The sequence below is a fragment of the Micromys minutus genome (genome assembly GCF_963924665.1).
Source record: "Micromys minutus genome assembly, chromosome: 24".
In the NCBI taxonomy this organism is placed as follows: Eukaryota; Metazoa; Chordata; class Mammalia; order Rodentia; family Muridae; genus Micromys; species Micromys minutus.
This window is the reverse complement of record NC_137959.1, coordinates 29506531-29578619: the sequence shown is the minus strand read 5'-3', so window position 1 is coordinate 29578619 and position 72089 is coordinate 29506531. Positions and strand designations below refer to the sequence as shown.

Genomic DNA, 72089 nt, shown 5'->3' with positions numbered 1-72089 from the left:
GGACAGACAAACTACTCCCACAGCAGTTCTTATACCTCCACATATGCACTGTAGAGCTTGGACCATACATACAAAAAAATGTAATTTAAAAACAAGTCACCTGACCTGGTGGTGCATACCTTTAATCCCAGCACTTGGGAGGCATAGGAATCTTTGAGTCTGAGCCCAGTTTGGTCTATAGAGTGAGTTCCAGGATAGCCAGGGCTACACCATGAGACCTTGTCTCGAATTAAATAAACAAACAAATAAAATAAGAAATTTAAAGGAAGGAAGGAGAGAGGGAGGGAGGGAGAGAACCTTGTTAATATTGGCTAGAAGAAGGCACGAGGCATCCTGACTTGGGAGCAGATAACTTCGCTGCCAGTTGTGAAGAAAGCTTCGTAGAGGAAGCAAATATTTAAGAACTGAAAGAAGGCAGGCCTGATGGCTCAGGCCCGTAATCTCAGCTCTCAGGAGGCTGGGGCAGGATTGTCTTGGGTTGGAGGCCAATCTATGCTACCTAGCATGTTTCTGGCTAACCTTGGCTATGGTGAGCCCCTGTTTAAAAAACAAAAACAGGTGGGGACAGAAACTGAGAAGGTATCACTGCAGCAAAGCCAACATTCCAGGAACGGGGAAGGAGAGTGTCTTCGGTGGCTGTGTGACCTGTATCTGGAAGTGGGACAGGTCAGCAGGAGCTGGGACATTTGGACAAAGCCCAGGAATGAGAGGACTTTAAACAGCCTGCTACTTGAATTTCACTGAAGGAGTCACAGGAATGCAATGACGTGTTTTGGCATAGAGGGAGGAGGACTGTGTTTGCAGAGACTGGGCTGGGGAGCACAGGCTTCTGCAGTCCTCTTGATGGGAGTCCACAGTCTGACCTCAGCCAGAGGAAGTGGGCACAGAAAGGACAGGGCACTGCCTGTCAGCCAGCCTGAAATCCAAACCCTGATATTATTCCCTGGTGGCTCCTGAAAGAGATGTCTAATATCCCTAAGATAATAAAGGCTCCTGATGCAATCTGATATTCTTGTTAGTGGTGACTAGGGAACCCATGTTGAGAAGCGCTGAATTACTACAGGGGAGAAGAGAGCAGTTATTAAAGATGACTAATATTCATCTCTGGCTTCCTGACTGTAGATGTGATGTGAGCAGCTGTCTCAAGCTCCTGCAATGACTTCCCCACCATTATAGACTGTCCCCTTGAACTGGGAGCCAAAAACAAACTTTCTTTAAAGCAAAGCAAACAAAAAGAAGCAGAGACAATGTGCCTCTGAGGGCAGGGACAAGACTCACCAACAGTGAGCCACTACAGTCTGTCACCTTGCAGGGAACAGTGTGGGGCTTGCCAAGCTTGTTCCCTCAGTAGCCTCTCAGCACAGCGATGATGGAAAGCTTGGCTGTCTCCTTGGAGCACTGAACACTAAGAGTCTCATGACCATTTTGGTCCCTAATAGCAACAAAAGCCCTAGTCTGCATCTGGCAGGATCTTTAGAACCTCATCCTTAAGGAATATGCCCAGGAAAAAAATCAATAATCTCAAATTCCTTAATGAACAGGGAGAACAGGTAGATCTCTTCAGGGACTTAATCTTCATGGTGGTTTCTTTCTTTCTTTCTTCTTTCTTTCTTTCTTTCTTTCTTTCTTCCTTCCTTCCTTCCTTCCTTCCTTTCTTTCTTTCTTTAGAGACTTATTTATTCATTTTATGTTTATCAGCACAGACACACCAGAAGAGGGCATTGGAGGCAGCTACAGACGGTTGTGAGCCACCATGTGGTTGCTGGGAATTGAACTCATGACCTCTGGAAGAGCAGCCAGTGCTATTAACCACTGAATCATCTCTCTAATGCCTTCATGTGGCTTTTTGTTTTGTTGGATTTCTCCCAGCTTAGATCCAATCCTTGTCTTCTGCTTTATCTTTATGAGCCCCATAGCCAATGACCGTGGGCCCTAAAAGAACTGCCGAATCCTCAGTGGAAGTCACAGCTGCCTCCTAATCCTGGGTACCTGGTTTCTCTGGGTCCTGCTGCTGCACAGGCATTACCTGTCAGTTGGTATTCTTCACAAGGAGGAGAAAGAGGAGGAGGAGATGGAGGAGGAGTAAGAAGAGGAGAAAGAAGAGGGAGAAGAGGAAGAAAGGAAGGGGGAGAGGAGGAAGAAGAGGGAGAGCAGGAGAGGGAGGAGGAGGAAGGAGGAGGAGGAAGGGCAGAGAGATGGCTCAGTGGTTAAGAACATTGACTGCTCTTCCAGAGGTCCTGAGTCCAATTCCCAGCAACCACATGGTGGCTCACAACCATCTGGAATGAAATCTGATGCCCTCCTCTGGTGTGTCTGAAGACAGCTACAGTGTACTTATATATATGAAATGAATGAATGAATGAAGAAGAAGAAGAAGAAGAGGAAGAAGAAGAAGAAGAAGAAGAAAAAGAAGAAGAAGAAGAAGAAGAAGCAGCAAAAGAGTCTTTTAAAAAACACATTGCAGGAGTCTTGGAATGCTGGATGAGTGGTTGAGTGCTTGCAGCTCAAATGTAAGGACTGGAGTTCCGATCCTTCTCTTCCTCATTACTGAACCTCCAGCTCAGAGGGATCCATGCTCTCTTCTGGCTCTGCACACACCTACACATAGGCACATGCACCATACATAGGCGCATATATCCATATCCATAGATACACACAATTTTTTTTAAAAGACAGTGACTTAACTCTATTGTTTTTCCTTAATGGGAACAAGATATAAAGTAATAATCATTTTAAGATTTTATCAAGTTGGTTGTGATAGCACAATCCTATAATCTCTGCAGTTGAGAAGCGGACTGATAAAGGAGAAACAAAACTTCAAGGTCATCCTCAGATGCACAGTAAATTCAAGGCCAGCCTGGGCTACAGGGCTCAGTCTCAGGAAACAAAGGAGATTATCAAAGTGTAAGCCTGTAACAATCTTTGCTTTAATTAATTAATTAATTAATTTTTTAAAACTTTGTTTATTTATTCTATATAAGTAACTGTAGCTGTCTTCAGACACACCAGAAGAGGGCATCAGATTTCATTCCAGATGATTGTGAGCCATCATGTGGTTGCTGGGAATGGACTCAGGATCTCTGTAAGAGCAGTCAGTGCTCTTAACCACTGAGCCATGTCTCCAGCCCATGTAATAATCTTGATTGTCTTTCCAGGAGATACATAGAGGAGTGGAAGACAGAACAAAAGGGAGGTCTCAGGGAGGAGGAGAGCTTGGCCAAGCTATGTAGGAGCTGGCAGGAAGGGGGACTGGCCAGCTGGGTGAGTAGACAGCTTAATGACCTTGAAGTTGGGAAGCTCTAGCTTCCGATCTCAGGCAAACCCATATATTTCTATTCTCTGCCATTCTGTCAACTGGAGATCAGTGGATGTCACTGGACCTGCATCTTAGATCCTATTACCCTGAACATTTGAATGAAGTCAGATTTTTCTAAGATGTCCTGCAGATCTCCTGGCATAGAGAGGGCTCTTCAGCCAAGGGTGGTTCTGCAATTATCATTAGTATTATTACTAAAAGTTTACAGATGCTCTGGAGAGATGGCTCAGCAGTTAAGAGCACTGGCTTCCCCTCCAGAGGTCCTGAGTTCAAATCCCAGCAACCACATGGTGGCTCACAACCATCTATAATGGGACCTGATATCCTCTTCTGGAGTGACTGAAGACAGTTACTATGCACTCATACACATAAAACAAATAAATCTTGCAAAGTTTACAGATGGTTGCTTGTGTTTGGGATTCGGGTTGGCAGAATGTCCCAGAGCTCCAGCTGTCCTTTAAACATTTCTGGCTGTGCATGGCACTCAGGAGGTAACCCCTCAGCACAGGGCTTGGCCCAATGCCACCTACTGCTTTCCCATCCCCAAGCTTTGCACTGCAGGGCCCTGCCAGGTTCCTGGAGCATGGGGGGGGGGTGGGGGGGAGGAGGCAGACCATGGGACAGTCTCATTCTTGCATCTCCCACTGTGTGACACCTTCCAGTCAGCACAGGGCATCCCTGTGTCCTCTCATTTGGGGTTTGGTCTGTGCTGTAGACTTGAGTTCCACTCCTCAGCTTTTACTTCTCTTTTCTGGAAACCACCCTGGGGAGCAGATGAGAAATATGAACTAAAAGAGGTGAGATCCCTTCATTCGGCCACATTACCACTTCTCCTCCTCATCCTCTTCCTTTTTCAGTGACCAGTGGTAACGTCTCTTCCCCATCTCTAGTGGGAAGCAAAGCAGAGTTTGTGGGAAGCTAAGCAGCGAAACCTTTCCTTTCTGAGTCTCTGGGGTACCATGCAGCACTCAACTGAACATATCCACTTACATGTCCCATAGATTCCTCAAATGCAATGTTTAGAAGGGAATTAGGGCTGGGTATAGTCATGTATGATGTAGACCTATAGTCGCTGGATTGAAAAGGACGAGGCAGGAGAATTGCTGGATTACCATGAATTTGAAACCAGCCTGGATTACAGAGTTATACTGTATCATCAACAACAACAACAACAACAAAACCCAACTAAAATTTGGGGCCTAGAGAGAAAGCTCAGTGGTTAAAAGCACTGGCTGCTCTTCCAGAGAACCTGGGTTTGATCTCCAGTACCCACATGGCAGCTTACAATCTTCTAGAACTCCAGTTCCAAAGGACCCAACGCCTTCTTTTGGCCTCTGCAACAGCCAGTGCCCATATGTGGCTCATAGACATTCAGGCAGCCAAAATATCTGCACACATGAAATAATACATAAAACTTGAAAGTTAAATAAAGCAAGCAAAAAACAAAACAAAAACAAAAACAAACAAACAAACAAAAACAAAAAACAAACAAACAACAACAACAAAAAAACTGGCTAAGCCAGCAGAGGCAAGCAGATCTCTGAGGGTGTAAAGCCAGCCTGGTATTAAACTCTAGCAAGTTCCAGGGCAGCCAGAGTTACTTGGTGATACCCTGTCTAAAAACAAAACAAGACTTTCAGCTGGTGGTTTGGGGAGACGTACCTTCCGCCTTAGACCATGGCCAGGTTCATCAGTAACTTCAAGGAGAAGGCACCGTGGATGGTGGCCACTGCCATGACTTACTCAAAGCCTCAATTGGCCATATTTTGGCATTACGCCAAGGTTGAGCTGGTTCCCCCAGCCCCTGGTGAAATCCCTACAGCTATTCAGAGCATGAAAAAAATAATTCAAAGAGCTAAAACTGATAGCTTCAAGTACCTTACAGTTAAGAAAGCTGTTTAGAATTGTTTGGTGGCCACTGACGTGTGGATGTGGTTTTATATCGGAGAGATCATAGGCAAACGTGGCCTTGTTGTCTATGTTTGAAGACTGATTTGAGCTTTTTTTTTTTTAAGATTTCTTTATGTTATTTATATGAGTACACTGTAGCTGTCTTCAGACACACCAGTAGAATGCATCAGAGTCCATTACAGATGGTTGTGAGCCACCAGGTGGTTGCTGGGATTTGAACTCAGGACCTTTGGAAGAGCAGTTAGTGCTCCTAACTGCTGAGCCATCTCTCCAGGCCCCGATTTGAGTTCTTATTTGAATGTTCTTGGACCATGTGTAATGAGATTGCTATCTGAATAAAATACTAGCTGTCAAAACAACAACAACAATAAAACCCCGACAACACACACACAAAGTTAAATAAATTACTTAAAAATCTAAAGACTAGGACACTCACATAATAGATAATTGTAATAAAAAACCTAAATAACAGCAATAACAAAATATAAACATGAACACAGAACAAGAGCACTGGCTTCTCCTCCAGAGGTCCTGAGTTCAAGTCCCAGGAGCTATATGGTGGCTCACAACCATCTGTAATGGGATCTGGTTCTCCTTCTGATGTACAAGAAGACAGAGTACTCATATACATAAAAATACATGAACAAATTTTTTAAAAAACCACTCAGCTCAGGACTGCGGAGATAACTTTAAAAAAAATTAAAGTAGGACAATGATCAACTAGGGTATTCCTAGGCTACCAAACATGTAGCCACTTCTTCTTTGAGGACCAATAGGGTAAGGAGTTAGTTACCTTAAAAATGTTAGTTAGAAATAGAGAAGGCTGCAGGCCCAGGACAGGGCCCAAAGGACAAGAGAGTGGTCATAGGTACACAGCCTTTCCTGGGGACACTCCTAGTTTGATTTCTATGGCTGTGATAGACCAAAATCGACTAGAGTTAATTTGGCTTACAGGAGCTAGGGCATGAAGGAACTTGGTCCCTGACTTGAAGGCTTGATCGGTGTGCTTTTTTATACAACCCAAGAACACTTGTGCAGGAACGGCACCTCTCAGAGTAGGTTTGGCCCTTCCATGTCAATCATTAACCAAGAAAATGTCTCTGCAGCCTTGCCTGAGGCGAACCTGATGGAGGCATTTTCTCAACTGAGGTTACTTCTTCCCAGAAACCCCTACTTGTGCCAAGTTGACAAAAATCTAATGTCAAGAGTCATCTTCATCGACCAGGGATCGAGTCCTAGGTTCTTGTCCTACTCCAAGAATGGAGTAGGCAGACAGAGAGGAGGGCAAATGGGAGATGCTTTATTGCCAATTTGAGATCAACGACCTTAGACAGGATCAAACAACTTAAAAGAGACTGTAATGTAAAATTTCTTTTTTTTTAAAATCAAGTTCTTTAAATTACAAAGTTTCTCCTGTTGACAATCATTTCAAATGATAAATATATGTATAAATATGTGTATGTTTTGTTTTGTTTAAAAAAGGGTTTCCCTATGCAGTCCTGGCTTTTCTAGAATTTGCTCTGTAGATCAGGCTGGCCTGAAACCCAGAGATCTGCCTGCCTCTGTTGGGACTAAAGGCATGTCATTAAGCCCAACGTTTTTTGCTTATGAACCACATGTGTGCCTGGTACCCAAAGAGGAAATTAGATCCCCTGAAGTTACAGTTGGATTATGAATTTCCCATGTGAATGCTGGGAACTGACCCCGGGTCCTTTAAAAGAGCAGTAAGTTCTCTTAACCATTGAACCCATCTCTCTAGCCACCTGCAAATTGAAATTTAAATGAAACAGCATTGTGGGGTAGCCTGCATAATTCAAGAGGGGATCCTTGCAGAGAGCAGGATGGCCTCGTTCCCAATGCACTGAGGAACTTTGATAATGGGCAGGATGACATTCTGACCTGAAGTCCTCTCACCCGCAAGGCTTGGGGCTCTAGCTGTGAATTGACTGCCCTGCCACCCTGCTGTGTGGCTCCTCATTAGCATTCCCACTTTTGAGTGGGAATTTTCTGAAGTGCTTATGCTGGAACCAGGCCTTAAGCAAGATTCACACCACTGTGCCTGTGAGCTACCAATACCCAGGCTTGGAAGGGATTCTGTGAGTGGGCCGCTCTTAAAAGCACTCTGAAGCAGCTGGTCACTCTCATACTTTCTTCCTCTCTAACCTCTGTCCTCATAGACACAGGAGGGCCCTATATCTCTCCCATCTTTTTTTTTCCTTTTTTTTCCTCTCTCTTTATCACTTTTTGAGGCAGGGCGCCATGTATTTCTGCTTTTGTATCCTGAATACTGTAGCACCCTGGCTACATGTGTTGATTATTAACTTAGCAAGTGAGCTTGGTTAGTTCTTATTGTCAACTTGACACACACAACCAAAGCCACTTGGAAAGAGGGAGCCTGTGGCTTTGTCTCTGGGGCATTGTCTTGAAGGACGGCAGATGGGGGGGGGACTCAGCTCATAGTGGGCGGCGCCATCCATAGGCAGGTGGGTCTCCAACCTATACAAGCAAGCGGTAGCTGTTCCTGAGCCAGAGAGCAAGCCAGTAAGCAGTGTTCCTCCATGGGTTCTGTTCAGTTCTTGCGCTGACTTCCCTCAGTGATGAACTGTAACCTGGAACTGTAAGTTAAACAGCCCTTCCCTTCCTTAAGCTGCTATTGTTCTGAGTGTCAACAGTAGTCTAGCATGGAAATGAAGCCTGGGTTGGAGACAGAGGTATATAAACTAAGTACCCAGGAAGATGAGGCAGGAGGATGGAGCGTTTGAAGTCAGATTGACCTACATAGTGAGACCTTGTCTTAAACAAGGGTCTTGTTTTGATGGGAAAGGAAGTATGCTACAGATTTAGGTCAATTGGTAGAGGCCTTACCTAGCATGCTTCAAGCCTGGGTTTTCTCCCCCATATGTAAAAGCTGGGGCAGGGATGATACATCAAATGAAGTAAACATTCAGGTATTTGGTGCTGAAGTGGCTCATGGCTCTATTGATTTTTAGTGTAAGCACAGAATGTTTCCATTGTTGCAGAAGCTTCTATCAGACAGCATTGTTTAGCGTTTCCCTGCATATTTAAGTTAAGAACAAACAAATGTGCAAAAGAAATCTGTGCAGTCTCACTTTCTCCATTTTTCTCCAAAGCTTTGCTTTTAAACACAGACCCCCCCCCCTTCCTCTGTCTACCAGTTCTCCTACCTTTCCACATCAGCACACAGCAAACTTCCCTTTTCTTTATTTCCAGTGGCAGAGCCTTCCACAGTAAATGGGGCACATTATTTAAGCAGACCCCACTAGTGGGTCAAAGGTCACTGGCCATCTTCTGCTTATCCAGACAGCACAGCAGTGTCCATCTGTCCTTTGTTCATCTGTCCTCTTGCATCTGTGTAAATGTCCATCAAAGATGACCAGAGGAGTCAATTCTAGAGCATCAATTTGATCACGCTCCTGTGCCCGCTGAGCACATACTGTTCCTGCTGCCTTCCAAGCCCTTGGAAAATTCCTGTGGCCCTCTCTCCCCAAGATGTAGCCTCATGCCTCCCACATGGGGTTCCATCCTGAGGAAGGAAAAGTGATCCCAGGGAGGGGGAGCCCAAGCTGTGCCCAAATGGAGAGCTTGGCAGGAAGGCCAGAAGAGGAGTTGGATCCCCTGGAGTGGGAGTTACAAATTATGGGCACCCAGGTCCTCTGCAAGAGGAGCAAGTGATCTTAACTGCCGGGCTATCTCCCCAGCCTGTCTTTCCTTTCTCATTTTCACTCCCAGGAATCTGCCTGCCCCTGCCTCCTGAAGCTGGGATTAAAGTCTTCTGCTACCACTGCCTGGCCAGATCAGGTTTTAACAAATATTTAGTAATTATAATTCAAGGCATCATCTCACACTGTAGCCCAGACAGACTCCAAATTCACAGCAATCCTCCTGCTTCAGTCTCCCAAGTGCTGGGATTATAGGCCACCATACATGCCTTTTGCAAATACTTGTTGAATACCTAACATGTAATAGGCAGTACTGTTTAGATTAGGGTTATAATAGTGAAGAAACAGACAAAGTCCCTGCCCTTGCACTTGGGGAGCTTGTGTGCTCATGTAGCCTCAGATCATGACAAACTGGATACAATGTGGTTTCATAAATATATACCTATGTGTGTGTGTGCATGTGTGTGTGTGTGTGTGTGTGTGTGTGTATTAAACACGCCAGGGAAAAGAAAAGGCATTGTGAGAGGAACATGCTCAGATTTCAAGATGCAATCCAGCCTGGTGAGGTGGTGTATACCTTCAGCTTCAACTGCCTGGGAATTTATGGACAGTCCGGTGACACATGAAGAATTGTGGTGACGATGATGATAATGGGCTAGGAAGTTGGCTCAATGGTAAGGGTCTTGCTATGAAGCTTAAGGACATAAGTTCAGATCCAAACACCATTATAAAAAGCCAGGTAGAACGCTAAGCAATGTGTGCCTGAAATCCCAGCACTGGGGAGTAGAAACTGAAGGTTCCTTGGGGCTTGCTAGCCAGCCAGTTTAGCAGAATGTGAGCTCCAGGTTCAGAGACCCCGTCTCAAAAAGTAGAGTAAGTGGGTGCTCGTTCTAGTTTGCTTTCTATTGCCCTGATAAATCAGAGGGCAACACAATCCCCATTAGTCTCCATCTAAGGACCAGGCCTGATTTAGAAAAAAAGGCCAAAGGCATCAGCTCCAGAAACAGACATAAATCCAGAACAGGATCATAAAACCCCCTCCCAAAGAACAGCCTGGAGATGACCACAGAAATGGGGAAATGTCTTATCCCAGAACGTGCCATCTGCGCTGGGCAGCCCTATTTCACCAAATCCTTGAACATTCATGAAAGAGGAATGCAGACCACACCTGTGACTTCCAGTAGCCACCAATGACATTTTAGATTACCTAATCCTTCTAGAGAGTCCCCTGGGTTCCCTATAAGAAGACCTGCATGCCTTTGTCTGGGGTCACCATTTCAAAGAACGGTTGACCTCAGCCAGTTGCTTGTTTCTGCAGAATAAATGTTCTTTGGTCTTGCATACATTCTGAGTCTTGGGTCTTCCTTCAGCAATTTTCAGGCCCTTACAATAAACACCATGAACAAAATCAACATGGGGTGGTTATTTGACTTACACATTAGAGCCCAGCATTAAGGGAAGCCAGGGCAAGAACTCAAACAGGAACCTGGAAGCAGGGATTCAAGTAACAACCATGGAGAAATGCTACTCACTGGTTGGCTCCTCATGGTTTGTACAATCTAGGACCACTTGCTTAGGAATGGTACCACCCACAGTGGGCTGGGCCCACCCACATCAATCGTTGATCTAGAAAATGTAGGTTGCTTATCACGGAAGATCACGACTTTAACCTTAGCACTTGGGAGGTAGAGGCAGATGGATCTCTGAGTTTGAGGCCAGCCTGGTCTACAGATTGAATTCCAGGATAGCCAGGGCTACACATAGAAACCCCGTCTCAGAAAAAGAAAGGATGCAAAAGAAGGAAGAAAGGAAGGAAAGAGAGTTGCTATTGCAGATGACCAGGGGTTCAGTTCCCAGCACCCACATGGCAGCTTACAACTGTTTGTAACACCAGCTCCAGGGGATCCGATATCCATCCTCTTCTGACCTTCATGGTGCACATTTATACATGCAGGCAAAACACTCCTACACATAAATAATAGAATAAAACTTTTAAAAAAATAGGAGAAAAAAGTGCCACATGGAACCACCTCCTGGCCTATATGATGGGGGTGAGACCTCAGTTAACATTCCCTCTTTCCAGTTGACTCTAGTCAACTAGAAAAAAATAAATACATAAACAAAATACTAACCAGCAGACAGATGTGCTGGCATTTTTCTGTAAGTCCAGCACTTGGGAAGAAGAGGCAGGCAGTCTCCAGGAGTTAAGTTTAGTCTGGTCTATAGTCAGTTCCAGGTGAATCAATCAGGGCTACAAAGTGAGACCCTGTCAAAAAAAAAAAAAAAAAAAAAAAAAAAGAAAGAAAAAGAAAAAGAAAAAGGAAAAGAAATAGAAAAAGAAAAGAAGAAAGATAGTGGTCAGGCAATGGCAATGGCGGTGCTCGCTTTGGAGGGAGGGAATCTTAACCACAGTCTCCTGTGATGGTAGGTCTTTCAGTCTTGAACTTCAAGTCCTATGAGTCAGCACTGTTGTTGAGTGCTGTGGTAGTCAGAACAAGACAGGAGCTTTTTCTGCCCTGCCCGCCCTCATAGCCTCAGAGCTTGGCTTACTAAGAGGGCAGTGGGGACAGGAATGGCAGGGTGAGATTTCAGCATTCTTGACCCACCCATCCCCTTTCAGAGTCCCACCCCATCCTGCAGCTTGCTGGGCTGAGAACTTGATGATGTTGAGGGAATGGGCCAGGCTCCTGGCCCACCTGGAATTGGAGAGGGTCAAAGAACAGATAACAGCAATGTCAGGCCAGGTTCTCAAATACCATCTCACGGAGCTCTCTTGGGCCTTTTGGGATGTTAGGCTGTAACACACACACACACACACACACACACACACACACACACACACACACACACACACACATCTGCCAAGACAAGGCCTGTACTTTTAGCCAGGCTGTTTTCTGACAGGCTCCCAGTCTGCCCTGGGGCCCTGAGAGAAGAATTTCACTGTTCCTGTCTGCCAGGTTTGCAGCTGACACAGGCCCAGGCAGGCCCTGGCCTCTGCGTTGGTGACTGTGGATGGCTCAGTGAAAGAATCAGGTTTTGCTGGCTCCAGAGCAGAGCTGAGTCAGGACTTTTCCTGGCCCTTCACTCAGCACCTAGCCCTGACCCAGAGAAAGATGCCCAGCACGGGGCACCCTGGATCCCATTCCTTACTTCACTTGCTGCAACCCTGGCTCTTCTGCTCCAAGATATACCGGCCAGCCAGCTGAAGCCTGCCAGCCCCCTTCTGCATATAGCTTTCACTTTCCGTTCCTCTTACTGAGACACACATTTGTGAACTCACTCCCTAAGTCTGTGCTCACACACTTCTCAGCAAGGCTTTCTCTGACTGCTAGAATTGAGTCCTCATTCCAGTCCCTTTCCCCTTTGTCCTACCCCAGCTCTCTCTTTCCCTTAGTAAGCTCTACACATTTAGCTTTTATGAGACAGATTCTCATGCAGCCCAGTCTAGCCACATACTCTCTCTATGGTATATAGACAAGGTTGGCCTTGAACACCTGATCCTCCTCCATCTTCCCCCACCCAAGCGCCAGGAGTCCAGGTCTATGGCACAGCAAGACTCTCTACACATCTTTTAACCAGAGGCCCTGACATGTCAGAGTTTGAAATTTTAGCTGCTTGCTGAATTTCTTTTTCTCCATCACCAACAATGATACCTGGCATAGAACAAGTCTGATCAATAAATAGTTGTTACATGAATGAATACAAAGGCCCTGGGATAGAGCCTACCACACTCAAAGGGGTCCCAGAAGAGGCTAGAGGGCTGATGTAGAACACAGAGTCCCACGGTCACGAGGGCAGCATAGTGCAGGACCAGAGTAACATCTGAAACCAGGTGCCGTGGTATGTTCCTGGTAGGTTAGCAAGTGGGAGGCAGAGACAGGAGAACAAAGGTTGAAAGCCACACAGTGAGTTCAGATTTAAACAGCCTGGGATACATAAGACACTGAACTCAAAGAAAAGGTAAAGGCCCATCCTTGGTGATCCAGGATAACTAGATTTGAACCTGTATCCTCTGTCTATCTGGGTGTCTTCCTATGTAATCAGGGTGGTCCAGAACTCTCCATTTCCCTGTCTGTTTGGTGCTTCTTCTTCTTCCTCTTCTTCTTCTACATGTATTCTATGTAAGTACACTGTAGCTGTCTTCAGACACACCAGAAGAGGGCATCGGATTTCATTACAAATGGTTGTGAGCCACCATGAGGTTGCTGGGATTTGAACTCGGGACCTTTGGAAGAGCAGTCAGTGCTCTTAACCATCTCTCCAGCTGCATAATTCTTAAAAAAAAAAGAAAGAAAGAAAGAAAGAAAGAAAGAAAGAAAAGAAAAAGAAAGAAAGAAAAGGAAACCATTAAGAGCTTCTTGAGGGGCCATAAGCAGCTCTTTGGTCATGGCCCATCACACAGCCCAATGAATATGGACTGCAGCGGTCCATTCAGCTTCCATCCCCATATGGGGTACAGCATCAGAGAGCCGTTTTGCTCACTGATTCAACAGGTATTTACCAAGCATGTGTTCTGTGCAGGCAGATCTGTCTTCACAAGCAGACTTCCATGTAAGGGAAACCACTGCCAGTGGCCCTGTGACTGTGGCGTGTGCCCTCCCTTCTTGTGACCCCACCCTGCCATGCCAGGCTGCAAATGCCAGCCCCTGCTGTGGTTTGGGAGAATGGTGCCCTCTGCTGGGAGGGAGGAGAACGTTCCTTTGGGATAACCACAGCAAGTGATCTCTGAAGATGTCCCTTAGCAGTCTGGGAATTTCTGGGAATTCTTCCCAGGGACATTCACCTTCCATTCAGATTCCGTGTATATGGATGTGTAAGCAGGCCCATCACTCCCCTCTACCTCCTACATAACACTAACACAGCCCTTCCATGCTAGACACCCTTCTGAGCACTTTCCAGGTGATGAAGACCTGTTCACTCCACTTGCAAATGGAAAAAAGAGAGAACTGAAGTGATTTGCCCAAGGCCTCATCCAGAAGTGCAGGATGGGAAGGCCAGCAATGGCAGCCTATGCCTTTAATCCCAGTGCTCAGGACGCAGAGGTCAACCTGGTCTACAGAGTGAGTTCTAGGACACTGAGCATCCCTGTCTCAAAACAAAACAGCAACAAAAAGGAAAAGGTGGATGTGGGAAGGCTCTGCCTGCAGTTTTTGGGCAGGTAGCCCATGGAGTTCTCCAGTGAGCCAACGAGACACATTCGGGGTGGGCTGCTGTGGGGCTTTCTAGGGGGACCACCTCAACTGTCAGTGGTTGCCTCTCACCTAGCTGACCCCACAAACAGTCCCTGCCTTGACTGGACATGCAGCCACAATCTTACTCCCTTTTCAGGCCATTCGATGACTGGGCATGCATACCTACACCCTAATGGAGGGGAAACCCCCACAACATTGCTTAGGTCAGCAACAATGTAAAAAGGCCTGCTACCAGGCTGACTTCACTTGGGGTGAGGGGTGTTTGTAAAGAGGAAGGGGCTGAGGATACAGGGCTGAGGGAATCTAGGATCTTTCCCACAGGAAAGCTCTGGGGGGCTGGGTGTGGGGGGTGGGTTTGTTTTGCTGTTGTTTTGTTTCATCATGAAGCTCCAGGCTGGCTTCTAACTCTCACTTTTTCTAGTACAGGAATCTTTGGTTCCTGCATCCTTAAAGATTCACTTCTTTTCTTCCGGGCTTTTTAGAAGCCTGGGGACAGATTTGAGGAGTAGACCTGAGAGGTCTTCCCAGCACCCAGCCATCCCAGGTTGGGCCTTCCACTTAGAGAGTCCTGATCTCAGCCAGAACTGCATCCTCCACCCTAATCCACAGACCTGGAGGCAGCTTTGAAGCCTCTATAGATCAGATGCCCTGGACTGCTTGACGTTGTTAGAAACAAAACAAACCCCTAGAACTTAGGTTCACAGACGTGCTGAGGGCAGATCAATACCAAATTGGGTTTGGTGGAGACAACAGAGGGGTCCCCAGGCTATTGTGCAAATGTGCAACACAAAACATGGGTGTATTACACATGGTAAACGTTGGAGGACCCACAATGAACTACAAAACTTAAAAGATCAACCAAGTACCCAGGCAGTCCTCATTAACACGGCAACCTATTAGTTGTGAGTGTGTGTGTGCACGCACACACATGCAAGTGCAATTATCACTTACCAGGACTACTTAGAGATGGTGACTTACACTCTGAAATATATATATATTTATATATGTATATATATATATATATGTGTGTGTGTGTATATATATATATATATATATATATATATATATATATATATATATATACACATATACATTTTAGGTTTGTGTTCATATGTGTGTGGGGTCTGGAACAACTTTAGGAAGTCAGTTCTCTGGGTCTCAGATCATCAAGCACCTACACCTGCTGAACCATCTCCCCAGCCCTTAGTTTCTTGCTATAGAACCTCATGACTACAGGTCCAAAGTCTAATTTTGCAGATGGGAAGCACATTCGAAACAAGAGAACAGCACAGCACACACCCTAACCACCCAACCCAGGCCTGTCCTTCCCAGATACCCAGGCTGGTAACTATTTCCCCATTGTCAAAGGAGCATAGATTCATTCACAGAGGCCAGGCTTGGCTGTGAAAAGCCATTTCTCCCCTGACACCCTCCATGAATCCCGGGAGGGAAGCCAAGCGAACAGTGTCTGTTGGGTTTTGTGCAGCTGCAGGTAGGATTTCCCAGCTTCATTCAGCCTCTGAGGGGCGTGAAAGATAAGGGGTAGCAGGTGTGACTGGCTAGGACACCCTATCCTCCCACCCCTGCTTATCAACAAGAACAGCAGGGGAACAGGAGGCTCATAAGCTGCAGCAGGAACAGCCTGGGCCTGAGGGAATAGATCAAGAATAGGTGAGAAACCCACGATTCCCTTATTTTTATTATATTTTTACTAGTGTGCATGCACATGGGGGTGGAGATCCCAGGAGTTATCTACCACATGGGTCCCAGTGAGCACACTCAGGTAGCCAGATCTGGTGGCAGGCACCTTCAACTGCTGAGCCATCTCACTTGTCCCCAAAATTCCCTTTAGGTTTCATCTGGTGACATTAGTTGTCAGTCTTGATATCAAACCTTAGCATAAACCCCAATCACCTGGGGCCTGTATAACTCAACTGCAGGCTCCACCTCCAGTATGCCTGCTCATCAGGTGACAGCTGGGCCTTCTAGGACCAAGATAGATTAGAAGTACAGCTGCTTTAAAGCTTTAACCAACCATTCAGGCGCTGGAGAGATGGCTCAGCGGTTAAGAGTTCTGATTGTTCTTCCAGAGGTCCTGAGTTCAATTCCCAGCAACCACATGATGGTTCACAACCATTTGTAGTGGGATCTGGTACCCTCTTCTGGTGTGTCTGAAGACAGCTACACTGTCCTCATATACATTAACTAAATAAAATCTTATATATATAAAAAAAAAGCCTGGAGCTGGAGAGATAGTCCCAGTAGTTTAAGAGCACTTGACATTCCTACAGAAGACCTGGGGTTTAGCTTCCAGTGACATGACAATATATAGGTTCCTCCATGTGGAAGCAATCTTAAATTTGACTAGAATTTGAGATCCTCGATGAAGACTCCAATGGAAAACTACCCAACTCTACTCTAAGAACCCAAGGGTCAAATACCCCCCAGCTAGCTAACTTATCTTGGTTTGTATTAAACCTGCTTGTACAAAACCTCCTCTTCCTGCTAACTGCTTATCTTAGCTTCTGTTAAACTACCTGCTTGCTCAAAACCTCCTCCTGCAGATTTCAAACAAGAGACAAGGATGTAGTGTTTGCCTTTAAAGCTCCTTGCTCTAAAACCTCAGGGCTACACCTGTGTCCTGAATACCCAAGTGTAGTCCTGGCCAGCTGGAATAAGGAATTTCAGTTGTCTACAGAGTGTGTCTCAGTGGTCTTCTTTGGTGGGTTCCCCATAACACCAGCACTCATATGGCAGCTCATGACTGTCTGTTCTTTAACTCCAGTTCCAGAGGAGCTGATACCCTTTTGTGGCCTCTCTGGGTAACACATGCACAATATACATACATTTGTACAAGCAAGACATTCACATGCATGAAAATAAACCTTAGAAAGAAATTAGTTATCCATGCTTAGTCAAGTGTGAGGCCTAATACCCATAATTCCAGCATCGGGAAGCTAGGGCAAGGTGATCTTGAGTTTGATGTCAATGGGTTAGAGAGACACTCTCTCCAAAAACAAACAAAAACAAACAAATAAATAAATTCAACAGTCACCTCAGTGATTTCTTTAGCTCCATTCACTCCTCTTGCTCACTGAAAAGGGCATTTTTATCTATAGCCACACTTAACATCTTCTCAAAAGTACAATTTTGTGGGGCTGGAGAGAGATGGCTAAATGGTAAAGAATGTCGACCTCTCTTCAGGAGGACCTGGGTTCAGTTTCCAGCACCTACAGGGCAACTTGCAACACTCTATAAAACCCCAGGTCCGGGGATCTAACACTTCGCCACTTTCTTCTGTTGCCTCCTTGGGCAAAAGGGGTAGCAGGTACACATGTGGTGAAAAGACACCCCACAGGGAAAACACCCATACACACAAAAGAATAGAGAGGAATAATTTTTGGACTTCACTTCAAAGACATCATTCTGACTTAAGCTGTCTTACTCCAACAGGGTCAGCAACAGTCTTATTCATTTTAATATAACCAACCCTCTTAAGTGAATTCTCTAATCTCCTGCTTTGCTGGACTTTTTTTTTTTAATGTATTATTTAAAACAAAGCAAAACACAACAAAAAAACAATCCCCACAAAACCCAACCCTCACAAAGAAGTCACCATCACTCTGTAATGCAGGAAAACTTCCTCAAGAGGATGATGGATGTGAGGCCAAGTTAAAGACGTCATCCAAGCTAAGCGAGGCTGGCTTGCAAAGTTCTGAGTGGCAGCCCCTACCATGTGGCAAGTTATCAATTTATTCAACCAGAAAACCTATTTGAGACATGGTCTCACCACAAAGGCTGGCCTGAGAAGCATTGTTTTCTGAGACAAGAGTCTTGACAGGTATCCCAGGCGGCCTCCAGTTTGAGCTCTCCTGTCTCTGCAGAGTGCCAGGATTACACACACACCCATGAGCCTTCTCCCCACCCCCATCCCCAGGCGCCAACCTCATTTGCTATGTAGCTCACAAAGACTCCTGATTTCACCTCCCAAGTCTGTAATGATGGGCTTGGAGCACTCAATTCCAGGGAAGGAAGTTAACTGTGGTTTTCTCCATAGCTCTGAAGCTGCAGGGGGAGGGGAGATATGTATCCCACTTCCTGCCTGTCAGGCATTATTTCCGCCTTTCTGGCCAGAGATCAGCGGAGCCTGCAAGGGCAAGCAAGTGAATCCACAGAGAGAAGTTGGAGAAGCGAGGGCATTTGCAAGAGCGTGTATAAAGTCTAAACCCCACCAAACCAAAAGCTTCGAATAACTCATGGCATGAGAACTAAATTAAGTCTTTTTTTTTTGGTTTTTGTTTTAAATTCACTCCCCTAGCACCTCTGGGAAAAAAGTTCATTTTAATAAAAAAAAATTCTAGTACATTTACACGATTGTCATCTCTCTCCATCTACAGTACACAACAGAGAAAAAAAAAAAAAATACAAGACAACTTAGATATACTCAGTGTAAAAAAAAAAAAGCAGTGATTCCTCTCAATGTGAGACCCCACGGCCTGAAGATCAGAGAGATTTATCAGGGCTGGCGCCCTGGAGGCTTCCCTTCTGGAGGGTCTGAGGGCCCACTCCGAGCCTCTTTTTGAAAACTGCCATTAAGGAAGAAAAGACCATTTTTTTTTCTAAAGAGAGGGAGCCATTGGAGTGGGAAAAGTCACCAAGGGCATCGGAGCAAGTTCGGCCCGAGAGGGCAGAGCTGGGCAGAGCTGAGCGCTCTGTGGCAGGCGGGAGATCTCTAGACACTCCGCAGAGAGGGGCTCAGCCATGGCTGAGGGGAATCAATGCTGAAGCCAGAGTCACGTCCTTCCACCCGAAAGGCTCACAGTCCAGTGTCCACGTCAGATGCAGTGCTACGCAGGCCACTTCCTGGTGCGCTTCAGAGTCCAGGAGTGGGAGCTGCCCTTAAGATGCTGCTGTGACCTGTCTGTAGTTCTTGCCTGGACAAGCATGACAGGCCAGCCTAGTCATCCTCACCGCCACCATACATGTCAGCCAGTTTCTTGAATCGACTTCCCCACTCGTTAAGGTAGTTGTAGTCCTGGTCCTGGTCGGAGGCGGAGGAGGTGAGGGAGCTCAGGGAGGCAGCATCTGAGCCGCTGCCCTCGTAGTCAAACACCAGCAGGGAGTCGTAGGGCGGGGCAGTGGGGTCTGTGTTGGCGGCCTTCAGGTTCTAGGTTAGTAGAGAGCAGCAGTCAGCACTGATTGGATGGAGAGACCCTTGTTCTGGCGAATCAGTACATCTGCCGAGCCTCTATACCCATTCCTACCCCCACAGGACCCACCCCCCACCTCCACATAGACATTTTCCTCTCTAGACATATACACGTAATTATTTTTAAATAATAATAATAATTATTATTATTATAATTATTATTATTATTAGAGACAGGGTCTCCCTATGTAGCCCTGACTGTTCTGGAACTTACTCTGTAGGTCAGGCTGGTGCTGAACTCAGAAATCTGCCTGTTTCTGCCTATTATATTTTGGTCTAAAGACATATACCTTTAAAAATTATTATCGTTGTTGTTCTTATTATTGTTATTATTTGGAGGGGTTCGAGACAGGGTTTCTCTGTGTAGCCTTGGTTGTTCTGGAACTCGATCTGTAGGCCAAGCTGGCCTCAAACTCATAGGGATCCACCTGCCTCTGCCTTCTGAGTGTTAGAATTAAAGGCATGTGCCACCAAACCTGGCCTAAAAATTACTTTTATTTTAAAAAGGTTTATCTATTTTATGGGCATTGCTGTTTTGTCTGCACATGTCTATGCACCATGTGTATGCAGTGCCTGCAACAGCCAGAAGAGGGCACTAGATAAGAGCTGTCCGTTTCTAAGTGGGTTCTTAGGGTGGCCTAGAAGAGCAGCAAATACTTTTAAGTGTTGAGCCATCTCTCCAGCTCCACACACACCAATAGAAAATAAAATAAAAACTTAAAAACGTGTTCTCTGACTCTCACACGTGTAATATGGCAGATATGAAGGACAGACACTAAAAACATAAATAAAATGTAAAAACATTAAAACAAAACAAAACAAAACAAAAAAAAAAAAAAAAAAAAAAAAAAAAACCCGGGCTTGAGATGGCTCAGTGGTTAAGAGCACTGGCTGCTCTTCCAGAGGTCCTGAGTTCAACTCCCAGCAACCACATGGTGGCTCACAACCATTTGTAATGAGATCTGATGCCCTCTTTTGGTGTGTCTGAAGACAGCTACAGTGTACTTATATATAGTAAATAAATAAATCTTAAATCCCCCCCCCCCAAAAAAAAAACCCCAAGAGGCCAGGAATAGTATCGAATAGTATCATAAAACCTTTAATTGCAGTACCTGGAAGGTAGAGAGAGGAGAGTCTCTGAGTTTGAGGTCAACCTGATCTACACAGAGAGCGCTGTGATCCAGAACATCCAGGGCTACACAGAGAAACCCTGTCATAAACAAACCAACAAAGCAGAGGCTACAGCAATGGCTCAGCAGCCAAGAGCACTGGCTGCTCTTCCAGAGGACTCGGTTTCAAGCAGCAGCACCCACTTGGGGGCTCACGACTGTCTTCAACTCTAGTCCTAGGGAATCCAGCATCCTCTTATGGCCTCTGAGGGCACTGTACACACATTGTTTACAAACATGAATGTAGGCAAAAAACACATACACACAAAATTAAAAAAATTAAACAAGCTACAAAACTCAACACACACATACACAGAAAGAGTGAGAGAAAGAGAGACAGAGAGAGGGAGGGGGGAAGAGAGAGAGAGAGAGAGAGAGAGAGAGAAGCTTAAATACCAAAACCATAAATCAAACCTAAGTTGCCTGACTCCAGAGTATTTTCCTAGTAATTCAGTGTTTAAATAAATGATGAAATTTGGAGTTTATGGAAGAGAAAAGAGATACCCACAGATATATCAATCATGTAGTTGGAAGGCAGAGCCAGGATTAGAACTCAGTCATTACAGAAAGCCCATGCTGCTTTCCCATGCTATGCCTGACTCACTTATTCTTGCTCGGTAATCCTGTCATGTCTCACCTCGATGATGAAGTTGCCGATCTCATCTGGGTTGGCAGGTCGGGGACGGTACATGGGGGTGGGGATGAAGGTTGGTGCCACATCGTTGCGGAGAACCACCTCAGGCCTGGCCTCTAGTCCCCGGTGAAGTTGTGTGATGTCATAGTCCTTTATGGGAAGGAATGGGATCACAGGGTTGAGAAGTTGCCCCATCTCACCCCTCTGATGTTTTGCAGGAGGCCAGAGACCCCAGGAATCCCTAATTTCTACTGTCCCCTCTTCTTCCAAGTTAAGGACAGACTTGAGAGCCACTTCACTAGGGCAAAGAGACTATGGCACTCGACACCTTCCCAGAGAGGAAACTGGTGGCCAGTCCTGCACAAAGACTGGTGGACCTGCTGGGCCTGGTCAACATAACAGAGGTTGTTGGGTGACACAACCATGCCCATCACGGGCCATGGGGACACCATATCTACCTTCTAACTCACCTGGTCCTCTTCGCCACCACCCTCTTCTCCATAATAGAAGACATTGTCACGAGTGTCATCCTCTGGGAGCAGAAGGGGCTCTTTGACCTTCCTCTTCTTTCTCACCAACAGGAGGAGTGCCAGCAGAAGGGCTGAAAGAGTGGGGAAATGTAAGCACACCCCCAACCGTGAGGCCCCCAGACCATAGGGCATTCACTTATTTTTAGAGAGCGTCTGACGTGGCCCAGAGGGTCTCACTGTCTAGCTGAGGCTAGTCTTGAACTCTTGATCCCTCTGATGTCTATTCCTGGTTGTCAACTTGAATACATCTGGAATTAAACCCAAGCAGCTGGGTCCTCCTGTGAAGGATTTTGTCTCAATTAAATCACTTGAAGTGGGAAGACCCACTTTTCATCCAGATCTTCTGTGGTGGGGAGATCTACCTTTAATCTGGGCCACTAAGGCCATGGAGGAAGAAAGCTTGCTTTCTCTCTGGATGGCAGGACCATTCCTTCACTAGTATGAACAACTAAATTCTTGAACCTTCCATTGGTAGACAGTCTGGGTTAGACTAGCCGGACCACACACCGCCTTTAAACTATTCTAATAAATCCCTTTTTATTAAAAAAAAAGGTTTATTCATTTATTATATATAAGTACATTGTAGCTGTCTTCAGACACACCAGAAGAGGGCATCAGGTCCCATTACAGATGGTTGTGAGCCACCATGTGGTTGCTGGGATTTGAACTCAGGACCTATGGAAAAGCAGTCAGTGCTCTTACCCACTGATCCATCTCTCCAGCCCCATTCTAATAAATCTTATATGTTAGGTGTGGGTGTGTGTGTGTGTGCATGTGCGTGTGTGTGTGTGTGTGTGTGTACGTATGTATGTATTCATTCTATAAATACATTCTGCCTCCAAGACCTCCCAAATGCTAAGATCACAGGAACACACTATATTCAGCTCCAATTATATTTAGAGCCCCCCAGTCTTTGTCTCTTATGCACATTCATAGCTTCACCTTTAAGTTTCTGCTTAATGTCTCCTCCTGAAGCAGCATGACTCCCTCCCACCTAATAGCATTTACATCAGACATTCCATGCTGATGGAATTAAGGGGACTAGTGTCCCCACTAGTCACTGTTACCTTCCATGAGACCCTTAGTCACTTGATGTCCTCTAAGTTAGCTATGGACTTAAAGGTAGAATAATTTAATGTTGATATACTGTAGGGACTGACCTATTTGCAAATGCTAAACTAAAATTTAAAGGGAAGGATTGCCTTCTAGTTACACAGCTGGGAAGACTGGCCAGCTAAGCCAGGCTGTCATAGGGTACCCTCTCCCATTCTCCGCTGTGATGGTTACTGTTTGGGGTGGCTGTTGTTATTGGTGGTGGTGGTGATCGACAGAACCACTGCCCAGATAAGACAGAACTTTCTTTGGGAGGTCATGGCTTCTCAGGATGCACACACAGGTATGGACCAGATGTGACTTTTCATCTCTTTTCCTCCACAGTCTGGGAGTCTGGGGGAAGACTAATGGAAAGCTAGATTTCTCACAAGCTCAAGTCTAATGTGTGTCTGCCTATTCACTTCTCCATTTGGCTGGGCTGGGCATATCTTTTCCCTCAGCAAACTTGCAAAAGGAAATTATTTCCTTATCCAATTCCCCCAAGTGCCCAGCATAGTTCACAGTTGTTTCCCTTTTATTTACTTTTCTTTTTTAAGATAGGGTATTATAGCACACACTAGCCTTGAACTCATGACGTAGCCAAAGATGACTTGAACTTATTCTCCTGCCTCTGCTTCCTAAGGACTGGACCTGCAGGTATTTGCTACCATGCCCAGTTTTTTGGGTTTTATTTTGTTTTTATTTCTCAAGACAGGGTTTCTCAGTGTAGCCCTGCATGACCTGGAACTCTCTCTGTAGACCAGGTTGACTTTAAAATTAGATATGTACCTGCCTCTGCCTCCTGAGTGCTAAGATTAAAGGTATATGTCACCCACTACCTGGCTAAGGCCCAGTTCTCTCACTTTGGGGACCCGGCTGGCATAAAAGTCAAAGACTGCCCTGCCTCTGCCTCCAAAGTGCAGGGACTGAAGGTGTGAGCCATCAGAGCCAGCTCTTATTTATTTATTTAACTATTCTTAGTAATAAGTTAGCACACAAAGTAAGGGATTTCATCACATTGGCCTCATTCCCGTGCTATTGTACTTTGTCCTCCTTTGTTCTGGGCCCCACTGCCCACTTATGTTGGTCTCTTTCCCCACACAGTGCCCCCTTTGTATTTTTATTACATGAGATTTATTACCTCTTTTCTACTTCCTCCCCCTGTAACTCCATCCTAGTTTCATGACGCACAAACACTCATGTATAAACACACACACACACACACAAATATATTTACATATAGAATTCTAAGTCTGGGTACCATATGTGAGAGAAGCATGTGGTAATGTCTTTCTGGTTGACTTCACTTAGCATTTCCAGGTGAATCTACTTTCCCGAGAATGCCATGAAAGAAATTTGTTTTTAACTAAACACTCCTGCCTTCTGGTCCAGTGGTTCTTACATTGTGTCGTGTCTCAGAAGCCTCTGAGGGGTTTGTTAAAACACAGGTAACTAGGTCTTACTCCTAAGTTTCCGGACCAGCAGGTCCACAGGATTGTGGACCCAGGAAACTGCCTGTTCTTCAAAAAAGCAGGTATACTGCAAGGGGCAGGAGTAGCAAGAGGCTGACTAAAACTGGGAGTCGGGCTGGAGAGATGGCTACTCTTCCAGAGGTCCTGAGTTCAAATCCAAGCAACCACATGGTGGCTCACAACCATGTATAGTAAGATATGATGCCCTTTTCTGGTGTGTCTGAGGACAACTACACTGCACTCACATAAACAAACAAACAAATAAATCTTAAAAAGAAAGAAATGCAGGGACAAAAATGGAGCAGAGGGGGCTGGAGAGATGGCTCAGTGGTTAAGAGCACTGACTGTTCTTCCAGAGGTCCTGAGTTCAAATCCCAGAAACCACATGGTAGCTCACAACCATCTGTAATGGGATCTGATGCCCTCTTCTGGTTTGTCTGAAGACAGTGTCATATATATGATAAATGAATCTAAAAAGAAAGAAAGGAAGAAAGAAAGAAAGAAAGAAAGAAAGAAAGAAAGGAAGAAAGAAAGAAAGAAAAGAAAAGAAAAGAAAGACAGAAAGAAAGAAAGAAAGAAAGAAAGAAAGAAAGAAAGAAAGAAAGAAAGAAAGAAAGAAACTGGTATTCTGAGTCTCCCTTTCTAACAAATTCCTGGATTACCCAGAACCACTTCTCAGGCCTCAAAATGCCATGACAGGAAGACTGTCATACACTAGAAGTTCTAGAAACATCTACTAACTAAATGATACTCTTAGAATTTAGAGTTTAAGAAATGAATGAGGGCTGGAGAGATGGCTCAGTGGTTAAGAGCACTGACTGCTCTTCCAGAGGTCCTGAGTTTAAGTCCCAGCAACCACCTGGTGGCTCACAACCATCTGTAATGGAATCTAATGCCCTCTTCTGGTGTGTCTTAAGACAGCAACAGTGTACTCATACATGAAATAAATAAATAAATAAATCTTAAAAAAAGAAATGAATGAGTTGGAGGAGGAGACTGATAACCCAGTGGTTAAGAGCACAGGCTGCTCATGCAGAGCACCAGGTCCGATTCCCAGCATCCAAATGGCAGCTCAGAGCCATCTGCAACTCCAGTCCCAGGTGATCTGACCCCATCATGGTTTGCACAGGCACACACGCAGTGCACAAACACACATGCAGAAAAAAAAAACACTCATACACATAAAACTAAAACAAGAGAAAGAAATGGATGAGGAATACTGGATGCCGATCAGTCTCTTAACTACCCCAGTGCACACAGAGGCATGTGGTACTCACTCAGCAGAGCCAGGACAGCACCCAGGACGGGGAGGATGAAACCACCCTTCCAGGGTCTGGGGCAATCGTTCACCACCTGGCCGTGGCAGTCACACACAGTGGCCCTGATCATGGTTAGCTGTTCTCTCTGGCCATGGTCAGACAGAGAAAGGTGCAAGTCATAGGTGTCTTGCTTCAGGAACTTCTTCAGGGACAAGGCCACCGTGTCTCCTGGAGAGATAGATCATTTATGAGATTGGGGGTGTTATACGGGATGAGCACTGAATACAAAATTGTAGAAATTTGAGAACAGCCTCATTAACCAAAGAACAAAAGGCAGGTTTAGTCTAAGTGCGTCACTGTGATGGAATACCTGCTCAGCATCCACGAGGCCCTGGGTTCAATCCCCAAAACAGACAAGCAAAACAAACAGAAGATCTCTAAAACCCCGGCAAAGCAAAACTTTACCACTGTGAGAATTATTGGGTTATCAAAATTAATTCATTTTTTAGTATCTTTGTTTCCCAAAAATATCATCTTATTATTTTGTTGCATGTGTGTGTGTGTGTCTGTGTGTGTGTGTTTGTGTGCACGTGTGCGTGCATGCAGGCATGTGTGTACTATGATGTACATGTGAGAATCAGAAGACAAGTTTCTTGGGAATCAGTTTTCTCCTTCCATCTCTGGGTTCTGGGATTGCACTTAGGTTGAACAAGCTGTGCTGTACTTATATTCTGAGAAATTTTGCTAGACCACAAAATTAATTCCTCTCTCTTTTAAATGTGTATGGGTATTTTGCCTGCTTGTATGTTTGCCTGTCTATGTACCATATGTGTGTCCTGTGCTCTTGGATGCCAGAAGAATGTGGTCTAGGATCCCCTGGAATATGGTTATGAATGGTTGTGAGCTGCCATGTGACTGCTGGAAATTAAACCTGGAAGAGCAGCCAGTGCTCATAACCAGTGAGCCGCCATCTCTCCAGCCCAATCAGTCTTTTACAAGACAGAGTTCTAATCTGTAGTCTGGGTTGGTTTCAAACTCATGGTAATTCACTTCCCGAGGTCTTCTGAGTGCTGGAATTACAGGTGCAAGCCACTATGCTTATTATTAAATTAAACAAAGAAGAAAGCAATGATAAAATTGAAAAATGTGAGGCTCTAGAAGCCAGGTGATATTGAACCAATATTCTTGGTATCATCAGCTGCTAGACTATTCTTTGCCTCAAAAGAATACATTATAAGCCTGCCAGTGATGGCACACGCCTTTAATCCTAGAATTTAGAAGGCAGAGGCAGATGAATCTCTGAGTTCTAGGTCAGCCTGATGTTCAGAGTGAGTTTCAGGACAGCCAAAGCCACACAGAGAGGCCTGTGTTGAAAAAAACAAAACAAAAAAAGAGAAAGAAAGGAAGGAAGAAAGAGAAATAAGAAAGAAAGAAAACACATTATTCTAAGAAGTAGCTAATAGGGGGCTGAGAGATGGCTCAGTGGTTAAGAACACTGACCGCTCTTCCAGAGGTTCTGAGTTCAATTTCCAGCAACCACATGGTGGCTCACAACCATCTGTAATGAAATCTGATGTCCTCTTTTGGTGTCTCAAAGATGGTGACAGTGTACTCACATACATAAAATAAATAAATCTTAAAATAAAAAGAAGTAGCTAATAACTTGGTTGCTTATGTTTAAATAGTTTATTGTATGGATATGTTTTGGCTGCACATATGTATGTGCCCAATGTGTGTATCTGGTGCCCAATGGATATCAAAAAAGATGTTAGATCCTTTGACACGGGGATTACAAATGGTTGTAACCACATGTGCACCTAGTGCTGTGGAGATCAGAAAAGAACAAGTTGAGGTGGTTGTTGCCACCATCTGGATGCTGAGAATTGAACTCAGGTTTTCAGGAAGGTCAGCCAGTGCTCTTAACCACTGAGAAATCTCTCCAGCCCCAGCTCTCTCTGTTTGATTTGCCTTTTATTGTGAATATTACTGTTTCCTCATTTTTTTGAGCCAGGGTATCATTACATAGCCCTAAATCACTAAGTAGATCAGGCTGAATTTGAACCCACAGAAATCTGCCCCCCCCCCCGAGTGCTGGGATTAAGTGCAATCATGCCTTGCCCTGTTTATATTTTGGGGCTCCTGAGGAATTTCAAAGACATATAATTCTAAGGAAGAACACCTGGTGACCATTTTTGAGACTATTGATTTTGTGACCCACAGATGCTAGAACAGGAAAGTATGTGGGTCCTATTGTGGAGCTGACCCCCACCCAGATGAAATGACAGCCCCTGCTACCACCAGACTTACCTTTCTCACTGACTTCTGCTATCCAGTAGATATCGGAGTCATGTGTTAACTGGGCCTGGAAAGGGGAGGAGTTGGGGGACAGGTCCTTGTCTGTGATGTTCAGCACTTGAGGCACAGGGCTTTGGTTACAGATGATGATCTGACGGGGTTCAGGGATTGGGCCGTGGTCGTTGATGTCAGTAAGTGTTAGCAGGAGGGTTCCAGTGCCAGTGGTGGGAGGATTTCCTGTTTACAATTACATATACAATCTCTTTTCAGCACTGGATGGTGGATGAACCAATGTTAAGTTCCCCTATGACCTACTCAATCAGCCTCTAAGTGGCTTCTGGTTACCACCCAGCAATGTCTTTCTTAAGTCCCTTCATGTACTAACTTCATTGTAGATCAAACTGACAATGGCAAATACATGGTAAACACACCCTCATTCTAGTCTGTGACCACACAGACATTACTAACAAATCACAGAGCAGTTGCAGGTATTACATTCAGGCAGCCATTATAATCCATCACAGAGTAAAACCTACTGGCTACCTCAAGCCAGTACAGCCAGCCATCTACTGATCAGCTTCAGGGAACCAGAGGCTTCAGATCACCTACCTTAAAGCATTGGTTCACTAAATGTCAAGCATATGGCAGAACAGTATAATCTCCCCTCTTATGGTACAATACCACTAATCACCTGTGGTATTCCCAGCAGTCCTTGTGAATCAATCATTAGTAGAAACTGAGAGGCCAATTCAGAGTTTAGTGAACTAAAACTGGGTTGAAAAGAGACTGAGTCCTCAGCACCTTGCCTATCTCCTGGGATTGTAACAGTCAGGCCTTTAAATGTAGACTGGTTTGTCATTTCTCCCTACCACCATTCCCTGCTAAGGAGGGAACATGCTGTGCTATCTGCCTGGGTAGCATAGGCTTGCCTGTGGAAGCTCTCACCATTGTCTGTGGCCAAAACCATGACTTCATAGATGTTGTCTTTCACAAACTGCTCATCCTCACGATCTAAGATGCCCGCAGCGGTTATCTGACCACTGTCTGGGTCCACAGCAAGCCAGCTGGCTGGGTCTCTCAAGATGCTGTAGCTGGAAAGAAGGTTGAGAAGAGTCAGAGAGCATCCGTAAAATTCTGTTATCATCTAGAGCCTCCTCAGACCAACTGCAGAAACATTAGCCTTGACTATGGCAGGTAGGAAGGGCTTGGTGCAAAAAATGGTGGTAACAATGTGGAACAAACTTTAAGCCGAATAAACAAGCCATCCAAGTACCTATGCATTCAGCTGACCTGGTGCCCAGCCCCTGGGTACCTGATCTTCTGTTCCTCCTTGTCTGGGTCCTGTGCGGTATAGACGCAGACCAGTTCTCCAATAGAGATGCCTTCCTGGGCCTCGATGACTTTGGAAGGTGGAACAAACACAGGGGCCTCATTGACATCTTTCACATGGACCACCACAGTAGCAGTGGCAGTCGGGAGCTTCACGGCAAAGGGAGCCTCATTGGTCACTTCTATGTACAGGGTGTGTTGGTTCTGAGCCTCAAAATCCAAACCCTAGGAGAGAAGAAGTCTCTGAGGCAGCATTTTGTGAGGTGGCTTGTGGACATCAGAAGGATCACAGAAAAAGGAACCAAGGTTCTGGCAGCTGCCTCCTCTTACTCCCTACCCCCATTCCTGACAAATCCCTACTGGGGTCTCTCGGACCACCACAAAGGCTTAGTGAGCCCTAGCAGATTAGTTCCCAAAGGGGTGGTGATGTTCCCTAGGAGGGGCTTGAGAGCCTGTGGGGCGTGTTAACCGTGACTAGGGTGCCTCTGGGTAGGGTGCTGTATCTCACCAACACTACAGACAGAGGGCCCTTCTACATCCCTTGTGATACCGATGCTTCCACGGTCACTCGAGTGAGAAACCTGTTTGTAATTAGAGCGGAGAACATGTCTATTGTGTAAACCAAGCCTTGGTGTGGTTTTAATATAGGCTGAGTTCTCAAGGAAGGCAACTTCTGAAAGGGCCTGGTGATTTAATTTGCTCAGGCCGGTTTCAGTTGTTTATTCACGGTTCTGAGTGCCAGGAGAGATAACGTGCCACCAGGCCAACACCCGGGATCCACTGCACTTAGAGCGTTCTGCAAATAAATGCAAGCATCTGACCATTTCTCTGGTGTGACTGTGCTCAAACACAGTTCACACATCTTAGTATTTAGGAACCTGTCCTTCTATAACCACCCCCTTCCCTCGGTTAAGATTCTGTCTAAATGTCACCCCACAGTTTATATATATATATATATATATATATATATATATATATAGCCCAAGCTGACCTCAAACTCATTAAATCTTCCTGCCGGTGCCTTCTGATGCTAGTAAACAAGTATGTCACAATGCCCAATACCAGGCCCACGTTGATTTTCGGTGCTGAAGCCTGGAATTTAACCAGAGACTTAAACAGGCCCATCTTTTTGAACCATCAATTACTGTTTTTTCTTGTTGAACTAGTCTCACTGTGCAGCTCAGGTTGGCCTTGAACTCACATGGTAAGTCACACTAGCAAGCACCTTAAATGCTGGAATTTCAGACATGCGGCATTATGTCTGTGAGCTTGTCTCTCAAAGGATCAATTTTATTCTACTGTTTACTCATTTGGGTCTTTTGTTTTGTTCTGTTTTAAGCTCAGGCTGGTCTCAAGACTGGCTATGTAGCTGGGAATGAACTTGAACTCCTGACCTTCTTGATGCCACCTCCAAAATGGATCTTACACTCGAACCACCATGCCCTGCTCCCAAAGACTTTTTGACCCAGTCTTGCCTTCTATCCTGATAAAAACCAGGCCATAAAAGTAAAAGGCCCGGAGCTTGATTTCTAATACCACCATAGTATCCCAACCCACAGGAACCCCCACCCCATCCCTGAAAAACACAAAATCCTTAGTGAACCCTGTTCCAAAAGCCCAAATAAGGACTCTTTCAGGAGTCATGGTCTTGGTGCAGTCCCCAGTGAATGGCCCAAGGGAAGTGGCCTGAGGCCAGAGGGATCTCTTTGTCCTAGAGGCCAGAACAGACCTACCTTCTTGGTTGTCAGGATGCCTTGGTTGGTCTCTGGTTGAGTGTCGATGGTGAACCAATCCCCATCGTCACCTCCCACGATGTGGTAGGCGGCACGCCATGCTGGTGAGTTGGGGGAATCCAGATCAGTCACTGTCAGCCTCTGCACCTCATTGCCCACTGCATTCTCAGGCACCCAAGCCTCATACTTTGGGGAGAGAGGGACAGGACACAGTGAGATCGGAGCAGCTGGAAAGCCCCATGGCCTTTTTATATTTCTGGACCACTGACCTATAAAGACTCCCAGGACACACACGGATAGAAAGACAATCCCAACCATCAGTGTAGCTCTGAGGACAAAGCCACACATTCTGGACCTCATGGGAGCCTGAAGCTCGGAACTCTCCAGTCTGGGTACACAACCCCCAGCTATGCATAGCCACCTGGCAGAGAGCAGAGGCTCCAAGAAAGAAGGTAACAAGGACACGTGCCTCACTGTGCTGAGGGACTGGCCAGGAAGTTTGGGGGCAGGTAACTTCTGGGGAATTGCTTTTGGTTCTTTTTTAAAGTTTTAGTTTTTTTTTTTAATTAAAATATTGTTTTTTTCTTTTTTTAAGATAGTCTCATGTAGCTCAGGTTAGACCTGAATTTGACACGGAATGGAAGATGACCCTGAATTTCTAATCCTCCTGTCCTGCCTTTACCTCGCAAACATCGTAATTACAGGCACGTGTTTGCAGGGGTGAGAGGCCAACTTCAGGTACTGTTCCTTAGGAGTGGTCAACCGTGTCTCCTGACACAAGCCAGGGAGCCCCAGGAATCTTATTTCCACCTCCCCAACAATGGAATTATGAATGTGGGCCACCATATGTGGCTTTTTACTCAGGTCCTAGGGTTGCACAGTAAACATGTCACAATAGCAATGTCCCTAGGGCTATTCTTAAAGGAGGCCTAAATAACATTCCAAAGCTATATCTGTAAACACATGTAGGGGAAACATTTTTGACTTGAGATTTTTTTTTTCCTTTTCATTTTTGTACTCCATGTATGTATGGTGTGTGTGTATGTGTGCTGTGCTCAGTTTGTGAAAGTCAAAGGGTAAGGTCACTTTTCTCCTTCCGCCACATGAATCCTGGGATCAAACTCAGACCATCTGGATTCTTGTCCACTCTCCAGTTCTGGCACCAAGCTTTCTGTCCCAGGAGCTTTTTAGGCACTTACGGGCAGGTACAGACATGAGGTAGGTATGTTTTCCACACCAAGCCCCTGTATAAAGACCGGAAAGACCTGTACACAGATCATCTCCCCAAAATGTCAGAGCAATGTATCCAGTATTTCTCATTATCTCCAGTTCACAGATTAAGAAACCGGGCACCGAGAGGCCAGGAGATTTACTTGTGGTCACACAGTCAGCAAGTGACAGAACTGGGACTTGGCTGGTGGCAACATGGTCTGGCTTCAGAGAAGCAGCCAACCTTAGTCCTTTATGTGATGGCTCAGGGAGGAAGGAAGGGGCGTTACCTTCTGTGGCTCAAACTCTGGAGCATTGTCATTGGCATCAAGGATTTGCACTATGGCCTCTGCTGTTGTGGTAGAGCCCTCTCCATCCATGTCTGTGGCGTGGATGGTCAGTGTATACTCAGGCACTTTCTAAGGAGAATGGAGCAAAGGGTTCACTGTAAGTCGGATGTGAGAGGCCACTCACCAGGGTAATGAGAAACTGCCTTGGGGTATGGAGGTAGGAGCAGCAGCCCCTCCCCCCCTTCAGTGTTTTTCAATTCCTTGGCTCACCCCTTACCCACTTCTGGGAAGGGATAAGTATGTATGACTTGGGATGGGGGCAGCAGATAGCCCAATAGCCCTCTTGGGCTATCCTGGGGAAACCCAGACACTGCCCAACCCTCAGCTGCTCCACACAGGAACTTGGAATAAGGATCTAGGCAGAGATATTAATTAGGAAACAGAAGGTAATTCCAGTACCCACGAAGCTAGTTCTACTTTGTGGCGCACAAGGGACAAATCCAGGCAACAAGCAAACTAAATGAGCCGTTTGGACAGGAAATGAGAAAAGCTCCAAAGCCTGCATTTTACAGCTGCCTTCTCACCCCCAGGGGACCTAGCCAGCAGGCTGGGCAGCAGGCTACTAGCCCAGCAGAAGTAAATGCAGCAGCAGCCAAGCCAATCCAGGTAACCTGTGTCTCTACTGCCCTGCCTCGATCCTGGGGCAGCCATAGGAGCTTCCACTCAGAGTCAGGCCTTGTCAGGTAGTACCTTCCAGAGGAGACTCACCTCTCGATCCAGGCCACTGGAAATGACACTAATGGTCCCCGTGCTTTTATGGACGGTGAACATGAGGTCATGTGGCTCCTTTGGCTCCTGGCTATGGATGGAGTAAGCCACCACCCCGTTGTAAGTGTTGACGGCGTCGTCCTCATCTGTGGCTGTCACCCGCATTACAGAAGTGCCTGCCGGGGAGAGGAGACCACTAAGCACCTTTCCGTCAGCCCAAAGCCAGCCTTGCCTACTCTGGAACCCCGTGAAGTTCTGCCCTGCACACCAGAAAGGTCTCTCCCCTGCTGGGTGAACCCACTTGCCATCCTGTCCTTTGTCCCTGGAAAGTAGAGTCTCAGTTTAGACTGGCCACAGACCCATTCTTCCAGCAATGGGGTGACCATGACAGTGACTTCTGATCACAGGATACATACACATTTTGGGGGATTTTTTTTTTCCCTAAAAGAAATCTTTGTAGCTGGTGACTCAAGCATGCAATCCCAATTTTGGGAGGCTGAAGCAGGCAGGCCGCCTGTAAGCTCAAGCCTGGCTTTGACTACTGAGTAGGGAAACACTGTCTTAAAGAAACAATAAATCAGGATGTTGTTTTTCAGACACCACACACACACACACACACACACACACACACACAGAAACACACACACACACACTGCACACATACCACAGACACACAGAAACACACACCACAGACACCACACACACACAGACATACACCACACCACACACACACACACACACACACACACACAATGTAATGGTTCCAGCAGCCACAAGAGCTAACTGTGGGAACAGAGGCCCAAACAGCAGGAGAAGAAGACAGGATCCTTGCTCTTTAACTGAAGCCCCATTGGCACCTGGATCAACCTGCCTCTAAGCTTTCTGAATATAAGGAAAGGAAAAAGCAAAGTTTCATCTTGTTAAGACTGTTTTAAGCTAGAGCTGGAGAGATGGCTCAGTGGTTAAGAGCACTGACTACTCTTCCAGAGGTTCTGAGTTCAAATCCCAGCAGCCACATGGTGGCTCACAACCATCTGTTATGGGATCCTATGCCCTCTTCTGGTGTGTCTGAAGACAGATGCAATGTACTTATATAATAAATAAATACATACATACATCTTTTTAAAAAAAGAAGACTGTTAAAGCTAGCCTGGTCTACATAGTAAGTTCCAGACCAACCAAGGCACAACACAGTTAGACCACAACAAAAGACTTAAAAGCTGGGCATGGTGGTGCACACCTGTAATCTCAGCCATTAGAGGTGGGGACATGTGGTTTTCTATTGAGTCTAAGACCAGCCTGATCTACATGGTGAATTCCAGACTAGCCAGTGATTATACAGTGAGACCAACATTTGTTTTATCAATGTTGGTACAGGCTTGTACTCAAGAGGCTAAGGCACAAAAATCACAAGTTTGAGGCTAGCCTGGGCTACACGGGGAGATCTTGTCTTCAAAATATTTAAACAAATAAAAATCACTATTTTAATGGTGGGAATTTGTTACTGGCAATCTCTAGTGAACTCATTTCAGAAACTCTCAGCCAAAAAGCCCTGTGGTGAGCAGTCCTTATCACCCCAAACAAGAAGAGGACCCCCCTCTATCTTCTAGTACCTGTTGCTGAGCCTAGGAATATGAATCTATTCTCATCTCTTCCCTAGGGACGGCAACCTATTTTTTGTTTTCTTCAAATCACACTCTAAACCCCCCAAGTCCTGGCTGCGTGCCCCATGGCTGCAGAACTTCCGGCTAGGAATACAGACAGGATGTGTGTGTTCTCTCTCCCTCGTGTGCTGCTGGTGCCGGGTGGCTGAAGAGACAGGAAGACACATGCAGCACGGGTCCCACCCCTGAGCTGCGCCCTCAGTGGCATGTGCCATTTCTAAGCTTCCTTATATTTCAAGGTTGATGCGCCCATTTGGATTGAAGAGGTCATGCCTCTGGTCCCAGCCAGTAAAGAGACAAAGTCCTGATTCAAGCCCGAGTCTTTGCAGCTCCTAAGTCTGGCTGAGCCCAGAGCTTCTGTGAAGGTTTCGGATGTGAATACCAGAGCTCTGCCATGGGGCTGGCTTGACCAGAACCCATGGGCTGCATGGGATACGATGAGCCATGGGGGTTCCAGAACAGCCCCTTCCCAACCTTCTTACCAGGCATTACCCCCTCCAGAACAGCCCCTCTGAAGGTATCTTGAGTGAACTTGGGCTTGTTGTCATTCTGGTCTGTCACAATGATGGATATGTTCATGGGCTCCTCTACAGAGGCACCATTCTCAGAGACAGCGTGGCCAAACAGCTGTGGGCACAGAGGTCTCAGGTTAGCGGGTGTTTCCCACCTCCCCAGGTATTGTGGTTGCCTCAGAAAACATCAAAATTGGGAGCTAAAGGCTACTTACCTCATACTTGACAATCTTCTCCCTGTCCAACGGCATATTCAACAGAAGCCAACCCGTCTCCTTCTCTATGGTGAAGACTCCCTCAGGGGGGCTGTCTGCTCCAGGCCCAGTGATGCTGTAGAAAATCTTGGTGCCTCTGTCCTTATTAGATTTGAGCTAGAAGCAAAGGGAAATGACAGCTGACAGAGGGACAGGTGCCTCCCCCCATGGCCAGGAGCCTTCTGCAGCCCCCACCCAGCAGCCAGAAAGTCTTATTCTTAGGCCCTTGGACGATAAAGCCTGCAGACCCTAGAGTTGACCAGTCATACCTGATTCAGCCTCTGAGGGAAAGGCCCCTTGCCGTTCTCGGGGACCGATATTGGTGGCATCACCCACTCTCTCTTTCGTCTCCGTAAGATTCGCACGGGTGGGGCGCTCATCACATCCTCCCCTCCCTGCAAGCAAGGGTGTGAATAAGACGTTAGCTTTTGCATGGAAGGAGAAAGGGCTCGGCTGTGGCAGCACACACCCATACTCCCGGTGCTCAGAGGAGGCAGGAGGGTCAGGAATTCAAGGTCACCCTCTGCTACGTAGCAATTCGAGGCCAGCCTAAACCACCTGAGACCTTGACTTTTAAAAAGAAAAAGTAAAAATAACAATTGTTTGTGTAATTTTGTTCGTTTCTTTCCAAACCAGGGCCTCCCTGTATAACAGTTCTGGATGTCCTGGAACTGGTTCTGTAGACCACAGTGACTTTGAACTCAGAGATCCACCTGCCTCTGCCTCCTAAATGCTGGGATTAAAGGCATGTCCCACCACATCCAACAATTGTAATATTAACAATAAAGGAAAACAAAAAGAAGAGGAAAAAGTCCACTTTTTAAAAAATTTATATATATATATATATATATATATATATATATATATATATATATATTATACACACACACACACACACACACACACACACACACAAGGAATAATTTATCTTTATGCGTGTTTTCTCAAGAGGGATGAGCAGATAGAAACAGAGATTGTTAAAACAGCAGAAAGTTGGTTGTAGTGGTGGATGCCTTTGATCTCATTCAGATCTGTGAGTTGGAGACCATCCTTGTCTATAGAGTGAGTTCTACGATATCCAGAGATATGCTACAGAAGGGGGGAGGGGAGACATCAGGAAGTATGACCGAGCGCCTCAGGTCTGAAATTCTAGAAGTCCATAGAATTGGTAATCCTGTGTTGAAATAGCCTTCACCTGGGGTTAACCTGGACCAAACTGGAAGGGAGCAAGGTGATGAAGGTATCTACAGAGCCCCAGTGAGCTGCCTCATGGCAGCCCCACCCCTCCTCCCTGCTCATGGACTGCTTCTCTATCGCCCCCTATTGGCAAACGTCAGTCACTGCTCTGATTAGCAGTCTGCTCACAGCTGTGGTTAAGGATTGATTTAGTTCCTATTACTATAACAACAATGACTGTGGCCAGCAGTAATCTGAACATAGCACCTTCCTTTCGCCCTGAAAACAGACAAGACAATTTACCTGGACTATCTCCCTATTCAGCATGATGTCTCCATTGTCTGCACCGAGCATCTCATGTTCAGCCAATGCTACTGTGAGGAAGAGAGAGAGAGAATTAGAAAGCAGTCCCTTGACTAGATTAAGGACTACGACCTGGAGGCACCCCTGGTGGCCAGGCTTACTTTTCCTGGTTAGCCAGTGGTTACCAGTCTCGGTTGGCACTTTTACATGTGTTATCATTATTTAAAACATTTTTCCATTGGTATGTACGAGCATATGCCCCTTGTGTGCAGGGGCCTGTAAAGGCCAGAAGAGCCAGATGCCCTGGAGCTGGAGCTACAGGTGGTTGTGAGCCATGTGACATGAGTGTTGGGAACTGAACCCAGGTCTTCTGGAAGAATAGGACAAGCATTTAACCGCTGAGCCATCATTCCAGTTTAGATTTGGGAGAGGGAGGACTACCTCATCATCCCTTTGAGTGTCTGACTCTTGTGTGTCAAGCTGGAGAACCACGGTTGTGGACAGGTAGCTTTGTTGAGATACAGCTAAAGGACAGCATTCTGCAGGCTATCTGCACACAGCAGGCAACCTATCACCAAGAATGTGACGCTGTTACCCACAATTTGTCCAACTTCTGGTAACTTAAGTTGACAATAGTTCTTCTGAATTCTTCCTGCAAAGCTACTGCCTTCTATCCCCTCCTCCGAAGAGTTTGATTTATTTTTATTTTACACATATGGGTGTTGAATGTTTTCATTTTTGCCTGCTTGTATGTCTGCGCACCACAGGCATGTAGTACCCACAGAAGCCAGTAGAGGGTACTGGATTCCCCTGGTACTGAAGTGACAGGTGTTTATGAGCCACCACGTGGAAAGTTGGGAAAACCAACCTGGGTCCTCTGGAAGAACAGCCAGTGGCTCTTAACCACTGAGCAGTTGTAGCTACTAACTACAAGTCACTGGCATCTGCCCAAGCTTGCTGTTAGCCCCAACCCATCCCTTTTACTCTGTGTTGCTGGGAACAAGCCCAGGGCTTTTGCGAATGCGAGACTGGTGCTTTAGTAAGGAGCTGTACTCTCAGAGGGATGATGTGGAGATACCAGGTGCCTAATGTATGGCTGGTAGGGAGAGGAAGTGAACAACCACTGTGGAAAAGTCTGGCAGTAGGGCTGGAGAGAGGGTCAGCAGGTAAGAGTACCGGCTACTCTCTTTCAGAGGATCTGGGTTCGAATTCAAACACCCACACACATCATGTAGCCCTAGTTCCAGGAGATCTCACACACTCTTCTGGCCCCCATGAACACCAAGTATGCATGTGGTGCACAGACATTCATGCAGACGAAACACCCACATGCATTAAATAATAAATAAAATTTGAAAAAAAATTAAAAATGTATTCTCGAGGCTGGGCATGTCGCTCAGCGACAGAGTGTTGTCTAATATATACAAAGTCCTGAATCCAATTCCCGCTATTTAAAAAAAAAAAGGGTGTATGTTAAGATGTTCACAGCAACACTAGTCATCGTTGTCACGACTGGAAACGGCTGGTGTCCACGGAAGCAGCTTGGACAGAGACGCATTTGGGACAACTCAACCACAAGAACATGTAACCAGGGTAGGTTCAAGAAGCAGAAGCTGAGAAGCAAAGGCAGATACAAGGCAGGATGCAATGCTTGCTGGGGAAGAAAGACAATCCCCCACTAACAGCCAACGCTTGTAGTCTAGACAGACCCTGTAATAAAAGACAGAGCAAGAGGAGACAAACAAGCTTACTAATGCAGTCAGGATGTGTCCCATAGGCAAACCTCAGTGGACAGCATGGGGGGGGGTGTGGCTTAGAACTTTACACGTCTTCCACCACCAACAGTGTGGTTCAGAGACGTGACACACGGGGAAGCCATTACTGAGGCAGGAAGCTGTGGATGTAAACCCAGGAAGCAAACTAATGCTGTGAGATTTCTTTACTGATAAGAAGGGTTGGTCTTCAGAAAGGGTTTATAGCCTGACCTAGGAGGGCACAAAGAGCCTTCTCTCCTGTATGCTCACATCCACCCATCTCTATTCTCAGTGCTACGTATCAAATCTAGGTCTTAAGCCTGCTGGGTATATGCCCCCTCATTTTATTCTTATTATTTGTTTGTTTGTTGTTTTTAAGGCAAGGTCTTCCTACGCAGCCTTGTAGACCAGGTTGGCCTTGACCTCAGAGAATCATCCAAGGGAGCAGTGGGGGCTTCAAAAGTGCACCACCACACCTGGTTCTTTTGGTTCTTCCTAATTGCCCTTTGCTCGAAACAATTTATATCCACAATGCATTTTCCAGCAACACATTTTGGTTGCCTATGGTAGTATGACTCCACCGTGTGTGTGTGTAGCTGGAAACTGGCAGAGATTACGGAGGTGGATGAAGTCAGCGGAAGGGGCAGCAGGGCTTAACAACGAGCCACCTGCAGCCCACAGGAATTCAGAGCCCCAGAGCCCCAGAGCCCCAGAGGCCCGGAGCCCCAGAGCACAGACATCTATGCAGAATCCTCCTGGAAGATTGGGATGTGCGTGTGGGAAAGTGAAGATTGCTTAGAGACAGCCCTGCCTCCTTGACAATATCCTCTCTGAGGAGGCCTGGGCTGACACACTTGGTTTGGGGCAGCAAGGGAAGGGACCTGGATTTGATTCCATCCCAGAGAGCCCCAGGCACCATGGGATCCACAGAGTGGCCCTGCCTTTTTACTCTATTGCACACTTTTGCAGGCTCATCTGAGGAACGTTGCTTTGCCTTAACCCTAGAAAGACCAGAATGATTGATATGATAAAGACCAAGTCAGCTTAAATACAGAAAATATTGTGTGTGTGTGTGTGTGTGTGTGTGTGTGTGTGTGTGTGTGTAGCACACACTTACACACTTCCTGGGCTGTCTACCCAGCTGTGCAAAGTGACACTTGTAGGGCTTTAAAATTATACACGAACTCTTGTGCTAGGAAACAAAGCAATCAGAATTTGAAATGGCACAGTGTGCATGCAACTACGGACAAGGGGGGAAGCCTTGAAGAAAATGACCCTTTCCACGATTGCAAGTTACTTTTAACTCTTTCAACCACCCGGCCGTGGCTATGTGCTAACCATTTCTTTTCATTCTCTGTTTCTGGTGTTCTTTTTGGCTTCGTATGTGCGTGCGTGTGCATGCGTGTGTGCGTGTGCATCTGCGTGTGGTGTTTTCTTCAGTTGCTCTGCACCTACGGAAGCAGGTCTCTCACTAAGCCCAGAGCTCACAGAGAGCGACTTAGTCAGCTTGCTCCGGGGATCCTGTGTCTCTGTACCCAGAGGGCTGGAATTACAGATAGGCCGCTATGTCCATCTGGATTTTCATTATTTTACCATAATTACACTTGCATGTCTGTGGACATGTGTATCTCATAGCACACCATGTTGATTCTCTCCTTCCAACATCTGTTTTTTTTTTTTTTTTTTTTTTTTTTTTTTTTTTTTTTACCTCAGGCCCTCTCTTAGCTTTTATGTGTGTCAAATGTCAGAACTCCTGGCTTTATTTTTGTTTAATTTTTATTTATTTATTGTATATGAGTACACTGTAGCTGTCTTCAGACACACCAGATCCCATTACAGATGGCTGTGAGCCACCATGTGGTTGCTGGGAATTGAACTCAGAACCTCTGGAAGAGCAGTCAGGGCTCTTAACCCCTGAGCCACATCTCCAGCCCTCTATTTTGAGACAAGATCTTGTTATATAGCTCAGGCAGGCTTGGAATTCAATTTGAAGCCCAAGCTTGACTTCACGACTCTCCTGCCTTCATCTCCCAAGATTCTAGGATTTCAAGTGTATTGACTATGCCTGACTCCTGTATTATCTTGGATTCTTGCCCCACCCCAATCTCTACATCGAGATTCTCTGGCTCCTTGTACATTGTAATGTGGCTAGTGGAAGAAAAGGTCTCAAAAGAGGTCACTGGCCCTAATCCCATTGTTGCTAGTGTCTTTAGGAGAGATATTTTAGACACAGTATAGGCTATGTAATGGCCATGGAGGAGCTGGTCACCACAAAGCCAAGGAGAAGCACCTCACGAGAGCAAACCTTCCTTGGTTTCCAACCCTAAGCCACTAGAATTGCGAGACTCAATTCCTGTCCTGGCCAGTCAGCCAGGGAACTTTGTTCTAGTGGTCTTAACAGCTACGCTCCAGTCTCAATGATCAGGAATTCTCATTCTTCCAAATTACTGCTACTAGCCAACATTAACACAGTTTGCTTTTTAGTGTCTTTATTTCCATATGGGGTTCCCTGTAGTCTAGGCTAGCTTTGAACCTCTGAGCCTCCCACAGCCGTCTCCCAAGCACCTGGATTATAGACGTGTGCCATCATGCCCAGCTCACGGCTCCTTATTTCACCTTCATGAAGAAACTTACGAGGAGCATTTTAATGGCCATTTTTGAGTCTGGGAAACTGAGAGGTTACACAAGTTCACTGAAGTCAATGAAAATCCAAGTCCTTCCCAGACCAGTCTGAACTGAGTCATTTGCATAATCACCCAATCCTGGTCTTTTCTGTCTCTCTGAGAGCTTCTTCCACTTGCCACCACTCATCTACAGAAATAATAAGATTATTTTCATTTGTTTTTAACCGTATGTGTATGGCTGTTTTGCCCGCATGCATGCAGTATGTGAGGTGTCCAGGAGAGGGCGCCAGATCATCTGGAACTGGAGCTATGGGTAGTTGTGAGCTGCTCAGTGTGAGTGCTGAGACCTAACCAGGGGACCTTGACAAGAGCAGCGTAATTCTTAACTACTGAGCCATCTCTCTAGATCTCTATATTCTTATTTTTAAATAAAAATGAGCACCAGTGTCTTTTTTGTTTGTTTGTTTTTGGAGATAGGGTTTCTCTTTGTAGCCCAGGCTGTCTTTGAACTTGCTCTGTAAACCAGGCTGGCCTTGAACTCAGAGTCACTTGCCTCTGCCTCCCGAGTGCTGGGATTATGGCCTGGCAGAAGCATCAGTGTTTTGATGAAGAACTTGGGTTAATTTATTAGAAGCTTAGAGTTGGAAGAACAGCACTTGATTTCACAGAACTACCACAAATACCACACAGAGCAAAACCCCCAAACATGACTCTGTCAGCCACAAACAGCATCAGCTAGCATTCATCACCAGGAAACAAGAACTCCAAGGCCACATGACTTGCTTAAATCCAGACTGCTAAAGAGGAGAATTAGAATCAGAACCCAGGCATGGTCAGAAGTCTGAAGCCATGCTCTTCAGCAAGGCGCTTAACCACTGGAACACACTGCCTTGGTGCAGCCTGTGTACCTAAGATACCAGGCTATGAGGAGATCCTAGGACACACTGTTAATGCATCTTAAAGATAGACCAATATGGTTCCCTGCTAATGTTTGCATTTGTACTTTATTAAGTTGGTTGGTTTTTGTTTTTTTTTTTTTTATAGCAAGGGATATTAGTCAGAACTCACATATGCTAGGCAGAAATTTTGTCACCAAGCCAGCTACACTCCTAGTTTGTATCTGCACTGTCTCTGAGGGCCACAGTGGTTACAAGCACTTCCTGATCAGTCAGAGGAATGGAGTTCAGATGCCAGCATCTAATGTTAGGTGGCTCACAAACATCTGTAACTCCAGCTCCAAGGGGTCTGATGCCCTCGTTTGGCCTCTGTGCACACCCCCACCCTAAATAAAATGGAAAAACAACAGAAAACTGAAAAAAAAAAAAGTCTGAAAAGTGAAGAATAGAAATAGGCTTCTGGAAAGAAACCCCTGCAGCTAGGACAAAAATAAGACTTTTGGCCACAGACCCTTCTGGATCCCTGTGGGGGACTGTACCAGTTGTTGGAAACACTTAAAACACGCCAGGCACGGTATCACATGCCTGTGAGCCCAGCATGTGGGAGGAGAAAGTACAAGAATCATAAGCCCAGGGTCAGGGCTGGAGAGATGGCTCAGTGGTTAGAGCACTGACTGCTCTTCCAGAGGTCCTGAGTTCAAATCCCAGCAACCACATGGTAGCTCACAACCATCTGTAATGGGATCCGACGCCATCTTCTGGTGTGTTGGAAGACAGCAATAGTGTACTCATATATACACGAAATAAATAAATCTTTATTAAAAATGTACATAAGCTCAGTATATAAACTTTGCTGGCTGTAGTGTCAAGCCATGGGTGGCTATACTAGATCCTATCTCAAACCAACCAACATAAAAACGTGATAGTCACATTCCTGTCTATTCCGGCCTGACACGGGCGTGCCAGTGACGTCTTCTCACTGTCTGCAGTAGCTCGGTCCTTCCAGGTTACCCATCAGGGAACTAATGGCTCCCCCAATACTCAGAAGCCTTAAGCCTCGCCCCCCAAATCCTAAAATTTGCCATACCCACAAGGAGCCACTAACTTAGAAAAACCTCTTCCTATTAACTACAAAGTCTACCCTCAAGGAGCGTACAGCTCACCCTGCTGTCCGGTCACCTGCATTTCCCCCACTGGTGCATGGTGCTAGATGCTAGCATCTCAGTATCCAGGCTGTCCATTTATTCTCAGAGGGTTCAGGGTCTCATATGACGGATGTCTCAGCCCCACCCCCTGCACCCTGGCGCATCAGCTCCATCTCATACTCAACAGGAAGCAGAACACAACCCAGGGGCAGGAATCCGGGCGGGCAGGGGCGTGATTCAAACACCCACTCTGCTTGAGACATTCAAGTAAGTGTTTCCCACCCCAGTCCCGGGAAGAACTATCGCCCACAAGGTAGATATTATAGCTTCTAACCGACAACTCAGTGAACAAGAGGCTGTAGGGGTTACAGGGATGGAGGTGTCTTGAACTGTCTCCAGGAAACAGCATCAGAGAGAAAGCCCCAACTACACAGACAAATGGGGGTGCAGAAGACTTGTGTTGACATTTACATAGTAATATCTATGTGTGCACAATACATACAGAGGATCTATATCAAGTCCTAGATTCTATCCCTCAAATTGTGTGTTGTATATATGGGTGCCTTATGTATGCGTGTAGTGCATAAACACACATGTGGAGGCCATATTAATAATCGAGTGTCTTCTCTATTTCTACCTGTTGCCTTAGGGGGGAAAAGGTCTCTTACTGAATGGTAAGTGCCCCATCCCACCCCATTTCAGCTGGGCTGGCTGGATAGCAAACCCTCAGAATCATTCAGTCTCTACCCTCAATGCTGGCTGGGTTACAGGCACACACAACCATGCCAGACTTTTATGTGGGGGTTCAAACTCAGGCCCTTATGTCTGCAGAATAAGCACTCTCATCCACTGAGCCATCTCTCCCTGGTCCCTCTTTCTTTCTTTTCTTTCTTTTTTTTTTTTTTTTTTTTTTTTTTTTGAGATAAGGTGTGGCTGCCCTTGGACTTATTATGTAGGTTTGGCCTCAGACTTGTCCTTTTCCTTCCTCAGCCGGCCAGGTACTAGGGTAAGAGCTATGTGCAACCACACCCAGCTAGTTTTGTTTGTTTGTTTGTTTGAATTTTTAAAAAGAGAATGTGTGTACAACTTCATGCAGTACCTGAATAAGCCTGAAGAGGGCGCAGGATACTCTGAAACTGCAGTTACCGACAGTTGTGAGCAGTCGCAAAGGTGTCCAGCACTGAACTTGAGTCCTTTGAAGAACAGCTGTGCTCACACCCTCTGCACCTTCTCTCCAGTACTCCCCCTCTCCACAGCTAGTCTTTTCAAAACCACAGAAAAACCATCTCCCAACCTACAAGGGGGTTAACCTGCGACTGTGATTTACCTTAATGAAGTACAGAGAAGTAGAAGCCCAGTGCCCAAGAACACAGAAGAAAACTGTTTGTTGGGGTCTCTGTGGCTCACTGGGGAGGCAGAGGCTGGACATTTCACATACACACTGGCCTTTCTAGGGAAACTTGATGGCATCTGTGAGAACATGAGTCACTTTCCAAGTTAGGCATCACAGAGAAACTGCTGACAGGTTAAGCCCTGGGGCAGATCACTACAGTTTCCTGGCGGATGCTTCCTGGAACCAGTGGCTTGGTGCCACGGTCTCAAGGCAAAGCTGATCCCAGCTCTCCCCATCACTCACCCTGACTTGGCCTCACCTTCCTCAATGAAAGATGCCTATTTCTGGCTGTGGCGGGGTTGCAAGGCCATGTTTCTTAGCTAACTCACGGGGCATGAATGGGCTTGTGAGACTATCTTTCTGAGGAGAGTTGATGAGAACCAGGGAGCACATGATGCAACAGTTCAAACTTTAAAGCAAGGAAACAAAGGCCTTAACACAGTTCTGACTTCCACTCCCGCCCCAGGCCTCAGGCACTTGACGGCTGTAGCCTGTTTTCCCCACGGAGAAAAAAGAACTTGAGCCTGAGTCCTCTGAAGAAGGAAGAAGTGCCTGCTGGACCCAGGGGAACGGACGGCTTTCAGCTAGAATCATTCCTATAGAAAGTAACATGACAAGCACCATAAAAAAGGTAGGGGTCCCGTGTTTCTGCCCTAGATAGATTGGAGACACTATCTATCCATGGAATCTGGAGTCCCTGGCAGAGGTTCAAAACTCCTCTTTAAAAGTCATTCTGTGAGGGCTGGGCCTCAGATCCTAAAACCGATGCTATAAAACTTGGGCAAGAGCAGCCCAGCCTCTGGGAAAGAAAGTACGTTTCTTAAACAGATTTATGCAAGCTGATGGATATCCATTTCCCCTTAGGTCAGAAATGCTCAGACCCTTCTATCGCAACCCCAAGGAAGCACCCTTGAAAGGGATGGGGGGCGGTTAACATCCCAGACACAACATGAAGGTGCTACATAGTTCCAATGTCCAGTTCTGTTAGATGTTCTGGCAGAATAAAACCATTCATTTTTCTGAGGACTGAAGACCCCCAGTAATCAGTCCTGGTTAATTTATCTGCTGGTGTCGGGGAACTTACTAGATCACGGTGTGGCCAAAGTCTTCGTTTTAGTTTGTCCTGGATGTACCTTATAAAGTGAATAAACTTCTGGATGAGTAGGATAAGACAGCTCGGGAAAGAGCGTGTGGAAACGACCGGAAAGATCCTGGGACTTTTTCCTCAGTGAAGCTGCTTATAGAAGAAAACCCAACCCACTGAGAAAGACTAATTAAAGGCCAAGTGCTATAGACTATGGTGGAGGACCAGGCGCTGATGGACACTGCTGGGACAAGTGACAATAGAAACTGGCACTTTTCTATCACTTAGGAATCCATAAGTAAGCCCTTTAATCCAGGTATCCTGCCAGAGGTCATCCCAGGTGTGGTAAAAACTGGATCTCTGAGGATCCCCAAGCCTGCTGCTTAAATAGAAAAAAGAAGGACTCAATAACCTTTCAATGAATGCTTAATTAGGAAGTCTTATAGGCACTCAAATGTCTACACTATAGTCTCAACTACTATAAAAGAAACCCCCAAGGGAAACCAGTGCTCTACAAAGTGCAGGAAAGGTCACAAAGAGCCATTTATAGTATTCATCCAACAATTATACAATATTAATAGTTTCACACGGCACGGATCAGGAGAGATGAAGTCGTGCCCTGGAACCAAGAAGGCTCCCTAACCATCAGACATCTTCCAAACAAAGGGATACCAAGATGGCTGTCTGTGGTGGCACATTCTTCTAAGTACTAACAGCGAAGGCTAAGGCAAGAGGAGAAAGAAAAAGTGATGAGCAAGACTAGAACCGAGCAGACTAACAGGGAGAGGATGTAGGGCAGAGAACCATGCTGGGAATGTACCTCCGCTATGCACGCTGGGATCCCCCGTGCTTTTGACTCAGCAGCTGCCCCAGGGCATGCTGGGAGGTCCACCCCCTCACCAGCTTCACGAAAGTTAGTCTCTAGCACACTTGGGGTTCTGGGGCTTTTTCTCCAGAGCTCCTATAGTGGACAAGCCAGAAGTCCAGCATGAGACCCTGACACTGTTTTTGGGATGTTTGAAGGGTCTACAGTGGAAGCCATGCCCTCCTGGTAGTGGTTTTATAAACTCCTACAGGATAGAAATAAACCTCCTGCAGGATGTACGACCTCCAAAGAGTGAGGTTAGGTGGTAGATCACCCTTATTTCTACAGGATTTACAGAGAACCCGATGCAACCTGAGGCCCTCCGCCTGGAGTCCCTTTCCCAGCTACCATAGTCTGAAAGTGCGGCAGGAGAAACTTGGCTCTGGGCACTGACTAATGTGAGACTTGGACGGAAAGAAAGAGAGATGAATCGGAGAGATCTGCTTTTTTTTAAAAAAAAAAAAAAAAAAAGGTGTGGTGGTGCAAGCCTGAAATCTTGGTACTGGAAAAACCAAGACAGGAGGACTGCACAAGTTCAAAGCCAGCCGGGGAAACATGGTAGGTTCAAGGCCAGCTTGAGCTATGGTGTAAAAACCCTGTATTCACAACAAAACACAAAGACAAGCAGGTAAGTCATTCAGAATAGAAATCTAAAGTGTTAAAGTTGCTAGAGAGGATGTCCAAGTACAGTTATTAAAATATGGGGATTTATGGCTGTGTGTTCTTGTGTGATGTGTATGACAGCAAGCCAGCATTGTGGTAGCAGTTCTCTCTACCTTCCTGTGCGTCCTGGGGGCTCAACTGAGGCCGCCAGGTTTGCACAGCGAGTACTTTTATTGACATCTTGCAAGCTCTAAAGTTCCATTTTTAAAATGGCTTTTTTTTTTTTTTTTTTTTTTTTTTTTTTTTTTTTTTTGAGTCAGAGGCTGTTGTATCCCAGGATGGCTTCAAACTCACTGTATAACCAAGGATGTCCTTGAACTTCTACTGCTGCGTGCTGGGGACAAAATGCAGTTCTCTCATTTTTTATATTCCACAGTCCGTTCTTTAGGTATGTTTAGTGTCATCACAGTGACCCAAATGTTCAGAACAAATGTCACAAACACAGCTGATAAAACCATCAGTAATGACCCTAATGTCTAGAGCAAATGTCACAAACACAGCTGATAAAACTGTCAATAACTGTGTCTTTAAAACACCCACACTTTAAAGATGTGCATATCTTATATCTTAGCACTAAGGAGGCAGGGACAGGTAGATCTCTGTGAGTTCAAGGTTAGCCTGATCTACATACTAAGTCCCAAGCTAACAACAGTAACACATTAAAATTAAAATAAAATCAAACAAACAAAATTGGAAATGAACAAACACATCTGCTGCTGCTGGCCTCCATACATTCTACTGAGTCAGTTTCTGAGCGCTCATCCTGTGAAGGTGTCTGCACTTCCATGCATGTGGTACACATAAACTCATGTAGGCACACTGTTGTGCAGCAGCCCCCTAGTTCAAAACATTCCATCCTGCAGGAGAGCTCTTTGAGCAGGAGGGTAAATAACTCCTATATTCAAATTCCTTATGTACCTAAGGCTAGCCCTGGACTCTGAACCCTCCCACCTCTACTTCTTATTGCCCGGCTAATCTCTATTTAAAAACCGTATGTGAAAAGATTTTTTAGATTTATCTTATGTGTATAAACGTTTTTGCCTGTGTGCATGTCTGTGCACACATGTGTGTCTGGTACCATGGAGATCAGAAGAGGCACTGGATCTCCTGGATCTAGAGTTAAGAATGGTTGTGAACCCCATCCTGTGGGTATCAGAAGATGAACCAGGGTCTTCTGCAAGAACAGAGCTCTTAACTGCTAAACCATCTCTCCAGTCCCTAATATTTTTATTTCGTAAGTGAGAAACTAACTGCAGTGATTAGTTAAAGAGTCTGACCGAAGGGCAACCCAGTCCAGTGACCCTAGAACCTCAGCCCAAGCCCACATCTAACACTGCTGATGAATTTTATGCAAACTTCAACTATAGAAATTTGAAATGATCCCACAAAATCCCCCTTTGTGTGCAAAGTTTAAAGACACACAAATTTCTTGTATTGGGGGTAGGAGCGAGAGCTCAGAGGCTTGCAGAGGATGTGGGTTCGGATCCTAGTACCCACGTGGTACTCTTGTCTCCAGGGATCTGATGCAGATCTGACTTTCCTGGGCACTGGGCAAGTATTCCGTGTACTTATATGCATGCAGGCAAGACAATACACAGAACAAATAAATAAATCTTAAAAAGGAAATAGACCCCACAAATCCTATTTTTTTTTGTATTAAAAAAAAAAAAAGTAGGGGGCTAGAGAGATGGCTCAGCAGGTAAGAGCACTGACTAGTCTTCCAGAAGTCCTGAGTTCAATTCCCAGCAACCACATGGTGGCTCACAACCATCTATAATGGGATCCGATGCCCTCTTCTGCTGTGTCTGAAGAGAGAACAGTATACTCACATACACAGAATAATTAGATATTTTTAAAAAAACCAAAATGTAGAAAGGCACACAGTTGCCAGACTGCAGAGACTGTGGGGCTGTAAAGCCCCAGCCGCCCTGAGCCACACACACAGTTCACATTTGCTCATACGGAAACACATCTGAAATCCTGGGCGTTATGGATTACCTGAGGCCTTCTGGAATGCACCCTTGACATCAGCGAGATTATGTTCTGCGCAAGACTGTCTGCCACAGCGTTATCTCGGATTAAGAAAGAATTTATAAATCTCTTTCAAGGGAAAAATAAGACCCGAAGTGAATGTCTGCTTTAAAAATGGAAACCAACTTTTACTGGGCAAAAGGCCTGCTAACAGAAATTGAAGTCTAAAGAAAAAAAAATGTGCAGGGAGGGGGAATGAGTTTTCTTTCTTGTTCTGTTTGAACCACACTTTCAAGCTCTGAGCAGTCTTGGGAAACAATGCCCAAATGAATACATCTGCCAAATTACTTCTCTGCCATACAGCTTCATACTGTCTTGATTTTTGGTGATTTTGAATGCTTTCGAAACACTCATTGAGCCATTAAAAAAAAAAAAAGTTACTGTGAGAACTAATGATTTTTAAATAGTGCAGACGCCTTATCTTGGGCTTGCAGCAGAGTCTGCCATAAAAAGCTCGGTTTGTCTGGACAGGGGTTAAGATGCACAGTTCATTCCATCGGCTTCCGGCCGGCTGTCTTTCCTAATAAGGCGACTCCTGATAGATTTCTAAAAATCCAAACACTTCACAATTTTGGTGCTAACTCCTTCCCACCACCACATCTGTAAAAGATAAAACCAGAGGGCTGGCTCAAATAAATCATGTCCCGTCCACCACTGGAAGACTCCAGAGTGGTTACAAGCATGATAGGTGTGTGTTTCACAATCTGGAAAGGTGCCTGCTTCTCTAAGCTAACAAAGCAAGCTGTACAGTAATATGTATGTGTGACACAGTCCAGTTGTTTAAAATTCCTGTATGTGTGCTCATGTCTTTGTATGGTAAAAGATCTGCAATGGGACCATCAAGATGGCTTAGCCGATAAATGAGCTTGCTGCCAAGACTGAGGACCCAAGTTCAATCCCTGGTGCCCACGTTGCAAAAAGATTTCAAAACCCTGACTCCATTAAGTTGTCCACATACACAAATAAATGTTTTTTTTTTTTTTAATTAAAAAGGTCTACAAAATAGGAATATATTAAACTATTAACTTTGTTTGCCCATAGCAAGTAATATCCTGTATGTATTTATGATTTGCTGCTACTGACAGGGAGTCAGGCTGCTAAGTCCGCTGTGTCTGCTGAGATCAGTGTGGCCTGGGAAGTGGGGAGTTACTTTCCTGACTTTAGTTACCTTGCCTGTAACACAGGGTGATGGTACCTCTCCCTTAAACACTGAGCGTTTAATGAGCTAATAGTACATACCAAGCTCTTAGAGCCATGCCTGTCACAGAGAAAGTGCCACATATTTTACTGTAAAAATGTTTGTACCTAGGAGGCACATATGTACATGGTTTAATTAAAAACCTCAGGGGTTGGAAAGATGGTAGCAGTTAAGAGCACACACTGCTTCCCAAAAGATCCGAGTTTGGCTTCCAGCACCCGTACCAGATGGCTCCCAACTGCCTGTAACTCCAGCTCAACAAGGGTCCACTTTCATGTACATACCCACATACAGACACAAATGCATAAACTATACATGAAATAAATCTTAAAACAACCACTCAGCCCTGTATCAACGATATAAAACAACGTGTATGGGACAGGGTGATTAAAAGATAAAAGACTCCCCAGAGCATTTTAATTGTCAGCCAAACTTGAGAATTACTGGCTGAGAGACCAAAGGCAGGAATAAAACACTGGATAGAGGGCTAAGTCCAAGCTGGGGAAAATGTTAGAAAATTCTGGAATGGCATAAAGACCATAAAAAACAAGAAAAAAAGGGGTGGGGATGTTGAGAGTTAGCAGAGAAACTGGGCTGAGGGACTCCATAGGGAGAGGGCAGGGTGTGGGCCTAGTGTTTTGTTCTGGCTTGTGTGTAGGAATCCCACAAGCAGCTATTTACCTCATGCCTGAAGGAGCAAGACAGGGCTTGTCCTGTGAAGGTGGCTCAGCTAGCAGCCGCAGAATACCCAGGATGTGCCTAGGGGCACGGTACCTTTAGCAGACCCTCCAACTGTCCAATTGTCTAAGCAGAACCTTATCTCCTCAGAACCCTAGGACGTGGGAGAGGCATTTGGAGCCTCCAGGTCTGGAGCTGGGACTTAGAGGAACTTACCCCCATCACAGTTTGGGGTGAGCATCAAGACAGAAAGTTCCCCTTTCTCTAAGTGTTTGGGTGTATAGTATATGTCTATGCCTTCTGACCGGTTTAACACGAGTCTAAGGGAATTTGGGAGTGGGGCACACGTTCTTGCTATATAGACCAGGTTGGTATTAACTCGTCTTACCTTGGCTTCCAAGCACTGGGATTAGATCCTGTGCTATGTTATGTCCAGTTTAGATGGGAGGTCTTATTTCCCCATAAAATGACCAAGGTAAAGGCGCCTGCCTCAAAGCCTGAGGAGGATGCCCAGGACCCACAGGGTGGAAGGAGAGAACCAACTCCTGCAAGCTGTCTTCCGACCTCCAAGTGTCTGGTATGCCACACATGCACACATACATAACAACAGAAGACAGATCAGGAAAGGGGCTATGGTCCTCAAATCTGAGAAAGGAAGCCAGGCTTGGAAGACTATGCATGTAATTCTACCACCTAGGAGGCAGGAAGGTCTCCAGTTCCAGGCTAACCTGGGTTACATAGCAGTACTCTGTCTGAAGAGTTAAGAGAATCCTTTTAGAAATATGTACCTGTGCCCCATACACATAATCCTACTTGCTAATCATGTCTTCTCCCACTGATCTAGCTATACTTCCAGTTCTCTCAGGCAGTCTCTTTATGTATTTATTGAGACAAAGTCTTGCTATGTAGAGCAGGCTGCCTCGCCCCACAATCTTCCTGCCTCAGACTGTCAAGTATTAAAATTATAGGCAAGAATCATCATGCCTAGCTTTCGGGCTCCCCCTATTCTCCTGTTTCTGCCTTCCAAGTGCTAGGATCGCTGGCATGTGCCTCAATGCCTGGCCCTTAAGCACTCTCTGATGGGCAAAGATGGGATCCTCAGGTTAAGGGAGGGGGAAAAGGAAGGCCTGGGATCATATCTCTTCAGCCTAGAGTTCTCCATTCAAATCCTGAGGGGAAGCGATGCCCCACCAACTGACTGTGTGGCTCAGAGCCTTTTCCTCTGTGTCTAGTCAGTGATTGAAGCCAAAGTGGTGAGTCAAAGAACCAGTCAAAGAGAAAGAAAGTTATTCACCGGGCTTGCTTTCCAAGGATGAGGTCTTTCTGAGCAGCTCAGCAGGACCAGGGTAGCTGCAGTCTGCAGCCTGGGAAGCTATGGCAGTCTCTAGACCACTGATGTTGATGCTTCTGGTTTGGAATTTGGTAATGGAGGAGACAAGAAGGGGGTGGGGTCTTTCAAACTCTACTATTCAGGGCCAGGGGTAGGAGGTGAAGGCTGAGGAGAGGCAGAAGATAAATAGTCGGTAGCAGTGTCTGCTAAGAATGTAAGTCTGAGCAGGGTCAGACCTGGTATCTGAACTCCACCCCCCATCCTAAGGAGAAGCCAGAACTGTTGGATACAAGTGTTCACCCCCACCACTCCAGTTCCGGGTGATTAACAGAAGCCAGGGGAGGGAACAGGAATTCAAGGCTCCTGAGTCAGAAGTTAACTATTTCCAATCTTCCCCTAGCTTGCCTAGGGCCAGAGGACTTTGCAATTGCTTTCCCTCAACCCCTTGGATTCCCTCACGGTTAGTACTGTATACTTAGGGAGGGTCAAAACTGGATGACACAACTTTCTAGTAGATGACACTGGGCAAGTCACAAAATTACTAATGTAGGTTTTCCAGCTACATGGGGCCAATTCCACCCACCCATGGGACTTTTGGAGGATTAAAGGAGCTTATTACATCAAGTAAGAAGTGTGGTTCTGGAATGCAGTAAACTCTCAAGAAGTGGCCCCAGGGGTGGCACTCGCCACCACGCCTGACAAACTGAGTTTGCTCCCTGGATCCCACTCGGAAGGAGAGAACTAACTCTTGTGCGTTTCCCTCGCACACGAATACAAGACAAAAATATAAACGTAACAGAAATAAGAGATGGCATTTCGGGTGACAGCTTTTGAACCTTTTCTAACCAAGTTCCTCCGCCCAAATCAATGAAGTGAGGAGGGGTAAGGATCAAAACAGGTCTTCTGGTCTGAGGAAGGCCAGGGAGGAGGAGATGGGGTGTGGGGGATGGGGACTCAGCATCTTGGCTCAGGAGGACTTCCATGAGGCTATGACAGTGCCCAGGCAGCTGGCCCGCCTTTCCCTAACATCACCTTGCTATCTTTGCTCAGGCTCAGACGCTCCTAAACAGCTCTCGAATGTGCTCCTGCCTTACATTCTATGGCCCAGCCATATGGAATGTATTTAAAATCCTAGAGCCCACATGTTCACCTGCCATCTTTCATATCCAGCACTCTGTTTCTCCGTCTCTAGTTAAGACATCACTTCCTATGGTATTCCCTTCTAAGTCTCCATTCCTACCCCACCTCAATACTAACTCTGCCTGACGCTTCACTTTCCAAAGTGGCCTTTGGAGCTTGGGGCTGTTGTGCATTTATTCACTAATGTATCCCCAGCACTCAGAACAGTACCTGGCACATACCTGTAACCACGGCGCTAAAGAGGCTAAGTAAAGAGACTCATGATCCGGAGGCTAGCCTCGACTACCTAGTGAAAGCCTGTCTAAAGTGGGGTGGGGTGTTGGGGTGGGTGCTGAACTGAGGATTAGCCATTGAGCTTGCTTGGTGATTGACCTGTGTGTTTTTCTAACTCCGGGAGCTCGCAAGAAGCCATGAATCTTGCTCACCTCCGAGTATCTCTCACCAAGTACATGTGCAGCATCTGTGAGCTGAATGACCATTTCAACTTGGCTTTAGATCTCAGACACTGCTTCTGTAGTGAGGGGGGAACTCAATTTGACCAGGAGGCAAAAGGAGAAAGCTGTTGCCCTCCTACTCTGGTCAGGATAAAAATTTCTGCCCAGAAAGTCATAGCCTGTCATACTTTGTGGTGGTGTGAATGAAAATGGCTCCCATAGGCTCATATTTGAATGTCTGGTGCATCTTTTTTCTTTAAGACAAGGTTTCACTATGTAGCTCATGCTGGCCTTGAACTCAAGATCCTCCTGCCTTTGCCTGCTATACTGGAATGACAGCCCATGCATCACTGTTTCCAGTTTATATGAATGTCCCTGTTTGTTTCTTATTACATTCTTTAAAGATTTATTTATTTTTATGAGTACACTGCAGGTGTCTTCAGATACACACCAGAAGAGGGCATCAGATGTATGTGAGCCACCATGTGGTTGCTGAGATTTGAACTCAGGACCTCTGGAACAGCAGTCAGTGCTCTTAAAGGCTGAGCCATCTCTCCAGCCCTCTTATTACATTTTTATTTAGTTTATATGCGTGTGAGCATCATAGCTTATGCACATACATTCAAGAAGTCAGGTGACAACTTAACACAAGTTAGTTCTCACATTCTGCCATGTGGGTTCCAGGGACTGAAGTCAGGTTTGGCAGTGTCTTTATCTGCTGAGCCCATTTGTCTTTTGAGACAAGGTCTTATAGATCCATTAGTTCCCAAATACTGGGGTCACAGGGGTCATAGGAAGAGTAATGCACACCTCACTATGATTCATATCTAAAATTCTTTTCTAAAGGCTTTTTTTGTTGCTATTTTTTAAATTTATTTATTATATATAAGTACACTATAGCTGTCTTCAGACACAGCAGAAGAGGGCATCAGATTCCATTACAGATGGTTGTGAGCCACCATGTGGTTGCTGGGCATTGAACTTAGGACCTCTGGAAGAGCAGTCATCTCTCCAGCCCCATATGTAAAATTCTAATGTAGATAAATTTGTCTACAATATCAGAAGCCAGAATAGTAGTTATCTTGAGAGAAGGATGCTGGGAGGCAAGGGTCACTAAGTTATTGGTGACACCAGTAGTCTGTATGCTAGCACGTGGGCATTTTAAGCTGGTGATGCATCAGTAAGCTAGTTACTTTGGTACTTATCCCAACAGAGTTAATTCTTTTCTTAAAATCAAATTTATTTAGTTAGTTATGGCAGGGGAGGAGAGAAAGGCATTTGACCTGGTGTGTGTGTGGAGGTCAGAGGAAACCTGCAGGAATGGTTATCTCCTTCACCATGTGGGTCCCAGGGATCAAATTCAGGTCACTGGGCTAGGTGACAAGGGCCTTAACATGCTGCCATCTTGCCAGCCCTCCACATTACGTTACTCAAGTCTCTGGACGGAAGCCTCACTGATCTTGGCAGGGGAGGCCCTCTCCCTTCCTATCCCGCCATCCCCCAAATGTTCTTTAAAACCCTTTAGCTTCTGGCATTAGTCAGTCACTGTCCATCCTAAGATACCTTGCTGATGCAGCAGAGGTGAGAACACCCATTCTGGGTAACCTAGGAACGAAGTGTTAGGAGGTGACTAGAGGTTTGAGACCAGCTCCCCCGGCTCCCCCAACACAATGGGGAGTTATATAGGAGCAGAGGAGTCTTCGGCAACCAGGCCTCCCCTCTGCTGAGGGAGGAAGGCAGCTGGCTGGGCTCCAAACCCCAGTTCCCTACCATTCATTCCTCTGAGGCAGATTTATGGGGCACTATAGAATCAATCCCCTTGGGCTATGGAGGCAGACAACTAGGTTCTGCATCCTGGACTTACTGCCAACTGCCCCTGACTCCATTTTACATGGAAGGAAAGGTACTAGCACCTGCTTTGCAAGGGATTAAAATATAGCTCCCGCCAGTCTGTAAACTTCCCAAAGGCGGGCACTTCGTTTAGTTCACATGCCCCCAAAACACGCAGATATCAATTACACACTGACTGAGAGAATGAAGCAACTCTAAACTAAGGATGGATTTTTACATCAAAAGCTGAGCTAAACACAACCATTTTGAAACTAAGTCAGGCTCAGCCAAGTTCACTAATGAGCTCAGGGCTGCCATTAGCTTTCAAACTTACCCAAAGGCTTCCTAAGAGTTGGCTGATAGAGTGACAGTCAATAGCTGCTTGTCTCAATTGCTCCAATGTCGAGGATGGGTAAGTGTGGGGATAATCTTTTTTGCACACTGGGAAAAAATTGTCTTTGTCTTTTTTTTTTTTTTTTTAAGATTTATTTCATCTATATGAGTACACTGTCGCTGTCTTCAGACACACCAGAAGAGGACATCGGATCCCCATTACAGATAGTTGTGAACCACCAAGTGGATTCTGGGAATTGACCTCAGGACCTTGGGAAGAGCAGCAACCTCTCCAGCCCGAGTCTTTGTCTTATTCAAATGCTGATTTCTGAACCCCCAGAAGGCACAGATCTGATTAAGGGCTGGATTTGGGTATCTAAGCTTCTCCTGCCTCACTGTTTTGTAAATATCTCCATCACCTTCTGACTGGCCAGTTAAAGAGCTGAACAGCCAATAGTTGGCTGGAGAGTTAAGGTGGGACTCCAAGGCTGAAAAAGAGGACCTAGGATAGGAAGCAGAGGCAAAGTTCAGCCGAACATGATGAAGAGGCGGGTGACTTCTGCTGGAAGCTACATTTACTCATTTTGTTTTGCTTGCAGCAGGTTCCAGGACAAGACTGAGATCGACAGGTAACATAGGCCAGGCCAGCATTGTTGGATTAGAATAGCTGAGAATCTGCCCAGCTATAGTGCCCAAAGCTTTTAATAAATATAGTCAGTCTCTGTGTCCTTACTTGGGTTATAGGTAAGTTGGCTGTGGTCTATCACTTCTTAAAAAAAAAAAACGGTACTCACAAAAACAAAAACAAAACAAAACAACAACAACAAAAAAAAGGTACTCACACCTCACAAGTTCCCATCGACCACTTACTTTTTGTTTGTGCTCTCAGATCATACTTGAAGGGCCAGGAATCCCCCATGGGAGGGGTCAGAATAGAGGAATAGTTCTGTTCTCCTTCCTTCAAGATTAACTTCTCCAGCAAAAGCCCTACAATCAGGACCCTTATAGACTGTTGTGCTTCCCTGTGGAGAAATGTTTCTGATAAATCTTACAATGGAAACATCTGACTATCTGGGCATGGTGGTGCTCACCTTTCTCCATAGCACTCAGGAGGCAGAGACGGGCAGATCTCTGCGAGTTCAAGGCCAGCCTGGTCTACATAATAGTGAATTCTAAGCCAGGCAGGGTTGCATAGCAAGACCATGTCTCAAACAAATAGCCAAACGACTAAGAGCTCACCGGAGTGGGGACCGTGACTGCTGGCTCTGAGACCCAAGACCCAGCATTCCAGTTCTTCCTTCCACACAACATGGGGGTCAAAAATTTACAGTCAAATCCTAGCTGGACACTACATAATGAATGTGGTAAAAATCATAGCTGCTGGAGTTTCTTTTGTGAAATGGCTTGACAAGATGGGTATGGGAGGCAGAAGCAGGCAAATCTCTTGTGAGTCCAAGGCCAGCCTGATCTACATAGTTCTAGGCTAGCCAGGGCTACATAATAAGACCCTATCTTTAAAAAGGGGGCTGGGAGTAGGGGTTAAAAAAAAATGGGCTGACCTTCACAAGGGAGTCTTGATTTCTTCCAATGGACTTACTGAGCAAGCACCAGGAAGTAAAAGTTCTATCCCAGAGCCTCAAAGATGTTTATGAACTATTAAACAAATTAAAGCCAGGAAGCTGAGCCTTTGTATCTCCATCTTTAAAACTTCTGGCAGGGTTTGGCTATGGGGTTTCTCAAGTTCCACCTCTGAGATTAAGACCTCAAAGTATTTAATATTCACCTTACCCGCTTCAAGGGAATGTTAAGAGGGTAGAGCAAGCTCAGAGTTGTAGAAGGGCTTTGAAGAGAAAGGCACACACTCACAAACAAGGTGCTAATTATACCTGATCATTTCTTTGAGCTCAACTTCATAGCCGCTTGTAATATTCATAACCCAGGGGCAAGGAGGGAGAGGGTTGTAATATGGAAAATGTTGTTTGTTTGGCCAAACTTGGGGGTTTGTATGTACTTGCAGGATAAGCCTTTCAACCTTGTCAGATCTGGGGACACCGATACTTCAAGAATGGGTAGTTAACAGTGCAGCAGCAAAGAAGAAATGTAGCAGCATTTGAAGACCAGGAGGAAAAATACTGGGGAATGACACCTGCATATTTTTGTGGTTGTTGGGGGAAGTTTCATTTATTTAAGTTTTTAAAGTTTAGTTTTACAGTGCTAAGAATCAAACCCAAGGCGCCACTGAGCTATAGCGGCAGCTTCATTTACGTATATTTACATATATTTAAAGAGACAACCTCTTGGGCTGGAGAGAGGGCTCAGTGGTTAAGAGCACTAGTTGCTCTTGCAGAGGACCTGGGTTCAGTTCCCAGCACTCCTATCAGGAGGCTTACAACCTCTATACCTTCAGTACCAGAGAACTGAAACCCTTTTCTGGCTTTTGCAGGCACACATGTGGTGCACATGCATGTATGCAGGAGCTCACAAATACATACACACTCACACACACTCTCTCTCATATACACTTGGGCTAGTGAGCTGAGCAAGCCTGAAAACTTGAGTTCATTATCAGAAACCACAGAGGGAAGAGAAAACAGACTACTGAATGCACTCTGGCCACAAATAATAAACATTGTCATTGGGTGTTTTTTTGCTTGTTTTGTTTTTTAGATAAAAGGTCTCGCTATGTTGCCCTGGCTGGCCTAGATCATCTTCCTGTGCCTCCTGATAGGATTTAAAGGCATGCAGCACCACACCAAACTCAGTTATTTATTTATTTTAAGATTTTGCTATAGTCTCTATGTTGAACTGAAATTCCTTGGGCCAAGAGATCCTGTCTCAGTCTCTGAAGGAGCTGGGACTCTAAGCACACCATCTAGCTTGTCAAGTCTCAACTTACCAGCACTAAGGGGGCTGGAAACTTGCTTTCACTTAAGACCAAAGTGACTTCCGAAGTCCAGGGAAGCCTGCTCAAGAGTAAGTACTGAGAATCACGAAGTGCCAAACACATTAGCCCTCTCTCTATTTTATTAACCAGGTACATTCTTAGCACAAGCCTACCATTTTCACAATCATAAACCAGACATTGGAGAGAGCAGAGTTTCCTGGGGGGGGGGGGGGGGGTTAAAGTTTGTGATATCACCCGGAAGCTCAGTTCAACTCAACCATGTAATCAAAACCCTGATCAGCAACCTCAAGCCAAGTGAAGTGCCGGCTAATCTGATACTTTTTGCTTCAGCAAGGAAGATAAGACACCCACAACTCAAAGCCATACCTGCTCTCCTGATTCCGCAGAGGATGTGGGGGCGGGGGCAGGGGGGTGGATTTGGCAGAGATCTGGTCAGCCATAGGGCTTCCTCAGGGAGCCTGAATTGGATTTGGGGCCCTGGCCAAGTTAACATTTTTACAGGTTGGCTCAGTTGCAGTTTGTTAGCCCGCCAGTAATAAACCCATGTGCAAGAATTTAAAGTTTATGAGGCATGGCCTCTTAATGCCTGGGCTCCGGCTCCCTACAGCCAAGCCTTTAAGGAACCTAGCCTAGCCTGGGTGTTAATTGTTTTGTCAATCTGCAGAGTTATTTGAGAGAAGTGGATTTTTTTTTCTTTTTGTTTGTTTGTTTTGTTTTGTTTTGGAGTTCTACAGACACAAGGATCTCACTTTTCTTTTGGAGAAACAAGGGAGAGCCATTCTGCCTCTCTGCGTGGACACCCCCATATTCAAAGCTGTGGACTTGCGAACCTGCGGTGAGAAGCACTAAAAAAATGCTAGGTGGCAAATGTTTTCTGGAAGTCAGCTGAAACTACAGATCCCCTCCCAAGTTCTCTGGAATTTTACTCAAGGATCCCGAGTTACTCCTGGTTTAACGACTTCGGTTTAATCTACCGAGAAATCCCCACTGTCCTCTCTAGTCAAGAGCCCGCCAACCAAGCTGATAGATGCCCGGAGTCTCATGACACACTGGTTCTCAGCACCAAAATGACCCTCCACTTTCAACTTTTTGAACTTGAGTGGAGAAAATCGCAACAGAAAGATCAAAATGTGCTTTGATCGCTTCGGCTTGGGACACAAACTGCCCTTCCCTTCCCCTGCCACTCAAGTGATCTAACATCCTAGTTCCAAGACGGTTGAAGTGAGGGACCTAGTGTCCCAGTGCATGATGCCCTCCGCCCAGGTGTGCCAGGCCAGTCGCAGGCAGGCAGCAGGGGCGCAGGCCCTCCGGGAATGGCAGGGTTAAGAGTGCATTCCAGCTGCCCGGGAAGAAGGGGGGCGGGGAGGGCAGCCTGGAGAAGAGAAACAGACCCGGTCTGTCTGTCGGAGACACAAAGCACGGTTCACAAAGGGGGCCAGAGAAGGGGCGAAGGGGGCTGCTCCGGGCACGGTTCATCCCCACACCTGCGCGGGGGTTGCGGGAGGAATGTGCATTGCGCATTCCTCCGCTGTGATCGGGGCGGGAGAGTTTTCCACGTCGGGGCTGGGTGAGGGGCTCAGCCGGGGGGCACTAAGAGGTCAAGACAAGCAGCAGCAGCAGCAGCAGGGAGGCAGAGAGGAGCTGGACCTTAGTAGACGCACCGCTGCGCAGTCCTCTCGCCCCATCCCAGGTCGGGAGCCACTTTCTGCGCCTCCCGGGGTTGTGAGGTGGCTCCAGACATCCCAACTCTGGTCTAGACAACCCTCCGATGGGCCACAGAAAAGCAAACCACGTGCGGTCTTCCGCACTGTGGTTCCATCCAGGCTGGCTCCGGGAGGGTCTTACCTTTCTCCAGCGCTTGGCTCGGCTCCAGGTCAGTTCCTCCCACCTCCAAGGTCACTCCAGCCTCCCGGATGAAGCCCTCCGGGTAGGGCTGGGAGACCACTCTGCATAGCCAGCAAACCTGAGTGTGAGGAAAGAAGGGTTAAGGAGGAGGCTGAGTCACAAGCGTGCTTGGTTCTGTACAACCATCCTTGGGAGTCCTCGGTGGGTCTCCGGGACAACCCCAAAGATTGGCCCCAAGGAGCACAGCCCTGAGACTCCCCCGACGCCCTCAGCATGAGAACCCCACCCGCCCTCCAGGAAGCAAACTGGGTCAGAACCATTGGCAAAGAACTGTGGTACCTGGAGCAGGAGGAGCAGGAGGACCAGAGGTCCGCTAAGAAGCTTCATGACTGAAGGGAAGTGAGGACGCTGCCTTGACCCTAACAAGGCGCTCTGCTAAGCTCCGGATGTAGCTTTGAGCAACGCTGATCGCTAGAGCCCGCGGGAGGAGGCCAGGTGCGCTCAGGTAGCTGCTGATTGGCCGAACGTCACAAGGCCCCGCCCCCTCGCAGGTGGGGTCGAGACCAGCTTGCCGAAGGCGCTCCCGAAGCCCCTAATGGTCCTCCCTAGTGCCCTCCGTCCTCCCTGTTCTTCTGGAACTACTTCTGAAAGGTACCCCGTGGCTCACAGTTTCTGGCTTCAGTGGAAAGTAATATAACAAAACAAAACCCCCAGTCCACTCCACCTCAGCCTCTGCAGCACGGGAAGACAAATATTCCATTGCTGGCAGCTACAACGGAAAAAAAGTGGGGACGCATCTGAAACCCGACAAAAAACAGAGGCTCCCCATTCATGCTGCCGGAGGCGCTGTGTTCAAAGCTTTGATGGAGGCAGGGCGTGTCTTTGCCACTTTCTCCACCTCCCACACTATCCCGGGGGAAGCACTGGGGTTTTAAAAGTGGCATCGAGGTCTCCAAGGACTGCGGTACGCGATCTGATAATACGTTTGAGAGAATAGTTACTTCCGTTTGCAGCAGAACAAATGGAAGGAAGCTAGTCCAGAAAGCCCCAGGGTTTGAAAGCCACGGTAACACACTGCACACACATGGAGGTCAAAGGACGACCTCGTGGAGTTGGTTCTTTCCTTCCACCTTTAAATGGGCTCTGGGATTGAACTCGGTCGTCAGGATTGTGCCTTAACCTGCTAAGCCATCTCCTTTGCCCTTTTATTTGGTCTGTTTGTTTTTATGGGGGTTTTGTTTTGTTTTGAGGGTCTCATGTTGTAGTTTCAGGCTGGCCTTGAATTCATTGAAAACCTTTCATCTCAGTCTCCTAACTGCTGGGATTAAGGACATGACCCACAACGACCAGTTTAATAATGATGACGATTTTTTTTTTAAGTGTAAGGTATCTCAGGCTGGTCTTAAACTCAATATACACCTTCTACCTTCCTAGTACTAAGATTATAGACTTGCATCCCCATGCCTGGTGGTTAATGGGAATTGAACCCTGGACTTCATGTATGCTAGACAACCTATCAACTGAAGTATAACACTAGTCCCAATAATGGCAGTTTTAAATGTAGCTTTTTATTGCCCTGAGATACTTTACATATTACACACATATACTTCTTTAAACAGCTGCTGTGTAGTGCTTGTCCCTTGGAAGACAGCTCTCCTGGTGAGCTAGAACGTGTTCCTCTATGTTGTTCTTTTGACTATATTGGACCCAGGAGGTACACAGGAGAAACACAAGTCCCTGGGAAGGCATAGGGCTCCAACTGCCCCACTCCATGTGCCCTTTTCCTGTAAGGCAGCTCTGGGCAATGCTGGAGGTTGAACACAAGACCCTGAACTTGTTAGGCAAGTGCTCTACTGCTGAGCTGCAGCCTCAGCCCTGGTGAGATGAGCTTTCTGAACCAACGTATCTTTTTCTTTTGTGCCCTCATTCTCTGAGTGCTCCCCATCTTCCATTGCTCAGGAGAGAACCCCAGGATGATGCTTCTTCTTTCCCCTCCTGCATTCTTCATCTAGCCCAGCTTTAAAGGTTTATTTATAGGGGTTTGGTTTGGTTTGCCTTCAAGTATTAACCTGAACCTACCTGTTCTTCCTACCCAAGTCTGGCTGAGCAGTGGAACCTATGATGTAATCAGGCAAGCACTGGCTCTACTTGTTTTACTGGGTGGGATCTAGACTTGGGTCCCATCTCGTACTGAGACATAACCTAAGCACTGGATGAGGAGGCAAGATGGTTGAGGCAAGTTCAAGGACAGCTTACACTACATAGTGAGCCTTTGTTTCAAATAAAGGTGGGTAGACTAGAAGAGACAGCTCAGTGGATAATGTGCTTCAGTAAGACCCAAGTTCAAGTCCCCAGATCCCATGTAACATCTGTAAGGATCTCCTATGGAGAGATGGAAGGAGGGTAGAAGGAAGCCAGCAGCCCAGCTAGCCCGCTTTACACAGTGTCAGACAACAGAGACCCAATCTCAAACTAGGTGAAAGATAGGACTGTTTCAGAGGTTGTCCTCAGGCCAGGCATGTGACCTCTACTCATACTCATGAACAGTCTCTCTCTGTCTCACACACACACACATACACAAACACAGAGGGAGAGGGGAGGAAGGGAGAGAGAGAAAGACAGAGACCTCGACTGAATTAGAATTAAACGAATATGTGTACTTGAGGATTAAGCAGATTAACGTGTTAAAAACGCTGAACTCAGTAGCTGGCACTGAGGTAGGGCCCAGTGTTGTGGGTATTCAGGCTCTAGGATGCGGCTCATTTAGCTTTCTCTGCCTTGCCAGCCAGGGAACTAACTGGCTAGCGTTCCCAGTTCCACAACTAAGAGAATGAGCAGTGTCAGAATCCTTCCATTTCACCGCAGCGGGTAGCCGGCATCTGCCATCTCTGGAATCTTCAGTGATCCGCGCAGTCCTAGCAGCTGAAGTTAGGAGGTGGCAACTTGCAGGAAAAGCCCAAGGCAGCTTCGTGGTCCAGCTCTCCTTCTGGGGACGCTTGCCGTATATTATAGGTGCCCGCCCGGGCTGCTCAATGGTCTAACCTAGAGTGGACAGGGTAGCTCGACCTATCCTCATCCCTCAAGTTCCCCCAGCGCCCGCCCGGAGCCAGACGAAATCATTAGGCAGACAGTTAAACACAAACGAGCCTCAGGATACAGGCCCTAATTAAGTAAACACTCGGCTGGAGAGCTGTGGAGCCGGCTCATTTCCGCCTCCTTCCAGGGCACTCAGCATTCCGGCGGGGGGCCGGGAGCAGAGCTGAGGAAACGACACTCAGCTCTTCGGCGAACCTGGACCACTACGCTGCCTTCTGTGCAGCCTCCCCAGCTGGTCATTCATCAATTCATTCATTTAACTAAATGAATCTCAGTCTTGAGTTTCAGTTAAAATTTACCTGATAGCCTGATCGTGAGTTCAAGGTCAGCATGGGACACACACACACACACACACACACACACACACACACACACACATTTCATACTCTTGTCTTGGAAAAACAAAACAGAACAGATGCCCAAAATTTGCCTCTTCCACCCATAGCCAGTGATTACCTAGCGTAGGTGATAGCCCAGCATCCTTCCTTCCAAACAGACTAAACCCTAAGGTGTAATTGCACCAGAGAGTTCCTTGTGCATCTGGCTGATGCTCTCTTTGGGACTAGGACTGTGCTCAACCTGTTGCCCTTCTTGATCCTGCTTCTCCCACTTAGTTACCAGTTCCTCCTGGGAGCAGTTACTGATGTGTCATGTTGGGAATGTGAATCCTTATTGGAATCCCATTGTGGGTGGAACAAGCTTGGAACTGAAGAAAGACCAAGAGTTTCTGTTTGGGGATGTTTCAGAAGCCTGACATGGTGTGATGAGGAGACTGTGGTTGTACGCTCCACCTCAGAGGACCTGTGTGGCTGGGGGTACACTCTGTCACCAAGGGAACACCCGGAGTCTAGCACCAGACAGTGGAAGGCTTGCTAAGGTTCCACCCTGGGCTTCTAGAGCCTTTACATCTCTATTAGTCAGTTTTCTGCCACAATAAGAAAATACCAGAGACATGCAAGTTAGAAAGAGAAAGGTTTGTTTGGAGTTTTGGAGGTTCCAGTCCACAGCTGAGAGACCCCCAAAGTGTTGGGCCTGTGATAGGCATCATATCATGGTAGACGTATACAGGAATGTAAAACTCAGTACCTCCTGGTAACCTTGGAAACAGAATGGAAGAGGAAGGGGCCCTGGTGCCCTGGAATGGAGAGACATTTTTCTTCAGTGGTGTAGCCACTAGGACATTTTAGTAAGTTGCTACTTAAGCACTTGCCAACAGCCCCACATCAATTCAGACACACGGGAAATCCGTGGACTAGGCAGAAAGAAGGGAGTGGGTAGGATTAAGAGGGAGTCAAAAAAATAATGGAGGGGGATGTAATCAAAATACAATACGTAAGATTGCTCCCAAATTAAATAACTTCAGGAAACAAAAGTCAAAGGGATGGTGAGATGGCTCAGCAGTCAAGAGCACCGTAGCTCTTGCAGGAGGACCCGGGTTCAGTTCTGAGCTGACAACATCTGAAACCAGTTCTAGAATTCGATGCCCCCTCTCTTGGCCTCCTCAGGGACCAGGAACACAAGTGGTGCACATACACACATGTGAACACACAAGTGGTGCACATACACACATGAGAACAAACATACACAGAAAAATAAAGTTTAAAATGATAAAAAGCCAAAACTCATTTGGGGCCAAAGAGATGGTTTGGGGTTGAGGTACACTCACTGCTTTTGCAGAGAAAATTTTAACTGTGTGTTCTGGGCACCCACATGGCTGCTTAACTCCAGTTCCAGGGAATCTGAGGCCCACTTCTGGCTTCTCTAGATGTGCTCAAAATGTACATGCAGACAAAATACTCATATGCATAAAATGAATTTTAAAAATCAAAATTTACAGTATTAAATCAAATATTAAATAACAAAGCATAAGAGTGTATTCGCAATGATCACCACCAGGCCCTACATTTTGTGTGTGAGTGTGTGTGTGTGTGTGTGTTTATGTCTGACTCTTTTTGAAAAAGGGTTTCACTGTTGTAGTCTTTGTTGTCCTGGATCTCACTTTGTATATCAGTCTAGCCTCAAACTCAGAGATCTGCCTGTCTCTCTCTTCCTCCCAAGTGTTGAGATTAAAGAAATATACCACGGAACCTGTCCCAGGTCCCAGATCTTAAATATACTTAGCATTTCCCATTAGTGGACCTTGAAGACCAGTCCTTTGGAGACTTGGGCAGGGGTGTGTGGGGATAAAACCTGGGCTTTGTGTGTGACAGGCACTGCACCACTGAGATATTTCCCCAGACCACTTTGGAAGACAAAGATCTAAACTGGAATACCATTTCCAACAGCGCACAGCCTATTGGACACCCTCCAGGTCCAGGGGGCTGGAACTCTTCCATTCCTTTTTCCTTTCCAGAAAATAGCCCCTTCTCAGCGTTTCTTGATTGCATTTTGTATTTAAACACTTGCCTTTAACTGCTGTAAAAATCTCTGGTGCCTCTGCTTTCCTCAATGTGTCTCTGTTGCTATACTCTACTACCTCCCCCCTCCTCCCACCTTTAAACCCTCCTTGGGGACAGGGGCTAAGCCTGTCAGAATTGAACAGCTCCAGACTTCCCCACACCCACACAGGGAAGTGGACAGTGGCATTAAAGGTAAGGCCCAGGGACCCAAGATTGTGCGTGCTCTCTCTGTTGCTCTGTCTCCTCCCCCCTCTATGTGGTGTGTGTGTGTGTGTGTGTGTGTGTACATGCATGCACATGAACTTTCTCTGTGTGAGTGTGAGTGTTCCCAGTGCATGCAGTAGGCAAGTGCAAAACACAAATGCGTGCAGATGGAGACTTGGGGCTGTTTTTTCCTTCAGGAATCTCTGACTCTTCTACCTTATCCTTTGAGGCAGGGTTTCTCATCAAACCCAGAGCTCACCAATACGGCTGCTTTCACAGGCTGGGCTCCTTTGGGGATCCCATGTTTCCACCTTCCCAGGCAGAAGTGAGCCACCACGCCCACCGAGCATCTGAACTCTGGTTCTTTTGCTTGTATTAAAAGCACTTTTACCAATGAGCCATATTCCCACCCACTCTACCCCTTATTAAGATAGTGTTTCATGTAGCCCAGGCTGGCTCTGAGCTCACTAATAGTTGAAGATGACCCGGAACTTGCAGTCCTTCTGTCTCCATCCCTCAGATGCTAGGATTCCACTATTCCCAGCTTATGTGGTGTTACGATGGAAAGCCCTGTACTTGCTAGACAACACTCCAACACAGTTCTATATTCAGCCCTTGTTTTTTTTGAGGCAGGGTCTTTGGCTGACCTCAACCTTGATTATGTAAGTCAGGCTAACCCTGAACTCCTGACCCTTCTGCTTCTGCCTTCCAAGTGCTGGGATTACGGGTGTGTACCACCACACACATCTCCATGAGTTTGAATCAAGCCTTGGATAATGACTGCCTGGGTCCACTACTAACCCCTTAACATCCTCTGGAGCTAGTAATTCCCACTTGGCTGTCACCAAAACCAATTCCTCATCTTGCCATGCGAACCTGCTCCCATAATCCTCCCCAGCAAGAAACAACTGCATCCTGCCCACATCCTGGGCTGAGCCATCTGGGAGTCCTTGGCTCATGGCTTCTTCCACACTACTGTCTATCCATTCAATTCCCCAAAACATTAGGAGAGATTCATTTTGCAGAGACTCTTCCTGAAGCCAGGATTGCTGTTTCAAGAGATCCCTTGGAGCCTTTCCCATGCCTGGAAGGTCTCTGCTCAGATGTGAGACCTCAAAGAGCCTCTTCCTGTTGACCCCACAGAGAGAACACCTACCTCCATCCCCCTTTTGCTTTGTATTATTATTATTATTAATATTATTTTCTTCAGAGTCCTACTATGTAGTCTTCCATGGCCTAGAACTTCTTACGTAGACCAGACTAATCTTGAACTCAGAGATCTGCCTGCTTCTGCCTTCTGAATGCTGGGATTAAAGGTATGCTCCTTGGTTTACATAGTGAGTTCCAGGACAGCCAGAGCCACAGAGAGACCCTGTCAAAAATCCAAAAATAATAGAGTTCTGTTTTGGTTTGGTTTAGATTGTGTTTGGTGAGGTAACAAACCAGAATTCAGAACTCAGAATCATGCTACCCAGCTTTACATCTGGAATTTAGCTCAACTTAGTCATGAGGCTCTGAGTAAGTGTCCATATGTCTCAAAAGTCATGTGTACAATAGATGTTTGTAAAGTAGTGTATGACATCAAACCTAAAAGATCAGGACAGTATGTTTATTAATGTCTTTCTTTGTGTGGAGAGAACTCCTTATGTGAGAAAGAGATTTAAAAATAAAAAAAACTAATCAACTTGCCGCTGAGTTATCTGAAGAGGAACTAATGAATATCTTTTTGTTTGTTTCCTTCTCTCTCTCTTTTTAAAAAGATTTATTTATTCTATGTATGAATACTCTTCAGACACACCACAAGAAGGCATCAGATCTCATTACAGATGGTTGTGAGCCACCAGGTGGTTGCTGAGGACTGAACCCAGGACCTCTGGAAGAACAGATAGTGCACTTAACCGCCGAGCCACCTCTCCAGCCCCCTATCTTTTTAAAGTATTTAAATTATTTTATGTCTGTAAGTGTTTTGTCTGCACGTATGCCATGCATGTGCGGGCCTGGTACCCATGGAGGTCGGAGAAAGCTCCAGATCGCTGAAACTGGAGTGAGAGATGATTGTGAGCTGACATGTAGGTGCCCTGGAAGAACAGTCAGTGCTCTTAACCAAATCTTTGCAACCCCTAATGAACATCTTTTCATTACTGTTGTGTGTGTGTGTGTGTGTGTGTGTGTGTGTGTGTGTGTATGCATGAGTGTATATTTGTGTGGGTGTACATATGTGCATGTTCTTGTGTGGGTCTTCTCTTGTTGTGAGGTAGGCACCAGAGAAGACCGCTTGGACAGCTGTAAGCCAACAGAAAGTGTAGGGATAGTCTCTTTGTGTGTAAAGTTGCCATTGTATTATTCAAATGCTGATTTCCATATCTGCAAAGAACTGAGCACCAGTGACCTTGGTATTGTTGTTTTTATGAAGCATTTACTGTCTCTGTGTTTTGTAAATACTATTCACCACCCCCTTCTGATTGGTCAATAAAGAGCTGAGTCAGTCTTTGACTGGACAGAGGAGAACTTTTGGTCCCAGACTAGGGTCCCAGGGAAAGAGAGGTAGGGGGACCTCCACAAGGAAGCAAGAGAAGAGGTGGCTATGAGGCAGAAGGCACAGGAGAAGTAGTGATGAGCAGGCCACCAAGGGATTCAGTGAGGTCATGATGAGAGAGCCAGGGCAAGTCCAGATGGCAAGTAACGGGACATTTATTACTATCCTAGTGGGGCCAGCATAGTTCAGAACCTGTCCAGCTTAGGTTTGCAGCTTGTTAATACAGACACCAGGTCTCTGTGTCTAATATTCAAGAGATAAAATGAGCTGGAGCAGAGTGCAGAAACGTCCTGTTTGGGAGCAAAAAGGATATAGGATCCCCCAAAGAATTGCTTTTACAAGAAAGTCTTTATGAGCCAGCCTGTCTTGGGTGAGCTTTTAAGCAGAAAAACCAAGTCCTGGATTGACATACTTCAGTTAACAAGGACAGTTGGCCAGAAGTGGAACTACAGAAGCTAACAAGCAAGGCTAGTACATTTAGAGACTTTGTTGGATTAGATCTTTGTTTTTGTTTTGGCAGGTGGTGCTGTGTCTGTGCTGAGTGGTGCTCCCTTCATGGAGTCAGTTGTGCTAAGATCTGGAGCCCTCTCCACACTCACCTTTGCATAGGACTGGAGAGGTCCACGTCAAGTGTCTTCTTCACTTGGTTTCCACTTGATTTTTTATGAGAAGAGTCTCCCATTGAACCCAGAGCTCACCAATATAGCTATGCTGGCTGACCCAAAAGCTCTGGGGGTCTGCCTCTCTGACTGTTGAGGTTACAGACACATGTTGCCATACACGTCTTTGAGGTTGGTGTTGGAGATCCAAGCTCAGATCCTCAGTGGCTTTACCTACTGAGCCATCTCTCCAGCCCCAGGCAGGGATTTTTATCTACTTTGTTCACTGCTAGATCGCAGTTCATAAAACAGCCTGGCATCAAATACTCAAATATTTATTGAACGAGGGAGACCAACAAAACAATAGCTGTTAGCATCTGGCAGGGTGCTAAATGCATAAGAGAAGCAAAATCAATGTTTCCCTGACCGACCTCACACAACAGCACTCCAGTGCACTCACATTTTTGTTTCTGCAAAGTGCCACACAAATCACACACATCATAAGAAGATAGATAACCGCAATTCCGTATTACTCACTGCACACAAGACTTGTAGGCATGTGCTTTCCTGTGTGAGCCTAATTCTTCTAACCCATACCAATTCTATGAGGTAGTTTTTCTCTCTCTCTCTCTCTTCTCTCTCTCTCTCTCTCTCTCTCTCTCTCTCTCTCTCTCTCTCTCTCTCTCTCTCTCCTAATCAGGGTTTCTCTATATAGCCCTGGTTGTCCTGGTTTTATTTCTTAAGAGTAAGAGGTTCTGTCCCCTGTCAAAGGCCAAACAGGAAAAAGTGAAACTAAGCTGTATCTGTCTCTGGACTCCCAGATTTATTGCCAACCTGCTATTGAAAAGCATTTTCTAGAATGAGTTTGGAGAACATGTTTTGTACATGAGAAAGAATACTTAACTATTGATGACTTTCCGTTTTGCTGAAGATTGAACCCAGGGCCTTGCAGACAACAGACAAGGGTGTTAGCAACCAAATGGGCTCCATTCTAATTCACAGTCCTTTTCCTCAAGAATGTCTGAAAATAAACATATCTGACCTTGGTTCAAGGATAAACTCTGGGTCTCCTGAGAAATATATACATGGAGACTTTCTTCCCATGTTTAGTAGTAAAATTCCTAGAGTTACACTCTCCCCAGAATCTACTTGGAGTGGGGTGGGGGGTAGGGGGGAGTGATCTCAAGGACCATAGGATGTTTCCCAGCCTTCTGGGAAGTAATCTTAAAACCGGGTAAAGCCATTTCTGGGCATGCTCCACTCAGAGTTTGTCACAAACTATTTCACAATCTTTCTTCTTATGTCTATTCCTGAATTTCCTGAGAGCCTCCTTTTTGCTGTGTGATGTCACTGGTCAGCACTTCCTGTTACGCTCGAGTCCTCAAAGGTGCTGAGACAACCCGTCTGTATCCATTGAGAAATCTCTAATGCTTTGCTTCCCTCTCTCTGAATCGTGGGTGAGGCAGAGCTGACTTCAGGGTTTGGTGAATGCCTGCCAAGGCCTGAGCAATTACCTTCCAAAGACCAGAAGCCAAGCATGCATATGGCAAAGAATCAATAAAGCACTCACTACCTCAGATCTCACTGGAGGTACAGAGACTCGGAATTCTAGAGCCCACCCCTCCCAGAAACCATAAGGAAAATAATAACAGCTTCCTCTCAGAAGCATTCTTCAGTCCCCTTTCCCTGAAAGGCAGGGCTACCCTTGAGGATTATCTCCCAAATTCCCTTCAGAAGTGACTTTCTTCAGAGCTTAGCCAACAAGAGACACTATTGGGGTCTGGATGGCTTGGCAAAGGGAAAACTTGGGACTTTATTCTCTTTAATCTCTAAGTTTCTGTTCTACTCCGTTTGGCCTCTCAGGCTCCCCGTTACTCTGTTTAAATACTGGACAGGACTCCAACTGAAAGAAAGGCTAGGATTGGTGCAGCATCCATGAGAGATGGATGGCTCAGCCATTAAGAATGAAAATGAGCTTGCAGGGGATCCAACCCTGGGCAGATTAGCACCACCTGTGACCTTTGCTTCAGAGAAACCATCGCCCTCTTCTGGCTGTTATATGTAACTGCACTCAGGAGCACATACCACCCACATAGACACACGCATA

The 72089-nt window shown here is 46.0% G+C and overlaps 1 protein-coding gene across 2 annotated transcripts; it reads right to left on the bottom strand.

Annotated features, from left to right (window-relative positions):
* Positions 1–19059: 19059 nt before the first annotated feature.
* Positions 19060–61535, bottom strand: CDH3 (cadherin 3; the record flags this gene model as incomplete). Of its 2 annotated transcripts, none has more annotated exons than XM_080937299.1 (16): positions 19060–19269; positions 21118–21264; positions 21585–21715; positions 25486–25695; positions 27775–27999; positions 28708–28853; positions 29075–29316; positions 30825–31010; positions 32324–32452; positions 33092–33267; positions 35238–35382; positions 35483–35638; positions 35791–35916; positions 37001–37071; positions 61149–61266; positions 61488–61535. In XM_080937299.1, the coding sequence occupies 16 exons, from the start codon at positions 61533–61535 to the stop codon at positions 19060–19062; spliced, it is 2466 nt and encodes an 821-aa protein (XP_080793425.1). The 2 variants fall into 2 exon arrangements, with proteins under 2 accessions (XP_080793425.1, XP_080793426.1); XM_080937300.1 differs by having other exon boundaries at positions 37001–37068.
* Between the last annotated feature and the right edge of the window lie 10554 nt (positions 61536–72089).